General features: G+C 37.8%; 3 protein-coding genes and 1 non-coding gene across 4 annotated transcripts; 2 read left to right on the forward strand and 2 right to left on the reverse strand.

Moving 5' to 3' along the window:
• Positions 1 to 13063: 13063 nt before the first annotated feature.
• On the reverse strand, positions 13064 to 16595 carry LOC147482391 (uncharacterized). Its single transcript, XM_086579302.1, has 4 exons — positions 15561 to 16595; positions 13766 to 15100; positions 13281 to 13541; positions 13064 to 13120 (listed from the first exon to the last, which is right to left on the reverse strand). Exons 1-4 carry the CDS (start codon positions 16593 to 16595, stop codon positions 13064 to 13066), a joined length of 2688 nt encoding a protein of 895 aa, XP_086435428.1.
• Positions 16596 to 28205: 11610 nt separating this feature from the next.
• Positions 28206 to 30403, forward strand: LOC147482392 (putative xyloglucan endotransglucosylase/hydrolase protein 32). Its single transcript, XM_086579928.1, has 4 exons — positions 28206 to 28508; positions 28616 to 28716; positions 28816 to 29033; positions 29726 to 30403. Exons 1-4 carry the CDS (start codon positions 28316 to 28318, stop codon positions 30087 to 30089), a joined length of 876 nt encoding a protein of 291 aa, XP_086436054.1. The 5' UTR covers positions 28206 to 28315; the 3' UTR covers positions 30090 to 30403.
• Positions 30404 to 32558: 2155 nt separating this feature from the next.
• TRNAY-GUA (transfer RNA tyrosine (anticodon GUA)) lies at positions 32559 to 32642 on the forward strand. Its single transcript is given in 2 exon segments — positions 32559 to 32595; positions 32607 to 32642. It is a non-coding gene; the product is annotated as a tRNA-Tyr (tRNA).
• Positions 32643 to 33044: 402 nt separating this feature from the next.
• Positions 33045 to 46106, reverse strand: LOC147482394 (Transducin/WD40 repeat-like superfamily protein). Its single transcript, XM_086577974.1, has 14 exons — positions 45631 to 46106; positions 45480 to 45561; positions 45311 to 45400; positions 45180 to 45224; positions 43102 to 43158; positions 41602 to 41740; positions 40329 to 40390; positions 38418 to 38528; positions 38162 to 38301; positions 38029 to 38068; positions 37003 to 37065; positions 36726 to 36919; positions 35116 to 35609; positions 33045 to 33991 (listed from the first exon to the last, which is right to left on the reverse strand). The coding sequence occupies exons 1-13, from the start codon at positions 45948 to 45950 to the stop codon at positions 35120 to 35122; spliced, it is 1833 nt and encodes a 610-aa protein (XP_086434100.1). The 5' UTR covers positions 45951 to 46106; the 3' UTR covers positions 33045 to 33991; positions 35116 to 35119.
• Between the last annotated feature and the right edge of the window lie 18167 nt (positions 46107 to 64273).

The raw sequence follows: 64273 nt of genomic DNA on the forward strand, positions 1-64273 counted from the left end.
GTTGAATCTTCAAAGATTATTTACGAACGGGTGTTGTTATATTAATTATTCTGAAAAATATTTGCAAATATGCAGAACTATTATATATTAATATTATATTGATTACTCAACCAAATTTCTTATAACGTGAAAACCTCACTCTCCATTAAAAAAAACAACTCACATATGATAAAACTCTTCAATTTCATTTTGTTATTTATTAAAAGAAGTTCGATTGAAGTTTTGTGAGATTGCCTAATAAGGTGAAGTTCATATATATTCAAACTACTTGAATAGCAAGGAAATCTCAATCATACGGAAAGAGATAATATAAACACCATTTTAAATGCAAAACTATACTTATCGAGACATTCCTACAACATATAACCTAACTATATTTTGAGGTTAGTTCAATGCATTTGCATCTAGTTTCTGATTTTCCCTTATTTATATTTGGAGGTTAGTTCAATGCAGTTGCATCCAATTTCCAATTCCCGTTATTTATTTTTTGAGTTCAGTTCGATTAATGCAGTTGCATCCAGTTTCTAATTTCTCGTTAATTATTCTTTTCAGTTAGTTCAATACATTTGCATCCAATTTCTAATTTCCTGTTAATTGTTCTTCGAGGTCAGTTCAATGCATTTGCATCTAGTTTCTAATTTCCCGTTAATTATTCTATGAGATTTGTTTAATGCATTTGCATCCAATTTCTGATTTCTCGTTTATTATTTGATAAAGTTGCATTTGCATCTAGTTTCCGAATTCCCATTAATTATTGTTAGAGGTTAGTTCAATAAATTTGCAACCAGTTTCCGATTTCCCGTTAATTATTTCTTTAGGTTTTGCATCTAGTGTATTTTTTTAGATTAGTTCAGTGCAGTTGTATCCGGTTTCCGATTTCCCGTTAATTATTTTTTAAGATTAGTTCCATGCATTTGCATTATGTTTCCAATTTATAATTAATTTTTATTTGAGGTTAGTTCAATGCAGTTACATTCGGTTTTCGATTTTCCATTAATTTAATCTTTGAGGGTTAGCTCAATGCATTTGCATCAAGTTTCTGATTTTCAGACAATTATTTTTTGATGTTAGTTTGATGTATTTGCATCCAAGTTTTGATTTTTCGTTAATTATTCTTTGAGGTTAGTTTAATGCAGTTGTATCCATATTCCGATTTTCTATTAATTATTTTTTAAGATTAGTTTAATGCTTACATTTGCATCAAGTTTCTGATTTCCCGTTAAATATTATTTGAGGTTAGTTCGATACATTTGCATCCAGTTTTTGGTTCCCCATTAATTGTTTTTTGACATTAGTTTCATTCTGTATTATACATATTTTAAAATATTTGTCATTATTGCTTTGTCGTTATTTTTTTTTATTTTCTATTATATATTATGTGATGTTATTTTTTGTATAATTGTTTTTAACTATGTTTTGAGGTCGTGTTAAGGATATATTCGAAATAAGTCGGTGTTTTATTATAGACACTAAAATTGTATGATTTGTAATAGGGAATTAGTTTTTACAAATCACCTATTTTTTAGCAATTTTTTTTATTTGATCAAATATATAAGAATTGAAGCACTAAAAGTGTTTGATTCGTAATAGAAAATTACTTTATACAAATCACCTATTTTTTAGCAATTTTTTTTTTATTTGATCAAAATATATAAGAATTGGAAATACACTCAAACTCTCCAAATATTAGAATTACAAATTCACTTAAACTCTCCAAAGAGATTCCATGTACGTGGGATTGTAGGCTATTAGAAAATACTATCTTTCATATTAGAGTGTCACATAGGATAGAGAAAATGCTAACTCTCATAATAGAGTGTCACATAGGAGAGAAAATATTCTCCTTTAAAGGTCACTGCTTTAGTATATAGACAAGGTTTTAGACCCGGGCATATGTCCAGAATCATTTCTAAAATTCACAACCTATAAAATTTTGCGAGGAATTCAACGATGGATAATTATCTAACTACTTTAAAGGGAATGATTCCGTAAACAGTGTCTCTTTCCAATTATACCCCTACTTGGTTTTAATTATTACGACCACCGTCAAAAGAGTATTGTGTAATAACATAGGTGAGTGAGGGATAAAACTGTCAAATAAAATTTAGACGCTTCTCCCGAAAATTAATACACTGCCCTCAGTTTTATAAAAATTTGCGATATTGCCACTCCCCAAAATAACTGCCCGCACACGTGGTGTAGACACGTGTCAGGAAACTAATTAACATAATTTTTTAGAATTGATTTTTTAATTGGAGTTGTATAAAATTTCCTTGCGAGATGTTGATTAACTTATTAGAGTTGTGGCTGTATTAGGAAACCTTTTAAGATTAAGAGATCTTGTTGTATTATGAAACTTTTTATGATTTAAGAGTGTCCATGTGGCATACCTCTATCTCAAGAACGCGCCACCTAGGAAATAGATAGTCCACATAAGATGTACTCTACTTTAATATAGAAAGAGGTGATAATAGATGGAGGAGGGGCAAAAAGCTTAAAAGTTTTGTTAAAAGAGTGGCCAAAAATATAAATAGATTTTTAAATAGATTTTTTTTTTTAAATATACTAAAATCCCACAATCCAATAGACTTCAGCATAGTGTTCACTTTGCAAAATAGAACCCTAATTGGATAAAACCCATAATTTGTCACGTGCAATTAGGGCCAATTTATGTTCAATAATATACACAATATAACTCTAATTTGATAAAAAGCCCCTATTTGTGTACATGTAATTGGGGCCAATTTATGTACAATATGCACAATAGAAGCCTAATTTGACAAAAGCCCCAATTTATATAGTATAATTTGGGCCAATTTATGTTCAATTTGACAAATAAATTATAATTGGAAAAAAAAACCCCCAAATTTTGTAAGTAACCTTAAACCCTAATTGTTAGGGTAATTGTTAATTAGTCATTTTAGTACCCTAATTATAAACCAAGAAATGGGCCTGAGCCCCCTCATTCCAATCCGGTTACATGTAAACTCCTCTTATTCGACCCGTCCCATATAACCTCCCTATTATTCATACGCTATCCAAATAACCTCTGTGTTTTTTAGATTGGGAAAGAAATCACGGTCTCTTTCTCATTTTTCTAATTTTTTCCTTTCCTCTTTTACCCTTTGGAGAAAACTCCATTTACATTCCATTTACATTCCATGTTTTCTCTTTCAACTTGCGATTTCCTTGGATTCTCTTTCAATCAAGTTCGATATCGTTAGATTTTGAGAAGTGTTGTCTAAAATTAGCTTCTTTTAAATCTAAAATTAGATTTGTTTTAAGCTAGAGAGGAGTTTTAAATGTTGAAAGATTTGAGCTTGAATCGATGAATCCATCGTTTTAACTTATTTTTTGAAAGAAAATTTAAATTGGAGGAGGAGGAATTTTCTTTTAATTGCTCTTCAATTCAATTTTGTATGGGTTTGTGATATTTATATATAAATTTGTGCAATTTCTTCTTCTTCAACTGGTGGGGTTAGATATGCAATTATGCATAACTCTATTTTTTTTTTGTAATTGACTTTTTGTTCTTTATTTCTTATAAGAATTTGATGCTATTTCGATGGGTTTTTCTTTTTCATCAGTGCTGTAAATGGAAATTAACTATGTAAACTTATTTATGCAAGAATAAAATTCACTATGTAAAAATAAATTTGTATAGTGGAATTTCTATGCAAAAACAAAATTACATAGTGATTGGATTTGTATAGAAACATCACTATGTAAAAATAAATTTGCATACTCAAATATGTATGCAATAACAATTTTACATAGTGACGGGAGCCAATTTGTTCATAATAGATGAAGAAGAAAAATAGGAAAATCAATATGTAAAAATAAATTTTCATATAAAATCACTATGTAAATATAAATTCGCATAGAACAATCACAATGTAAAAACAAATTTGCAAAGTGAAATTTCTATGTAAAAACATATTTACGTAGTGATGGGATTTGCAAAGAAACATCATTATATAAAAATAAATTTACATACTAAAAAATTTCTGTAAAATTATTTTGCTATGCGAAATTGGTTTTTCTTAGATATGTGGAAGTCTGTTTTTTTTATTTTTGCATCTCGAAATCATGATTGAAACAAGTTTTTCAAATGATATCATCTTCAAATTGTTTTCAATCTCGAAATCGTAATAAAAAACCATATCTACCTTCCATGTCACATCTACTACTTTTCTCATTTAATTTTATCATGATATGATGTTAATCTTCCTTCATTTTGTATTATGTTCAAGTGATTTCTATGCAAGTAGAAAAAAATTGGAGTTCTATTGTTGAAAAGGGAGGAAAGAAGAAGATAGTACGGGGGTATTTTTGTCTTTGTGATTTTTTTCTAAAAACAGAAGGGGTTTTATGGGTTTGTTTGTTTGGGGGGGGGGGGATTTTTTAAGAAACTTTTTACCGGGCAGGGAGATTTATCATAAAACCTGAATTATAAACTAACTCCTTCTTGACTTCTCGTGATATGTAAAAACTAACATCCAAGCCGTTGATTTTTTAATTTAGATGGTCATTTAAATCGAAATAAACGAAATGAAATTGTATTAGAATTCAAAATCGAAATAAATCAAAACTGATATTTATAAATTCCATGTGCAAGTCACGTGAAGGGTAAAATTGTCATTCTAAAAATATGATACGGTACAGTTAAAGTCAACTGACATAACTGGAGCCAAAAACGAATTAAACAACTTACAGGAGCCAAACGCTGAATATCCTATTAAAAATAGGGCAAAAAAAATTTGACTTTTCTGTTAAAGAATAAACCCTATTAAAATTAGTATAAGAATTGACTTTTCTGTTTTTAAAGTACCGATATATCAGATGCCGATGAAAATGGTCGGCATCTTTGACTCTTTGAGTACCTTTTAAGTCTTCAACAAAAAGAGTTACACCATGTTGGGTGATCTGTCATTCTGTTCGGCTTTGGCAAGAATCTTTGTGTTATTGGGTCTCCCTAGTTGTTCTAACTTCTAAGAAACAAACACTCAAAAGGCATCTTTCTTGGAATCTCAGAATGAATAAAAAATTATGGATCCCCATTTCCTAGTTAAGTTGGGCATGGCCTCCTTCTGGCCTAAAGCCCGCCATGTGGCCTGCACTCCAAAGAACATAATCAGGGTGGACACTTTGGCACTTTGCTTAATCTAAGATAGTAAGAAAAGAGAAAAGTTGCATTCATCTCCCAGAATAAATTTATGGAACCTACAGGTTTCTTTCATCCAAGTAGGAATATTCTCAGATACAGTTGAAACTCATCATAACAAATTTAGTCATTTTTTTCTGTGAATTTGTCATGTTCGTCATCTAACGAGTGTTATTTGAGATTCCACTGCAACAACATTTTGCATCGTTTTGCTTTGTTTGGGTTAGCTTTATGCCTTTATGTCATCACGTCTAACTTACTATTCCGACGTTATGAGATTTGTTTGGGTTAGCTTTATGTCGTCAGGCCTAACTTACTATTCCAACATTATGAGATTTGTAAGTCTCAAGGAGGATATATACTATTCAGCAGTATCGATCAGTCCTTTAATACGCTTAAAACCCCTAATGGGGACAGAATATGTGTCGGTAGGGTAGAAGGGAAGAGAATTGTATACACATTGGAACAACACCATATATTCATATACATCTTATTCTATGAGCAGTTGAAACTCATACTAGTCTTCAAATGAGTTGCTTTCACATTTCTTTTTCTGTCGATTGTAAGCTTTTGTCAAGATCTACGTACAGAATCTAAAGAGTATCCGAAGTCCAATTAAAGAAACTACAGTAAACCTTGTGTAGTACGTACTTCTTTCTTCCTTTTTTTAATTAATCACAATATATATATACTTTAATCGGTATGCCCTTTGTTTTTGTTTCACAATGATTTTGTTGATCCAGTTCGGTTTTTAATAACAATTGTTATTGTTGATCCACCTTTGTCAGTAATTGGATTAGCTTTTCTAATAGAGAATATAGATGCTTTTTTTTATGTACATACCTAAGTGTTGGCACTAATAATACATTGATCAATGTGCTGCCCATAGTCGCAGCTGCCAAATTAGCATATAAAATTTTGGAGTGATGATACCAGAAGTCTGGAACTTGAATCCCGCCAACATCAAAGAATTACTAATCACATATAAAACAGACTTGCTAATCAGAAATACAAGACTCCCTTACCCCCTATGTCTTAATTATGGAGTTCCTGGTAAAAATGCATGCCTTGTTTCATCTTCCCCAGTTGTTGTTGCTTTGTTTTTTTAATGGTATAATTTCATCTTCCACAGTTACATACTGAGTTAATCAGCAAGATTAGTATTATATATTGGGAGTACAAATTCGACTCATTCACTCACGTGGTGAACCTTATAACTTCGTAGAATCTGATGCAAAAGCAGTTGTGTTGGTAGTTTAAGATTCGGCTGAAGCCAAGCCAACAAAGTAACTATCACAATCTTTTGGTGCGGGACTCACGTTGTCTTCTTCTTCCTCCTGGTTCTTGTCTTCTCTTTCCTAATTTCCTTTCAATTTTTTTTTTTCTTCTTTATCCCCATGTGAATACTTCAGCAGATTTCATCTATTCGTTGAGACCGATTCAAACTAGCATTTCTCTGCCTTATAGATCCGCTTTATTCAATTCAGTTCTCAAATGTAAAGTTCATTGCTTATTTTTTCCCCAAAATAACATAACATCAAATTTATTAAAATGAAAATCTCACAAACCCAATAACGGAATCTTCAAAAAGATAACCAATATCCTTTTTAATCCTATCAATTGTTCGGGGTGGATCTGATCATACTGTGTAATAGAGACTTGATGATAGATTGTTTCTCTTGTTTATATTGGCCGGACAGAAATGGGTAATCAATATGAAGCAAAAACAAATTAGCACTACTTGGTCTGTTTCTTTGTTTATAACAAGCATGTTTTCTCTCAATAATAAATGGACATTTCTGTTATATAGTGTCTTTTTCTTTCTTTTTTTTCCCGATAACCCCATCTTCTATATATAGAGAGATCAAAGAGCCAAAATGTTTACAGACTCCAGCCACAAGGGGCGATGACTGCCCGGCACTTGTTGAGAGCCCAAGAAGCAAGGCCATGAGCCAAGTCAGCCAACCCATTCCTTGCTCGACAGACCCAAACAAAAGAAACATCATGAAGTTTTGCCACTAAGTGTTAGAATAGTTGTATGAACACAAAGAATAAAGTAGAAAGTAAGAAACGATGAGGCATGCCAGAAGAAGATGAAGAAGAGACAAGACGGCAGAATGGCGAGAATAACCAAGGCGCGGATTAGGCTGTCTTTAAGGAAAGATTTCGCCCCTTCCAATGGTGCAGAAAGATAACTGTGGCGTCTTCCTCACGATTCAATCAATGGTTAACAATGACTGACTTTGCACTAGAAACGGACTACCCTCTGAAACGAAGAATATAACTCTCTCAAGGCCGACATGAAGAAAGAAAGAAGAAAAAGAACCTGGTTTGAGTTTATGTTTCTCTGAGTTGAGTTTATGATCAAGTCTTCTCTCTCTATGGACTCACAGTCCTATTTATAGAGGTTAGGAGGAAGAGAGACCAACTCCTAATAGAACACTGAAAGGCAAAACAAGTTTAGGCTATTGGTCAAACCACTACCCACAACAGTAAGCCCAAGCCCAAGCCCAAACCCTACCCGATGTGGTGGATAACCAATGTGGGACTATCTACTATGCACTAAAGTGGAGAGAACACCATTTGTTCATCTCCTCCACTTTGCACACACACACACACTAGTATTTAGAAATACACAAGAGATTCCAACAATCCCCCACTATTTCAAAATACTAATAGTCCCCCACTATTTTGGAATAGGATATTACAAAAAGAAATGGGTTAACGAAATGCCGAGAGAATCGAAAAAAAATAATGCATAAGATAATCGGGTGCTTTTACGGGCTTGAACCACCATAGGGTAACATGTCTTATAATACGTGAAAGTGGTGGATTAAAAAATCTTTGAACCAACATTCCCTTGTAGTAAAATAGAGGACATGCACCCACATTGCTCTTTCATTATATGCTTGTTCTGCGGTGTTGCGCTTTTTGGCCCTTGCGCTGCCTGTGTTCCATGAATGCTCTAGAGTACTTGCCTAAATACTCATAAGAACCGACCCAATTCTACATTCACGTAGGTGGATATCCATCAAGTGTACATTGCAGTTAAAATACACTATCTCATTATAAAAAAATGGACTATGGATTCCAATAAGAGTAAAATAACTCATCCTTTCTCATTGTAATTCAAGTTATACTAAGTATACAAAAAATGTTATCTAGTCATAGGGTGGGACGTCTCAAAGAAAGACAATAGCATACCAGAGCGACGAGGTGACTTGTTTTTCCCTTTGAACCTAATTCATGGGATCTCCAATCACATAGGTGGGGTTGCCGTCAGTGTCGCCCTCTATTTAAGGCAAAAGTCTCATCTCCCTCGACGTATAACCACTTGCCTCCAAAGAAGTGGTGCGGTTAGACATGTGGCCAAACTAAGCCCAACCTAACATAATCTCTAGCAGCTGCTTGATTAAGTTATATCTCAACTTACATGTATTATTTTCCCATTGCACATAAGATAACATGTCTTAGCTATTGCAATAAGGCGGACAACCAAAGCATATACACATCGAGGCTATTTAGAGCCAATGGGAAGATTTGCCAAGAGGTTGCTAACCCACTCAAAGATCATCACATGCCTTTTCTAAAGGCGATGAGCTTGGATGATATCCAAGACACTCAATTTTCACCAAAGGTAAACACATAAACATTACTGGATCCAGGTTTATAACATATTACCCTCTAACAATAATGGAAATCTACTAAATATCACCATAATCAATGGCTCTGCTATAGTACTTGGATAATCGACAATATACATCAAAGTTCCTTATAAGGACACAATGGGTTATCACCAAGATGTCATTAATGTAGGCAATGTCATGTCTCACATACATTATCCATCAAGTACAATTTGCTACCAATGATATTGACATATTTAGTATGAGAAAACACAAGGAGAGTATTTTTCATAAGATGGATATTTGCCACAAAAGGTGTTAACACATGCTTACTATCATAATACCCATACTTTTCAATGAAAAATATTTCTACTAAGTACTATAACAATATAATGAGACCAACATGAGTTTTAATTCCTATATTCACCAGTCATTCAATTCTGTAGTGCCCAAAATTCCCCTATACCATCCGGCCGGTCTGGTTTAAGGTACGCTGTGGGCTTCAACCATATTCAAACGTCAACATCTTGACAACTGAATATAGCAGTTACAGAAATGAGTTTAACAACATAATGAACTATCGTTTTCAATGACGGTCTATTATGTGTTTCAAATAGGAATTTCTCTGTTTCATACACATTCTCAATGCTAGTACTCATGATATTAAATCATCTAAACAAAGAGAGATTAACACATATGTCTTGCTTTACTCTAAAGAAAGTACACATTTTTTATCAACAACAGTACTTTGACATCCATAAGACACCAATATGTTGTTGAATTGCTCATGCCATTTATAGGCGCTTGAATCAACTCATACAAAGATTTAACTAAATTGTATACCTTAAGCTCATCACCTAGTATTATAGTTTCGCACAACTACTCAACTAGAGTCTTTAGAATTATGTAGAAGAAATTCTAGTTACATGAGCAAGGTTTCAAAGTAGTATAAATCTTGTCTCTGATTGAAACCCCTTGGTTATTATTATTAGCCTTGTATTTTGCAATACAACTATCACGTTTTAGTTTTCTCTTGAATATCCAATTCAACTTATAGATCCCCCAACAAAACAAGAGTCCAGTTTAGAGGAGTTGTATCCTTCAAAAAAGGACACTTCTCATAGACAGACAACTTCCTTATAGGTTAATGAATCTTCCTTAAGAAATATATAAATATCATCACCGTGAATGGTGGATATACTCACTGATTGTCTTCCAAATTTCTTATTCAAAAATTATGGGATCCTCTTATGTAGTTCATTATGAACATCCAACCACTCTATGCCAATTTCACAGAAAGCACATCCTCAAATAAAATTAGCATATAAGACATTCAATAATAGTGTGGTATCTACAAGATTGTTATCACTCATGACAACTGAAAACAAACATCACTATTATGAGTTTCACCAATGAACATCTACTAGATAATTCTAGGTCTCAAAAAGACTTCTTTTAGATTCATTCACAATAGCCTTGGCAAGACACCCCCCACATTTAGAAGCATTTTTGGATAGGCCTAAGACCTTTCCATACTTTGTAGTTCAGTGTCTTTCCAATTATCTTGTGAGATGAACTATGGTAAAACAGTGTTATGCATATGGGTCACCACCCCCCACAGTTCAATAGTTACTCAACCTAATCAAACTTACATGCAAAACACATTATACCGCTACAAACACTAAAAGAAACAACAACAATAAAATGCACTCTTATGACAAGAATATACTTTACTCAAGTCTATGATTACGGATCATATTAAACATAGTCATATTATGTTCATGTTATCTATATGAAAGGAAATCCACAAAAGATTCTAATGAATCTTAAAGAATAGAAAGAATTAGATGAAAAGGGTTTTACCCGAGATAATAATATTATTATCATCCTTCTTTTCATCATTCAACATTCCAACCGTCATAGGGGAGACAATCCACGACTTGTACATCCCTTGGCTATTTATCCATAGTCATAGGAGGATAATGCCTAATAAGACAATCTACAAGCGTTACATCTCCTTGTCTAAAATAGTCACTGGAAGATATTGTCTAAGAAAACAAACCATTACCTTACATCTCCTTGACTAAATTAGGTTTAAAAGGATATTGATTGTTTCCCATATTGTTTCCTCTCGTAGACAACGATGTTTATTACTTAATAATATATGACATGGTTAAACTTCATGCCTATGTTAAATAATGCATTCATGCCAAACATGGTTAATATCATATCATAGGTTAAGGAAAAGTAAACTTTAACTGTACCTCTCACAACAAAAAGTATACGATATTTAAGCAAATCTAGCCACTGAATATGCAAAACAACTGAGGACTTCACCTCTTCTTTTTACATGAGCTCAAGCAAGATAGGATACCCTATCAACAAGACCTCAAGTACTACCACAACATCTAATGGCTCAACCCATTAATGTCTTCAACTAGAAAAATTTACCAATAAACTATCATCAAGTTCAAAGTAAATCCACGATGATTAATGTCCAAAACTAGCATGTTATACAACTTTAACATATGCTATATTGGATATAAGCTACAATTTACTTCATCTAACATGTATTTTCACAATAGTATAATTATAATCATCGTTTAACAACACATACACTCAATAGAGGTAAGCAATTATGCATTGAATACATTATAATTATTATCCATAATTTGAGTGTGATTGATATTAAATATCTTAAAGTCTCTCTTATACCATCTACATACATCTACATATGTACAAAGAAAATTAATATCAAACTACTTCTAGTCAAACCAATTAATTCCTCAGTGATAAACACGTATAATTTGTTGACTAGGTTATTAAAGAAGTTTAAGCTTAGGGATTTCCCTCCTAAGAAAACTAGCATGCAACTCAAGGCAAGAATATCACCATATAATTAAACCAAAAGAATTGCAAAGAGTGAAAGAATACGATACCTAACCGATTGAAAAACCGGATTACCATATTTTCTTCCTTCTAGAAAAAACAGTTCAAAAGAACTGTAATTCTGAACCAGCTCATGAAGAATTGGGTATCAAGACTTATACCACTGGAAAGCTCTTTGAATCAGCTATCCAACACAAAAAGCGGATTGCAAAACCGAGCTCTGAACTGAAAGTTATAGCAGTTTCCGTAACGAGTGACGCAGCTGTCAAAAAGACGAACTTTGACGTTTTTCTTGATAGAAATCTCATATTTGACTCCCACAAACGTAGGAGAAAGGTCTACAACCATATAGGGTTTGATAAACCACAAAAGATCAATAAATATTCAATCTTTAATTGGTTTCCTAACAAAAACCGAAATTATTAGAAAATTTCTAAAGTCATAACACAATAACACAAAAATAACTCAAAGTAAAAGACTTATCTTTTGATTGTCGTATTAAAGCACTTTCCTTTGTTTTACTACAGAAATCTTTTCTTAAGATTGTTAGAATAGTTGTATGAACACAGCAACTAAAAGTAGAGAACAGAAGAACGATGACAGCGGCGATGTATGAAGAGACAAGGACAGCGATGGCGAGAATAACCAAGGCGGATTAGGTCAGTCGCTTAAGAAAAGATTCCGCCCCTTCCAATGGTGCGAAAAGGCAACGTGGCGTCTTCCTCACAGGATTCAATGGTTAACAGCAGCTGACTTTGCACTAGAACGGACTACCCTCTAGAACAAAGAATATAACTCTCTCTCAAGGCCGACGAAAGAAGAGAAGAAGAAAAAAAACTGGTTTGAGTTTCGTTTCTCGAGTTGAGTTTCGATCAAGTCTCCTCTCTATGGACTCACAGTCCTATTTATAGAGGTTAGGAGGAAGAGAGACCAACTCCTAATAGAACACCTAAACTTGCTTTCAAGAAAAAGGCAAAACAAGTTTAGGCTATTGGTCAAACCACTACCCACAACAGTAAGCCCAAGCCCAAGCCCGAACCCTACCCGATGTGGTGGATAACCAATGTGGGACTATCTACTATGCACTAAAGTAGAGAGAACATCATTTGTTCATCTCCTTCACTTTGCACACACACACACACTAGTATTTAGAAATACACAAAAGATTCCAACACTAAGGACTTTACAAAACATACAATAGCAAAGATATGCCAGCTTACAGACGAATTACATTCTTTAAAGCTAGCAACAACAGAAAAAGAATCGCCTTCCAAAATGACAGAAGATAGCTTCAGATGTAGGGCCAAAAGAGTTGCCACTTCAGCTCCTATAGCCTCTGCTTGTACCACATCCTTAGCATAAAACCTCCTAAAAGCAGCTCCTATGATCACACCATCTCAGATTCCTCGCAAATAACTCCTGCTGCTGCTTTTACCATTAGTCCCTGTCATAACCAAAGATCAAAATTTATTTTAGTCCAAGGATCAACAGGAGGACACCAAGAACTAATAGAATCCAGAGGCGAACATTGGGTAAAATAGGATCATTCTTTGGAAAGGAAAGCCTCGAGCATCTCAATCTTGATGCTTCAAGATCTTTGTAACATCTTGTTGATCTCTACTAGACTGTTGTTCCATCCTAGCTTTATTCCTACTAGTCCAAATCTCATAAAGGAGCAAGAGACAATAGTATCCTTTACGATTAAGAACCTCATCTTTCACCCCACACCATCCTATGAACTCATTAAGCCAATCCAAAACATTCCAGTCTGGATGTGCCCCAACATCCAACATAGCATCCGAGACATACCAAAACCTCTTAATCCAATCACATGAGAAGAACAAATGATGAGCAGTTTCCACATACTTCAGACAAAAACCACATGAAATGTCCCCCAAACTTATGCTTATGAATGATATCCCCAGTTGGTAACCCATTAGAATAGAGCTTCCAAATAAACAACTGAGAAGCAGCATCTAACTTTAATTTCCAAAGCTTTTTTATGGTAAGGGGATTAAAGGATGAGCTAGATGGGAGTTCAGACTGGTTTGAGAGGAATTTATAAGCACATTAATGTAAATCGACCAACCTTGTCAGAAGGCCAAATGATTTGATCAGGAATAGAATGTGGTCGGATGATGATTTGATTGATAGATAAGACTATCTTATTAGGAAACAACTCTCCTAATCTATTTTGATTCCAAGAAAAATCCTCTTGGGAGATGAGATGATTGACTTTTAGGTTGATGACTTCTGGACCAGGATCTAACAAATCCTTAAGGATAAGAGGTTTGCCCAAGTGAGAAATCCATGGATCCATGAAAACAGAGATATTACTACCATCTCCCACCTTCCACAGGAACCCCTTCTTAATAAGCTTGAGGGTTCTCACAATACCTTTAAAGAAATAAGAGACATCTCTAGGAAGAGTTTTCATATCTATCATCGATTCCCAAGAGGGATAAGCTGCTTTGAAAATCTTAACCCACTTAGAATGTTCATCTTTCATAAGCTTCCATCCATGTTTGCTGATCAGAGCTTGATTCATCTCTCTGGACTTCCTAAACCCCAGACCTCCGTCACCCTTACTCTTACACAGTTTGTCCCAACTGAGAGTATGATAAGATCTAGAATTATCAGACCCATTCCACCAAAAATCTCTGCTAAGCTTATCCAGCTTATTTGTAATGTTGACTGGAAGAATATAGGTGGTCATGGCATATATTAGGACTGCCTGTGCCACAGTTTTTATCAGAGTGGTTCTACCTGAAGTAGAGAGGATTTTGGATTTCCAACCACTGATTTTTTTATGCACCTTTTCTACCAGATATTCAAAGTCATTTGCTTTCTTTCTTCCCAAGAGAATAGGAACTCCTAGATATATCTCCTTCTCATCAAACTTTCTAACTTTCCACCTTTTCATAAGCATCCTCTGATGCTTAGAAGCAACATTACCACTGAAGAAAGCTCTGGATTTATCATAGTTTACAGCTTGCCCAGAAGCTTTGCAATACTCCTCCACTACTCCTCTCATATTTGCAGATTCTAAAAGATTTGCCTTACAAAAGATTAGAGAATCATCAGCATAGAAAAGATGACTAATGCCAGGGGCTTTTCTTCTAATCTTAAACCCAGAGATAGACCCTTCATCCTCTGCTTGGGCAATAAGCCTAGAGAAAGCCTCAGCAACTAAGATGAAAAGATAGGGAGAGAGAGGATCCCCTTGCCTGATACCTCTTTCAAGAAATTTTTTTTCAAGGGGGGATCCATTCAGTAAAACATTATAGGACACAGTACTGAGGCATTGCTGAATAAGTCTTCTCCATTTCTCAGAGAAACCTAACATTCCCATAATCTGATCCACAAAGCTCCATTCTACCCTATCAAAGGCTTTAGCCATGTCTAGTTTAATAGCCATCCATCCCTGTTTCTACTTCTTTAGTTTCCTCATCCTATGCATAATCTCACTAGCCAACCCAATATTGTCCCCAATAGATCTGCCTTTAACTAAAGCCCCTTGCAGAGGAGAGATAAATTTATGCAAATGAACTTTCAGCCTAGACGCCAGAATCCTATAAATGATCTTATAAGAAAATTTACACAAACCTATTGGTCTGAATTTTGTTATATGTTCTGGGTTAGGGATTTTAGGAATGAGAGTGATAAAGGATTCATTTAGGCATGGTGAGAGTTTCCCATAGATAAATAAATCTTTGACAGCTATAGAGATATCAGGTCCAATAATATCCCAATATTTATGGAAGAAGACACCTTGGAAGCCATCAGGTCCAGGAGCCTTTAAGGATCCCATATTCTTTGCATAATTCCAAATATCCAAATCAGAAGGAACTTGGTAAGAAGAATGTTTTCATTGGATGTGATACATGAACTGAACAAATTGAGCACTTTCTCATTGGGGGAATATTATCTGAGATGAATATATTCTTGAAATATTGATTGACATTTTCTCCTATCCCCTTCCTATCACTGTCCCAGCCTCCTTCCTCATTTCTGAGCTTCTCTATATTATTCTTTCTTCTTCTGTAAATCGTAGATAAGTGAAAAAAATTTGTATTCCTTCCACCTTCAGCCACCCAGTTAAACCCAGCCTTCTGTTTCCAACAGCTCTCTTCCTTTTCTAATAAGTCTAACAGCTCTTTCTTCAGAGAATCTATCCTATAATAATTTTCTTCAACCTTCATATCCTCATACATAACCTTTTCCAGAGCTTGCTTGACCTTTTTAATATTCAAGGAAACATTCCCAAATACCTCATTATTCCATTTCTTCAGCTTTTTACTAGTGAACTTCATCTTTCTATGAACAGTTAATCCAGACATTCCAACATAATTTCCAGGGGAGGAATCTTCCCAAGCATTTGCAATGGTATCTTTACAGGAGGGATCATGAGTCCACATCTCAAAGAACCGAAAAGGTTTACTCAGAGGAGCTATAGAACCATCCAGTTTGATAGAAAAAGCTGAGTGATCAGAAGAAGCATTAGGGCAATTATGAATAGCAGCTTGAGGGAACAACTCAAGCCAATTTGGTGTGGCTAGAGCTCTGCCCAGCCTCTCCAGAATATGATTTCCAAATAACCGATTATTAGACCAAGTGAATTTAGGTCCTCTAAATCCCAGATCAACCAATCCAATATCATCAATCATCTTATTAAACTCATTCAAACATTTGAAATTAATCCCATTCCCCCCAGTTTTTTCATCCTTAGAGGAGATAGCATTAAAGTCACCAAATAAAAGCCAAGGACCTGGAATAAGGGAAGAGAGATCACGAAGCTCATCCCAGATCCTTTTCCTAAAAGCAACATTAGGTTCACCATAGACAAAAGAAAAAAACCAATCATTACTAGAAAGATAATTAGAAATCTTGCCTATAATATGATTAGAGGTTGCCCCCATGATGTCAATATGTATTCCTTCTTTCCAAAAAACAGCAAGACCCCCTTTGAGACCAACCGCAGGAACAAAACAACTACCACTGTACTTTATTCTTTTCTTAACTAATTGCAACTTTTTCTCAGAAGCCTTGGTCTCAGCTAGACATATGATATCAGGACTTGAGGCCAAAATTAGGTCCTTTAGTGATCGAATTGTCGTGGAGGAACCAATTCCCCGACAATTCCAGGCTTCAATCGTCGTGGAAACAGAGGCGACTAAGAAGGGTCAGTCACCGCAAACCCACCAGAGCTAGAACTGCTAGAGCTATCAGAAGACCCCTCATATGGATCAAAACCCTTACACAAACTAGAATAACTTGTGGATGAAGACTCCTTCTCACTGGACATTCCACCCTTACCATATGAACAGAAGCTAGAATTACTAGAATCATACTCATGAGCAGAAGCAGAAGCTGGATTAAGGGAGCTTCCAAGAGAGGACACCGAGATTGAGCCTTGAGAAACTTCTTTTAATAAAGAATCTTTATACAGAGAACCCAGAGCATCACTATTCAGACCACCACTATTATCAGGAATGCCAATTCCTATATGACCAACAGAATTAGAAAAACCACCATCAGAACTAGAAAAACCATCATCAGAACCATGAACATCAGCAAGAGAACAAACATGTACAACATCAGAAACTCCCAAAGATGGTCTAAGCAAAACCTTAGACACCACTGGATTAGTAGCAAACATACCGTGTTCCACAACCCTATCACTCTCTTCTAAACATTCTAGAGCCCTTTGCTCACTATATTTCCCTGCACAAACTGCCTTCTTATCCTTCTCCCATCTTCCAAACCATCTTCCTCATGGAACCCATCCATCTTCCTTTTCTCTCTATTTATTTTAGTTGAACTCTTTGAGGCCTCCAGATCCTCTTTTATCCCATCTTCCCAATGCCTATTGTTCCTTCTTTTCCATCTTGCACTAGCAGAAGGAGGAAGCTCCTTCCCTACTGGGTATGGATTAATGTTACTACTCATCTTCTTCCTTTTTGAAACCCTTTCCTCAACCATAAGAAATTCTGAAAACTCCAGCATTCTTTTGGTTGTCAATCTATGAACCACCAACTTCTCTTCTCTAACCAAGGAGAAGTGTGTAATGAGCGCATGCGCCGAATTTCCAGCTTTTCCTTCTTCCAATGTACCCTCGTAAGTCTCATACTCCTGTTTCTCGATAAACTCAGAGATAACCGGCTTGAAAACATGCACCCCGTCAACAAAATTGGTTACAACCTTAGACACATTTATAGGACCAGATGCCAGAGAATGTTTTTTTGTAAAAAGGATGTTTTTGTTTTGGAGAAGTAAAAGCTAGGGTTAGTTAGACTTACCCCAATTGTAAGATCCAACGGCTACGAGATGATTTTTTTTTTTTTCAGATGAAGAAATCTGACCGTTGGATCTTACAAATAGGGGGCATCACTAATATTTTTGAAAATGGGGGGGTAACACTAATTGACAACTAGTAATGGGGGGGTAAGTCTATGTAACCCTAAAAGCTATCTTATGAGATTTTGATATGGGTATTTGAGAAACAGGACAAAACAAGTGGGATTTGTATTTCGAATATGCTTTTGAAGGGCTAGCTTTTTTCCTCCTTGATGGGCTCAATATAGCAGATGGGCTTCTAAAACTATTAAAAGAAAAGCCTGATCCTAGACCCATATTAGAAGAAAACTGGGGATTCAAAGATGCCTTTGGGCCTGGAACCAGACCCACATCCATATATGAAGAATATTGTTGCTTATCAACGGACCAGAACCCGAAACCATAGAACCTGCAGACTCCAATTCACTACCATTATTCTCCATAAAGCTAACCATAGGACAGTCAAGAAGGAACCCTTCAAAAGAGACAGAATCATCCGAGAGAACCACATTGCTAGTTGGCAAGCCAACATTTTCCTCCAAAATGCACACCATATCAGAAGAGCCATCCTTGCCAGATGTCACCCCCTCAGAAGTGGAATCATAAATTTTCACAGAATTGCATTCCATATTAGAATGACCATCTTTGCCAGATGTCAAGCCTTCAGAAAAATAACCAAAATTTTCCACAGAATTACATTCTATATATGAAGAAACAGCATTGCCAGATGGCAATCTATCATTGATAGATGCTCCAGAAAGAATAACCGAATTGTCTGCAACAAAACCTAACAACTCAGAAGGACCACCCTTGCCAGATGTCATGCTAGCATCTGTTGAATCCTCAGAAACGGTTACATCCATGTTGTGAGCAAAATCGTTAACCTTAGACGACACCTCTCCTTCCTCCATTACCATCAACTTCTCTACATGACTTTCTTCAACAAACCCAGAGACAGACTCAGAGGAAATATCAATAGTGGGTTGCTTTTCTTTCCTATTGTAAACATGCATTTTGAACTCCATAGGGATACATTTCCCCAAGTTTTCAGCCTTGGGATCCCATTCCAGAACTTTCCTAGACTGGATTCCAATACCAAACTTGAAAGAAGCTGCTAGAATCCTATTGGAAAAGGGAAGTACAGAAGCAGCTTTAGATTTAAACTTACCCTCTTTACCCAGTAACGGATGATGAATAAAAGCCTTACACTCCTTATAATCATGACTAATTAATCCACAACAGTAGCAAAAGACAGGAAGCTTTTCATATTTGAAGGAGATCTGAACAGATTGTTTCCCATGAAGATTGACCATAGCAGAACTAATCATCCTCCTTCTTATAGGGTACATGACTTGAACACGAGAAAAGGAGTTCCCAGCATCTGATCCTCTTACTGAATCAATCGCCACAACTAACCCAAAAGCAGAGCCTATTTTATGTATATTCTCCCATGTAGACCTTTCTAGAGGGAGACTAAAAATTTGAATCCACAATCTAAACTCTTGGAAACAATAGTTATTAGTAGGATTATCAGGAATCCATTATTTTAAAGACATAATATACCCATGAACAGACCACGGACCATTTTCTAGAACAAACCTCAACTCCTGTTCATCCTCAAAACTAAATTTGAACAAACCCTTAGATAAGAAAGTAATAGTGATTTTAGAATTAGAATTCCATGATTTAACTAATTCATTACGAATGTCCATCTCATCAAATTTTCTTGAAGAGAAAAATTTACCAATCAGAGATTTCTCCCAAAGCTTACGCTCCTTTTCATTGATAGAATCCAAATTAATCTCATCTGGAAATTTGTTGATCTTCCACATAGCTTCCATCTGGAGATGAAGACGGTGGAGCTCATCATCTTCACTCTCATCAGGAATGAATTCTAGATCTGGATAACTCATATTAACAGAGACTTAGAGAAAAAGGAATAAATCTGAAAAAATATGATGAAGAAAGGAAAGGAGGTCGAGAGAAGAGAGGTGATATAAAGAACAGGAATAGAGAAGAGAAAGAAGAGAGTTGCTACGCTTAGTTTTTTCTCTCAGCGTAGAGAGCTTTTTTTTTTATATCATGTAATACAAACTAACTCACGCATACTTGATCCAACAAAATCCAAATGGAAAACTTATTGGTACAAGACTTCCGTTATATAGTGTCTTGAGAAGCTTATATAGCGTCTTGCAAAGCTGATATAGTAATTTTCACATCCAATGAATATCAACCACAATGCTCCTACAAACCGACTCCCAATACTAATAAGATCGCTCATCAGTAACTCGGCCCAAGTATACAACCTCTACAAAGAGGTTGTCCCATCAGTCTAAACCAGTAGTGACCTCTAAAATGCTCGCACCACAACTACTAATAACGTACACCACAACTGTCACCATTATGACCGGAGCTTTAGATGTACATTCTGTTAAACTCCCATTACTCACCATCATGGCTCGTTAAACGACTTCAAGTCCAGAACTTGACTTGACGCGGGAGAGGAGGAAACACGGGTAACTTACCTATATAAAGAGAAGAAAAACTACGTCTGACTTAATTCAAGTTGCACCAAAGAACTTAATACGTATACAGCTCACATCTATCATGAACTCAGTCAATCCACATCAAACCACCGTTATCCCCTATTCTCTCGAACTGTAATGCTTTACACAAATCCAGTCTTTACAAAGCGTAAATAAAAAGGTTGTTCAAGACACTATATAAACTGTTTTACGAACATGTCCATTAACGGAAATGTCCGTTGAGAAAGCTTTTAGACTATTCTCAATCTAACCGAGGGCCTATTCCGTTTAGGTTCGAACTAATGTGGTTCGAGGATCGAAACCTTATCAGTCTAATGGAGGAATGGTGGAACTCTTTTTCCTTTGAGGGTTTGCCAAGTTATATTTGGTGGCGCAAGGTAAAAGAGTTGAAACTAAAGCTGAAGGCATGGAATAAAGACTGTTTTGGCAGGGTGGATCGGATTATCAAGAACAAAACAAAAGAGATTGACGACCTGGATCATAAAGAGGAGCATTCCCCTTTGTCGACTGACGAAGAAGTTTACAGGGCAAGTTTAAAGTGTGAACTAAAGGAGCTTATGAAGAGGGAAGAAATATCTTGGTGCCAAAAATCAAGAACCAAATATTTCAAAGAAGGAGAGAATAACACCAGGTTTTTTCACAAAACAACTAGTGCTAGAAACAAAGTCAATAGCATTAGTACTTTGATGGTAGATGGTGTGGAGGTCCGAGACAAAAATTGCATTAAGGAACACATCGTGAAATATTATGAAGATCTCTACTCAGAGGATCCCCTGGCCCGACCTGAACTGGATGAGTTAGAGTTTAACAGTATCACAACAAACCAGGCCTTATGTTTGGATGGAGACATTTTTGAAGAAGAAGTTGTTACAGCCATTAATGCATTAGGGGGAGACAGAGCTCCAGGACCAGATGGACTTCAAATGTGTGTTTATAAAATATGTTGGCATTTCTTTAAATCTGATTTCATGGACGTAGTGCGAGAGTTTCAAGATCAGTCGACCATGGACAGAAGGAACAATAGTACTTTCATCACACTCATACCCAAGAAACCCGGCGCTACATCTTTAACAGATTTTAGACCGATTAGTCTTGTCGGTGGAATCTACAAGATAATATCTAAAGTCCTCGCCACTAGAATCAAAAGGGTGCTACCATCAATTATTTCGCAGCAACAGTGTGCCTTTGTTGGGGGTCGACAGATCTTAGATGGGCCTATGATAGCTAATGAGTGTATTGATACTCGTCTTAAGAATAAGGATAACGGAGTTGTGTGCAAGGTGGATATATCGAAAGCATATGATCATGTGAACTGGAGTTTTTGAATTATTGGTTAAAGAGGATGGGGTTTGGCAAAAGATATAGGAATTGGATTATGACTTGTATTACTTCTACCTCTTTTTCGGTGCTTGTCGAAGGATCTCCTGCTGGGTATTTTCGCAACCAGATAGGTTTGCGTCAAGGGGACCCTATTTCTCCTTTTCTCTTTAACATTGTAATGGAGGCATTGAATAGACTGGTCATTAAAGCAAGAGATTTGGGCTATATTAGAGGGTTTAAGGCAGCGGCGAATGGTCCTGAAGTTGTTGTTCTTCAATTCGCAAATGATACTCTCTTCTTGCTTGATGCTTCTGTCCCACAGTTGCTTACTATCAAAGCAGTGTTGCTTATTTCCAAGCTGTTTCTGGTTTGAAAACAAACATGGCAAAGACTTCTATTCTCGCGGTGGGGAAGGTAGAACACTTGGCTGAGTTATCCCTAGCAATGGGGTGTGCTGTCGAACAACTCCCTTGTAAGTATCTAGGTATACCTCTTGGGTCAACTCACAAAAACAAGAAGGCATGGGAGCCAGTCATCGATACAGTTCAAAGGAAACTCGGTGGATGGAGGTGTAAACTAATGTTTAAAGGGGCGCGTTTGATCCTAGCTAGTAGTGTTCTCTCAAATTTTCCCATTTATGTCATGTCTTTACTTTGTATTTCGAAAGGTGTGGCTGAAATTATTGAACGATTGATTTGTGACTTTATTTGTGGATCTTCGGATAAACAAAGGAAATACCATCTAGTAGATTGGGAGAAAGTTTGCTCACCAAAAAAGATGGGGGTCTCGGGCTGCGAAAACTTGTAGTCATGAATCAAGCTCTACTTGGGAGATGGCTATGGAGATACATGGTGGAAGAAGACTCTCTTTGGAGTGCTATGATTTGTGCAAAGTATAGCAATGACAACCAATGATGGTGGCCCAAGGAAACAACTCAATCTCACGGTTGTAGCCTTTGGAGAGGCATAATGAAGGTACTGCCGTATTTTAAGAGTGGGGTTAATTTCAATGTGGGAAATGGGTAGAAATGCTTATTTTGGAAGGATGTATGGCTCGGTGAAGTGCCTCTGGCTTACCAATTCCCTCTTATTTTTCAAGCGTCCACTAATAAAAAGGAATATGTTCATGAGTTTGGACACATGCAGAATGGTCATTTCGCATGGAATCTGTTTTTGAGAAGAAGTTTGAATGATTGGGAAGTCCAACAATATGCTAATCTAACCGTATTACTCGAGACAGTCCAAATGAATAATGAAGTGGACAGTTGCTTATGGCGGTGGACCAAGACCAACACCTTTTCTGTTAGCTCTTTCTATGATAAAATCCGTGAATATGGTTGTCCCTCGGAACACATATCCACCCCTTTTCCTTCAAGAGTTGTCTGGAAAATCTCTATTCCTCTAAAAGTGAAGTTCTTCTTGTGGTGTGTCATGCTTGGGCAAACCTTAACAGCGGATGCTCTAATTCGTAGAGGTACGGTGGTTTCTCCCATTTGCACTATGTGTAATATGCTTATGGAGAGCATTAGTCATGTGTTCTTGCATGGCCGCTTTGCTTTAGAGGTATGAACTCACATGCTCCAACCAATGGTTATGGCGTTTCCTTTGCTAGCGCAAGCCGCTTCAGTCGAAGAATTTCTTGCAAATTGGCCGAGAAGGAGAGGGAAGAATTTCGGATCGACTATTTGGAGTCTTTTGCCATATGCTGTTATTTGGGTAATATGGAAGAACATAAATTATCATATTTTCAGGAATAAAGAATGCTCGGTCTCACAAACGGTTGGGGAGATCAAAGGGGTGTTGTGGTGTTGGATGTCTAATTATGAGGAAAGGCGACAATACCAATTCAGAAACTTGGTACTGGATTGGCCTCATGTGATAATGGTCAACTCTGGGGATGTACTATTCTAGGGCTGTTATTTTCTTTTAGTTCCCTGTATGTTTTTCTTTCAGTTGCAGAACTTGTGATGTTCTCAATCACCTACAGTAACAGTGCTTCATTTCTAATAAATTCTACTTATAAAAAAAAAAAAAAACTTGTATATATGAGTTCAGTAGAGCTCCATGAGCTTTTAAATTTGTTGTTGAGATGTCCCAATTCCCATGTAGTGATATCATTTGGACTGTGCCCGACAACCATTTGTCCAAATTTTGGTCTATCTAATTAATAAAACAAACAATCTTGACTAAAACGTATGTTTTTTTCTTCACTAAATGAATAATAAGCATAACATTGATGTTATTATTCGCTTATGGAGTCTGTGGAGCACACATGATTCATAAATTTCTTTGTTTTTGAAAGTCATTGCGGTCACCCAATGTAATTGCCTATTCTCCTACAAATATATTTTGAGATCTTCTGTATGACAACGATATCAATTAGTAACACATACAATCTTGAAGTTTCAACATATAACTACTTCGCTGCGTTATTGTGATGTCATAACAATTATTATTATAATTAAAATTAGTATTACTATCATTATGAATTGAAATAAAATTAAGATCGAAGGTGAGATCATCTTTCTTATCTCAATGATCAACTAACGGAAAAAGAAAATATAAACTTAATTAAACAGGATATATAAATGTTAGACTATCCTCTACTTATCATTTGAACTTTATTTGGAAGGGATAGGAAAGACATTAATCTAGTTTAATTGTTGTACTTTTAAGTGTCTATTGTACATCCCAATCTTTCTTCGTATTCTTATCTTTAAATCCTGTTTTTCAAGTTATTGAATTGCGTTGTTTAATCATATGGTGGTCTGTTTAAAAGAGCATGCTAATATTGAAAAAAAGGTGCTTGCTTGACCTATGAACATGGTCCAGCACTCCAGCATTGATGTTAGTATACGAGTATACGACCATGGTGGCTTTCTGCACCTTCAAAATGCTCATTCTTTTGTAATGCACTATAAGTATTTCTTGTGCCCTACAGATGTCATAACAATTCCAGAAGTGGAACCCCCTTTTGGAGAATTACATGAAACTCAATACTGACGCAAGTTTTAAAAAACAGAGAGCCAAATCAACTTATAGCTATGTCTTAAGAGACTAATAGAATCTATATTGTTGTAGGAAGAAAACAGGGATGGGACTTGTAGGAAGAAAACAGGGATGGGACAAATGCTCTGAAGAGGCAATATGCCGAGCGTTACTCAAAGGAATTAGCTGGTATAGACAGTACTTCAAACAATATAGAGGTGGAGACAAGTCTTCAGGCAGCAAAAAAAAATTTGGACATTACAACTCATTCTCAATAATGCACTAGCATTTTTTGGTTGTTTTGATCACGTCACTACAAACTGTGTAGGACGTACTGGAAACAAACTTGCACATATCCTAGCATCTTATGACAGTCACTATATAAATAACATCCATCTTCTTTGTGAATGGGTCCAGCTACCACCTATATGGCTAATGAACTCCTTGGAAGATGATAATGATAGAATTAATGTAAACTCTGCTTAATATATAATATATGTTGATTACCAAAAAAAAAAAAAAAAAAAAAAGGCAAAATACTCATTCTCTTCTAATGCCCTATTAGTGTTTTCTAAGGTTTGCTTGACCTATAAACAACTATGTACTGCACTATGGTTGCTTCTCGATCTTACAAACTTTAAGTATATTATTAACGTTTTTGGCTAAAGAATATATATATTATTGACTTACCTAGCCAAACAAATTAAATAATAAAAAAAAACGAAGCATTTGCTTGTCAATTATAAACTTTTGTGATTTATTTTACTTCCCTTTTCTGAAAATCGTCATGCCAATTCTGAGCATAGAAACATTCTTAGACCTTAAACAGAGCTAGGCACCAAGCTGGTTAGCATATATATATTCAGTTATTCACCAAAGCAAGCTGCTAGTCTTCGTTGAACTGAAAGATTATTGTGCATTCCAATATTCCAAAGCTCGAAGATTCCATCCACTTGAAGGAACCTAAGTGACCAAAGCTCTAAGATTTAAAGTTCAAAATCTTTTGGGAGAAAACACTTCCGTTTGCTGAAAAGGTTGAAAAACAGACAGAAGTATACTCATTCTTTCAACCAAAAAATATTGATATATATGAGAAGTACACGTTAATAAGAAGTTAAGAACTGCTTCAATAATACATGGTCATTTTCGTGACTTAAAAAAACAAAGACGTTGTGTAATTTTGGCAGTCTTTTTTAAAACAAAGCATATCCCTAAATTTTCTAAACAAACAAAATACTACCATACGCTAATTAAATAAACATGGTACGTCCATTAAATTCTTGCACATTGAGAGTGAAATGGTAAGCATATAATAAAATTAAGTTGACATATCACATATGAGTAAAAGCATTGCTTTGATGATTATATTGAACAGATATGCATGTTACTTTCAATGAGAGTCTACCTCAAACACAATTCCAATTTCTACTACATTATCATACATGCATAATATTGAAGAGGTATCCATCTACCCACTCTACTTCAGTCTATCAGTCCATTTTTCATCCCTGGTGCAACCATATCTAATGCTTGAAAGCCAAAATCTTCATAGTTTTGTCCGAGTTAAAGTGATTTAGTGAGTTACTTGCAAAACCAAAAAAGAATCGTTTAAATTAATGTGTATATTGTACACAATCGTTTGGCCAGTAGTACTCTGCTTTTGCATGATGGGAGAGCACCATTTATCTATAAGTAGGACGATCCCATTTCTGTGTATTTAGATTTGTAAATCCTCTCTAGATGTGTGTTGGATATGCGTTCTATGGTTCTAGGAACTTTTAGCTGCCCTTGAATCACATATCACGTAACTCTCTATTCTTTTTCCTTAATACAATAGAAACTTAACTAGCAAAAAAAATGTACAGTACACAGTCGATGGTCTAATTTAGATAATCAGGGGAGTTATTACCGTAGCAAAATCAGTTTTCAATACACTAGTTAAGCTCACATGGTAGTATGGTACGTCTTTGTGCAGCAAAATGCGAATATAGTCCAATTTTACCCGATTTAATTATCTCATACATTATATAGAACAAGACACTACATTTCATGTAGCTGAATTGAGCAATATTTTTTTAGCATGATCTCCACGAGACCACGACCATAAACGTAATTAGCATATTCCAGTTTAATTTTGTGAGAATTAAATGACTGGGAGAGCTGATTTTATGTGAGGACGATCAATCAAACAGATATGATTCAGTTCGCATTGTACCTAACTGACTCAGTTGATTATTTTGTGTTCCAAACAGTACTTGAAAATCATGTGAGGATAAGGGCATTCACTATAAAAAAAAAGAAAAAGACAATAGCTAGACTCGTGGAGTTGCACAACTATGATATTGTGTGACAAGTTACTTCTATATGAGGCAAGAAGTAGTTGGAGATTAAAAGATTTGTGTACCATACAAGCTAAGGCTGATTCCAATGGTAGTGCACAGTGCACTCTCTATCTCTAAACCTGGAAAAAAGGTGCTTTGAGAATAGAGAGTACATTTTTGTGTCCAATAGTCCAAACCACAAACTATTTAAAATAGAGAAATATAATATCGGGATATATATCGATTATTGGAAACTCGGATTATGTTTTTTAAAATGGTCAAAAAGTCAACCGATTTATATCCGTTTTTCATATCTTCGATTATATTGGGAAAAAAATTAATTCTATATTCGGGTGGATATATGTTAGAAATATCGATTGGGTTTGGGTTTGGATTCGGATATATTTTTTGGTTTTTTTTTTAGAGAGTTTTTTTGTGTTATCCAAACCACACTACTAGGGCAGAGAGTCGGGTCGGATTCTACACTATTCATGATATTTTATATCCGCTTACTTATTCGGATATAATCGGGGTTTGGGTTTGGATATTATAAAACTATTTTTTTTAATTTGGATTTATCCGATATAGCCATATTTGACCCAAAATTTGATATAATCGGGTTTGGGCTATTATAAAACTATTCCATCGGATTCATATAGCCATATTTGACCCAATACTACCCACCCTCAACCGGCTCCAAATGAATTAAGAACTTTTTTTCTGCCCGACATGCCTAATTTGAATATTTACAAATAGAGCCAAATTAAGTAGTGTAGAATCACTCCTTCTATATAGGGGGTAATATGCACATAGAAGTTATTTCCACCCGTCACTCCACTTTTGCAGGAATACAAGCCATTTGGACTCAACGTCTCAACCTAAGTCAAGCAATTTCTAGATTTAGCTGTCCATAACTTTGTTATGAAACTTGTATGATCATTTCGTCTACATGTATAACTTCCCATCAACCTCCTTATCACTTCTATAGTATGATGGGACCCGGTGATTCCTTATATATACTAACTGTACTGCCATACTCATATTCATACATAATACTACTTGCCTTATCTCCCTCTCTCACCTGCAATTAAAACACACAAATTCGACCAACCCCACTTTTTTTTCCATAATGGCTCATTTTCTCATCCTTTGTCTTATCTTTATGGTCCCTGCTTTAAGCAATGCTCAACCTTCACCTGGCTATTGGCCTAGTTCCAAGTTTGGGACTATAGAATTTTCTCGAGGCTATAGAAATCTCTGGGGTCCTCAGCATCAGAAAGTAGAGCAAAATTCCTTAACAATATGGCTTGATAGTAGCTCAGGTTAAGTATCATTTTCAAGCTATTTTTCAGGTGCTCTTAACTCGTTGAATTTTTTCATGATGTGTATATAAGATACTTTTTTACTCTTGGTTGATTAATCACAACAGGAAGTGGTTTCAAATCAAATAGTGCATTTCGGTCGGGGTACTTCAGTGCGGCGATCAAGCTTCACCCCGGTTACACTGCAGGAGTGATAACATCTTTCTATGTGAGGATTAGCAGACTACTGTTTTTGTCCTGTTTTGAACTCGACATAGTTTTTGTCAATCTTCTGATATATTTCTTTGTTGTTCTGTTGGTGATTAAGCTTTCAAACAACGAAGCACATCCAGGAAATCATGATGAAGTCGATATTGAGTTCCTTGGAACAACACCAGGGAAGCCTTACAATTTACAGACTAATGTGTACATAAGAGGAAGTGGTGATGGGAGAATCATTGGGAGAGAGATGAAGTTTCATCTATGGTTTGATCCAACAGCAAATTTTCACAACTATGCCATACTGTGGAGTCCTAATGAAATTATGTGAGTAAAGTCTTCATGACACGCCTAATAGTATCTAGATTGTAGATTTTGACCATTTTAGGTATTAAATAGGATGACTCTTGCACCAACAAATAGTAAGAAACATAAACATATGGTTTTGAACCGACTGCTGGGACTTAATATTGATTATGTACTACATACCATGCAAGCAACATTTATTTAACCTTGCCCCTGAATCCCTGAGGATAGTCTGTGCTAAATGATATAAAAACATACGTGGTAAAACTGTTGAATATAATTTGTTCTCAGAAATGGAGTACACTGATTAGGAGAAATCTCAGGAGGGATGGACGCACGCAGCGCAATGCGCTTTCTGACTTTGCATATACGCTACTTGACAAGACGACAATGAGGCAGTACATATAGTACGTAGACCAATGACCAATCTGTGATACCAAAGCTTTGTTTTTTCACTCGTACGTGGACCATATGACCATTCAATAGATATGGTATTCAGAATTAAGAGACTACTGGCAGGTCTACCAAGGGAATCTAAGGAGCACATACACCTCCATACTAAATGAGACACTCAAGTCAAAGCCTTTATTGAATAGCATGGACGTACTCGGTCTCAGTATGCCATACAAATATTCATGTGAATATTTAGATCGATGATGGTATGCAATATGTGTTTACATGTACTTGAAATTTGGTTATTCTTCCATCTCCAGATTCTTCGTCGATGATATCCCTATAAGGAGGTACAAAAGAAAGATTGATTCAACCTTCCCCTTGAGGCCAATGTGGGCATATGGCTCAATATGGGATGCTTCATCATGGGCGACTGAGGATGGGAAGTACAAGGCTGATTACCACTACCAACCATTTGTTGGTAAGTATACCAATTTCAAACTAAGCGGGTGCTCTGACAATGCACCGGCCTCATGCCGCCCAGTTTCTGCATCCCCTAACCCCTCTGGTGGCCTGAGCAGTGAGCAGTATTCAGCCTTGCAGTGGGCTCAGAACTACTTGGTTTACGACTATTGCAAGGACTCAAACAGGGATCATTCCCAAACACCTGAATGTTATGCTTAATTCAGAGGCGTTCTACTTTGTTTGTACACCTATACACATAGGTCACTCAAAATTTGTACTTAAAAAATGATAACACTTGGGGGGTCTTGAGATGGGTCCATTATTCAAAAGTGGTTGAGCATCCAAACCTCCATAATAAGTTTGAAGTTGTGTTGGTCGGTTTTATATATGTTGGAGTTGGTGAAGTAATACATGTATGATTGGGGAATATTAGAAGAGAGAGAGAATAAGAAAGAAAAGAGAGATGACCGATGGGCTGTTTGAATGTAGCCACTTCGATCTCCTTTCTTAATAAAGTGAATTGAATTGTTTCATGCTGGTACGTACTGTAAGCATTTAGTTAATGCCATATAAATTTGATGCATACTTATCTGTTGTCTGATGTCTGATGGAGACACGCAAAAGGGTGTTTGTATGTATGATTAGAAACAGAGAAATTTTGAATCTAGGATAAGGATCCCGCACATCATAACCTTGCAAGAAGCCAAGAAGTGCTTCTTTTGTACATTGTGTAGAACTGAAAAGAGGACTAGCCAATTCGGTAAAATCTTTGAGTGATGATATCAGAGGTCTAGGTTCGAACTCGCAAGCTTATATTAAGGAGTTTCTGTTCTCATTTAAAACAAGCTAGCAAATTAAAAATACAAAAAGACTGCCAAGTTAATATGGAGGGATAGACTTAACAATAGTAACTAGCTAGTAGTTTTCAGTGACTATAAGTCTAAGATAGTCCATCGATCAAGTGACCTCACTCAGACGCTCACTCATGGTTTGCTGTAAATCAATAACTAGATAACTGCTAAGCAGTGGGAGTGAGGGCATGAGCGGAGGGTGGAGAAGAGAGAGAGATGGGTTTGTGGGTGGGGAGAGAGAGAGTTAGGGCTTGGTTGAGAGGGGGAGGGGAGAGAAAGAAGGAGAGAGAGAGGGATAGGTGAGGACAGACATAAACTAACTAACTTAGTTTTTGTCCGCTTCTACCCAGATTAACCAACAAATTTAGTTTTTGTCCGCATACCCCTCTGCCCAGATTAACCGACAAACTTAGTTTTTGTCCAGGTATGTGTATCTCTATGTAAATCAATGATTACCATATATAGAAGTACTGTTGTCCGGACCTTCAAATATAGCAATTTCATCTTATTAGGTTAACACTATTGCAAAACAATGTGTTCTAACTTTATTTTTTCTTTTTCAAACCTCTTTATTGGAGGTTGTTCCTTAGGGCATCTCCAATGGGGGGTGTAAACCGTATAGAGTGGAAATTTTACACCCCAAATATCAAAAAACTCTCTCCAATGGGAGTGCTAAACCGTAGATAATAGTGTATTAGCTAATAGAGAGGGTGGGGAATTCCCCCTCTCGCTATTAGTTAATAAAAAGCCCGACGTCACTTAAAATAACGCCCCGCTTTAACTTAAAACTTCGGACGCCACTTCAACACACGTTTGAAGTTTTATTTTTTAACTCGGACGTCATTCCAAATGACGTCCCAGTTTAAATTAAAGAGGGACGTCACTTGGAGTGACGTCCGAGTTTAAAATCTATTTTTTTTACACTCTTCCATTGGAGAGTATAGAGTGTGGATATTTATGAGCTATACAATACTATACAATTAGCGGTGTAAAATCCTAATGGCACCTACGTGGAGCCTAGGTGGAGGTGTAATTTTACACCCCCCATTGGAGATGCCCTTAGAACCCAAGCAACAATGTGTTAAAGAACAAACAAAACATGGCTCGTGTCGTTTCATTGTAAATTTGTAACACACATTTTTAATCATCCAAATATGGGATCATCAAAATAATAAATCCCACAATACTGAAACTATCGCTCAGTAATCAGTATGTTAAGCGATTAAGGATAAAAATAAAAAATTGGAATATAGTTTGTGAAGATGTAAAAATGGTGCTATGATTAATGGGGGGTTGCCATGCTTTCGAACTTCATGCATTGAGACAATACATCTTATTCATTTGCACACTCTTTCTCCTTTTGCATTCTATAAGATCGGACTGTGTAAGAGGTTACATGGAATTTGAGCAATGAAATAGATACTTCAACCAACCAAGCTAGCAATTGTAGAGGTTAGGAAATCCCAATCAGCTTCATTTTGTTTCTGAATCCACTAAAATAAAATAAAATTGATTATCAAAATCCTGGGCCTTCAGTGACAGGCCATGTCCTGGTCTAGAATGGAGTGCTTTTCACCATGCATCGTTGTAGGTGGTTCCATGCACGAGGGCCCAATGCTGTTAGAACTTGGAATATGAGGAGGGTACCAGGTTGCTTAATCATTATGGAGAATAATCTTAATAATTTGCTCTTAAATAATCAGAAAAAATAAAATTAAAGGTTTTACTTGGATTAATAGCACTAACTGGATTAACAAAATGATAGTTATATTGAAGTCAGATTCAAATACGACTCTATTATCGTATTTATATTACATTTAGATCTCAGTTTCAGAAACCGATCTTAGCTCAGTTGGTAGAGCGGAGGACTGTAGTTGTAGCAGTGATCCTTAGGTCGCTGGTTCGAATCCGGCAGATCGGATAAAATTTTAATTTAATTTTTTTGCAGTCTTTCAAGATAAAAAAGCAAGTTACACTACTAACATTTTTCAGATAATTTTATTCAACTGTCCTTTACATTTTCGAAAGCGCCGTTTTCAAGAAAACTTAAAAATCCATATTTTCTAATGAATTTGTAGCATGGCTAGCGCACTCTGTTATTCTGATCTGCGCAGTACCAAACGAGAAGTCGAGAACTTAAAATTGGGACCACAAACTTACAATTTTTTCTTTCGCTGAACAGCTACTGCTTTCCATTTTTTTGATGAGAGACTATAAGTCCCCAGCCTGAACATCCATTGCCATCAAAATCATATTGAACCAAAAGCAACTCGGAGACACCTCCGAGAGTGAGACACTATAATGTGCCTATGAAGTAACCAGAAACACAAAATGGAACATTGCCACTATTTATTCAATTTCCTTGCGGTGGGATATATAGAAGAAGGCAGATTTTGACAACTTCAACTGATAATATCCAGATTACATACTAGCTACGGTCAAGTTATACGTAAAAGCCTTCAATCTGTTTATTTCTTTTCTGGAAAGCAATATATTAGACTAGGAACCTTCTTCAGATATACATATATCACGTGAGGCTCCTCCCATGTGCAATGTCTCTGCCTAGTCCAGCAACACGGTAGAAGCTTCAAGGTACCTGCTGTTTTCTGTCTTTTCTTATGTGTTATCGTCTATAGACAATGCCCTAGATACAGCTTGATGATTATCTTCCTCTTTTTTTGATAATTGAATTTTATTGATTGAAGAAAAAAGCTGTTACATTCATTTCGTATATGTACTTACCAGCACAGAAATGAATGTAACATAAACTGACAGGATCACCAGTAGCATAAACTGGACAGGAACAAAGAACTACAACACCTTGGGAGTAATCCAACCTGAAAGGACCACGCACCACCAATTACACTGCAAAGTGAAAATGTAAATGGCAAAGTGAACCACAAACGCTGCTGCATGCTGCTGAAAGCAGCATACTTGAAAGCGGATACTGGATGTGAAACCCGACCTTCATTGTCGTTTAGAATGGCATGTTTCAGAAGAAGTGAGTTGTTTCATCACCTTCATTGTCGTGTGCAGAGAGACAATTGCCATTTCCGAAAACAGAAACACGTCAAAACCACAGTGCGCTGACATATTATGCAAGCTTGCAGTAACCAAATCTTTTACACATCAAATGCAATTAATTGTTGAAAAAGGTTTCCCATATATACACTAAATAGATATTTAAACAGATATGTTAACAGACCACTCTCTTGTGAAGCAATGGCTTAGCATCAATTCTTTAAGAAAACCCATACTGCAGTTGGAGGACTGGAAACAGAAAAAACCAAAGTATTAGTGAAGCGAGAAACTCATCTCATTATCAAAGACAGCAGTATCTGTAACTATGAAGTAATCCATGTAGTATCTCATTATCAAACACAGCAGTATCTGCAACTATGAAGTAATCCATTACATGGTAATATAATCAATTAACAGAAATAAAAGTTAATAATACTTTTGCAGAATTATTCGGTGAAAAAAATGAATAATTCTTACCCCACCCTCAAAATCAATCCATCTACACATAGCTGTACGTATTGCAAATACTCGAGCTGCACCAGTTTCTACAAGTGACAATAAATACAGTCCAACACAATTCGATGAAGACACCAAGTGTACACAATTCACCCACTCAAAACACTAGTCAGTCAGTTGGTAGAGTGCCCAACTCTAGGCTCCGCCTAGGTGTCCTAGGCTCTCTGGACCTAGGGGTCATGCCCACATAGGATCCATTATCCATATCATAAACCCAACTGGGTGTCACCTAGAATTTGTGTATTAAAAGGTCATATGCAGCCTAATATACATTCTTATTGCATTATTACATCCTGTAGAAGACGAACAAATTTAGGATTCACAGAAAGTGGGGAGATGCTAGGCGATCCTGTAGGCTCTAGGCGCCTGTGACTGTGTTGGGGGAGGGGGGATTTCCAAAACTCATAATTTCATTCCTTCCAACACTACAATAATTTTTACAACGTTACAAGATAGCGATAGTATCTACTATCTACGTGACCAGCTCTTGTTTCCTAAGGGCCCAAATAAGTGACCATGACTACAAGGCGATGGGTAACTTCACTGGTTTAAAAAAGTATGAAATACCAAAAGGCACAAGCAAATAAGAACAAAAAGTACTAGGAAAGTAAGCTTAAAGAGTTAAAGGAATGTTTTAAGTCAAAGTAATAAAATAATGAAGCAAGGTTTCCAGTACTTATTACAGATCTTGCTCAATATGGACAGAAATACACTAACAGTATATATCAGAAAATGAAGCACGGGAAAGCCCATGAATACTATTTTGATAGAAATAGTAGCCAAAATGCTGTTTCTTTTTTTTTTGGGATCAATTAGCAATAGTAACCAAATAACACTTGAAAGCTCATAATAGGTACCTTTTCACGAGACCTTTGCAGAAAAAACTTGCAGTCTGTCCTTACTGATGCATCCAAGTATGCCAGAGCCAGGAGTAGGTGCAAATTTGACATCAAGGATTGGATTATGATGAGGTTTGAGATTTTGAAGAATTCCTAGTGACGGTAACGCATATACACTCAATCCCTGGGTAGATTCATCCCCATATGCAAACAATGGATTGCAGTTCTCCACGTTTACAACTGCTGACTTCAACAACCGAACATCATTTACATTGGCAGACGTACATGCCACGTTCTGATAACAGTTGCCAACTAGCCTCTTAATGAGTACATGAGAACCCTGTATTCCTCGACCACCAACTGTGGGGGAAGGAGTAAGTGGTGATTGGGAACTAATAATGTCATTAGATGTCTGAACGGGGCGAAATGAAGCAACTATGTCATCGCTTGACGGGCAACAAGCAACTGATATGCAAACACCCTGATTCTCAAGTTTAGGAATCAGGAAAGGCCTTCAATAAAATCAGTAAAAGATAGTTAGTACAACCAACTAATATATACAAGCAAGAAGAAAACTAGTGTTGCACCCAATACTAAATGACACGATCATCTAGCTGTGTTTTGCTAAACCCTGCCTAACCTCCTAGCCCATCTGATAAAGTAACAGAATCATTAATCTGACCAGTAACCATCTTAATGCGTTTTAAAGCACTACGTTTTAAGGGTTCCATTGCTATAATTAAATAATCAACCTAAGCAAACAAAAAAAAAAAGCGCACTGAGACTGCCACCTTCATAAACTCAACCATTAGCAACTACCATCTACCTTCACGACAAACAGGCCTTGCAAAGAGGAAATATAATTTAAAATCACCAAATTCAACCTAAATGCTAGTATTTCCAACATATCTTAAAGATTCCCAACCTAGCTGATAGGTCAAGTTCTAAGATAGCTTCCAGTCCATGGATGTAGGAAACAAGCCAACACATACCATGAAACTGTGATCGAGATACACTCTGTCACAAAATTCATAAATCATAACCATCTCATTAAGTACTTACTTCCTAAACAACCCCAAGAGAGCCAAGATTGACTCTGGTCCTAAAATAATGAAATAATAGTTCACTAACATAGTAGAATGACATTTACACCTATAAATCTTCAAATAAGTAAACCAAACACATTAGTAGGTATCTGTATTTGACTATTTTGGCAGGGTACTATGAAGTTTCATGCCATGCAGTTTGTTTTTATGTTTAACCAAAAGCAATCAATGAATCTTCAAGGATGTTTTTCTCGAAATTAAACCATATGAACAGCCAAATCTCCAAAATGGGGTGATCTATGGCACAAAATGTGGCCAGAGGTCTCAAGTTCAACAGCTTTCTTTTTCGGGAAAATATTTGTTCTTCTTCTACTCTATTGTAAATATTAAATTGCCTACAATGAGATTGACTCTCACCCTCCAGTTCCTTCCTCTCCTTAAATATACTTAAAAAAACTATAGATTCAACAGAAGTAAAATTTGAGATATATATATATATCAAAGCAACCATGAATATCAAAATTATGTAAACATATGCCTATTTGCATCCATTTAAGTAAGTGTATTTAATCATAGACCAACCTTTCTCCAGCAGCACCTGTATTCCACACACAAGGGCCAATAGCAGAAGCAGTTAGAAGTGTTCTAACATCAGAAGGACTAGGGGATTTATGCAAAATAGAGTTTATGGTATGAACAGGCTTGGGCTTCAGCCCTGTCAATGATTCCAAGGGGTTTGCTGCATGGCGCATGTCAAACACCAGAAGCATTCCGTTCTGCAAAGGACAAAATAGCCGATTATCATTCCAGGTATCTAACGTATAACTCAAAATACAAGATTCATAGAACAACATTAAACCTGCAACCCAGCATACAAATAATGTGGACTATTAAGATCCCAAGAGCATGACCAAGCAGATCCCTACAAAATAAATGAAACCATTAAGGAAACAAGCCAACACATACCACGAAATTGTGATCAAGATACGCTCTGTCACAAAACTAGTAAAAATGCACGTTCAGTAAATGTGCTCCATCCTATCATGTGTTATATGAAATCGGAAATAATACGTTCAACTGATGATGAAATAACTTGTGCTGATGGCTGATGTGCAGATATGTAGTAAACTAGTAATAAAGAAAAGGTATCAACACTATCAAATAAGGTAAAAATAGACTTCCAAATGCACTTCTATTTATGCACATCCTCAAGGGCATATCTTATGTTTTGGGAAAGCAAAAGAAGGCAACCATAGAACAAACAACCAATCTTCTATTATCTATTTATTTCACAAAAAACAAATAAGTAATTAAATTGCTTAGTTTTCAACCATAAATCACAAACCATAACAATCTGTAAGAGTAAAACAACAGGAGACTTACTGGCGTGGTCATTATGAGGATCAATTGAACACCAAACAGACCATATTTAGAGTTATAAACCTCTATGTTTTTGAAAAGTGGCTACCCATTCTCAAGTCTCGGTTTAAAACTAGCAACCCAATTCTCAATGTGTAAGGACAAACCTTTGAAACATATGAAAAAAAAAAGACAAATAAAGAGATCATATAAAAAAAGAACATATCTGGTTTGCGCACCTCGAACACATTAATACCTAATCTACTTTCAGTAAACTTTCTTCATAGCGTTCATAAACAAATATTAGGTGATCATGTTCTACTGCTGTATTTGTTTTCCTAGACAAATAGAGGGATCATGTACAAAAAAAATAAGAATGACTAACGAGTTTTAGGAATAAGGATTACAAGAAAGTCATACGAAACTAATCTTATATAGACATGCTGGGAAATGGGATTATGACATGAACACAACAGTTTTAGTTGAAAAGTAACTAGCAATCCAAAGAGAACAAATAGAACTTTACCGGCAGATCATATGTCACAACAATATTGTTGCTTTCCATGCTGTAACAAGACGAAAAAAAAAACAACTCAAATTAAAAGGTTACTGATAAGAACATTAAAAATATAGAGATTCTGTCGGAGGGTTCGCTAAACCTGAGAACTGACAGTTTCTTCCCCAATGAAGCAAACAGTGCAAGTTTACTACCATAAGGAGAAACATGCAGGTCCTTAACATTTTTGGTGGTGACAGGAAGCTGTATATTTTCACTGTCATACGGATACATCAAGCTTATCTGTGTAGGGGGGTCAACACAAATTCAGAAAAGTTGCACAAAGTCTTAATATAGATCAGATACGTATAACATAAAGGTAAATCCACTGTTCCCACTTGATTGGGAAAAAAACTTACTTTGGTAAGCACATGATTACCACCCATTCCTGGAAGACATCGAGCCAAAATCAGAATTTGATTAGAGGCGTCTATGTCCATAATCTTAGCACCCTCCAACACTAACTCATCCTGTACAAGTCAAAACTGTTGGATGTTACGGCTTGGAAAAAAAGGTCAATATCAAAAAATATGCAACAGTAAAATAGCTCAAACTGTGAGCACTATGGGTCATTTTTGGCTGTGCACATAGGTAGACAATTAGACATTGTCCACTTCCATCTTCATCTTGTCTATGGAGTATTTATCACGCCTTTTTGATCACCCTCAAGTCATCTCATGAGATATGGGCATCAAGATCTTGAGAAATGCACCTTTTATTTGCTGACGATTGTAAAATCTTCTCTTTTTATTTATTTATTATTATTATTTTTTTTTATCGAAAAAAACAATTCATTAATAATAACATAAAGATATAGTGTTAAAAATAATAGGCTAAGTAGCAAGGAACTACTCAATGCCCAAGAGGATCCCCTATGCCCGGTTACAAACCCTTTTATAGTACAAGGGTATCCCAATTACAAATAAAGGCTTGGCAGGTCACCCCTTTGAAACATGGGTTAGCACATGCCCAATCGTGTAACTCCTCTTTGATCTCTTCCACTACCTTGTGGATGTCTTTTTTCTAGTTGTTCAAATATTCTTGTGTTCCTCTCCTTCCACAAATTCCAAACAATAGCTCTAGGGAGGTGATCCGCAATCCATGATGCTTTGTTAGAAAGTGGTTGTAGTATGAGTTTACTACTTAGTGCTTCTTTAATGTTAGAAGGTGCCCTCCAAGGTTTACGGAATGATGAGGAAAAAGAGTCCCAAATATTCTTTGAAAAGGCACAAGTAAGAAGGAGACGATCCACACTCTCCTCACTCACTTTGCAAAGTGGGCAAACATTGTGGAGTTCCATACCTCTTCTATTCAAGACATCAATGGTTTTAATTCTCCCCAAGAAAGCAAGTTAACAAAAAAAAAACCATTTTAAATGGAATCGAATCCGCCCATATTTTTTTGTAAGGAAAGTCACAAATTATCTCTTCATTTTCTAGGTTGTGCAAAGCATACTCTTTAGCCAACACATGATAGAACAACCGCACCGATTGTAAAATCTTCTCAACGGCTAACATTACTGCCGCTAGAGACATTCACAGAATTAGTAACCATCTATCAATGATGTCTGGGTGCCAAATTAGTTATGATAAATCTAGGTTCCTCATTAGCCCCAAGACTCGCCAAATGCACAAAACAATCTTATCCCAGTTCTCTCCATTACAATAAATTAATTGTCATTTGTCAATATAAGTATCTGAGCATTCCAATCTTTTCGGAGACCTCCAAAGCCACCTTTGAAAACACGTATTAACAAAAATAGAAATAGGAAATTGACAGTAAAAGAGCTGTCAAAGCCTGGTCGAGTGACTCTCATCAAGAGTATACTCAACTTTATAGCTTCTTACACCATGAGAAGTTCTAGGCTTTCTCAAAGCAAACTTGATATCAATGACAAACTGGTTTGTGATTTCTATGGGGTTCAACATTGGAGAAAAAGAAAGCACATGTTACCCCAGATCTGTACCAAACTCTTTCTCTATCATTACTATTACCGAGAAAAGGAGACCTGCTATTTACCTTCAAAACTAGGAGGCCTAGGCATTAGATACACTAGGACGCTAAAAGAGGATAATTTGGTCCGTTTGGCATGGAGATTTCCCCATGAACTGAAAGTTTCTGGTCCAAAAATTTTGGATCTGAATATCTTAGTAACAATAAAGATTTTCTCCAGCCAAACCCACCTAACTAAATTGCATGCACAAATATTGCTTCGTATTAACTATAACTATATGAAAATATTCATATGAAAAGGAAAAGACATAAAATACCTCTAATGCAAATCTGCAACAATTAGATCCTTGTGCACCATATCTTGAGCCTAATGTATGTCCTACAAAAAGAAAAACAGATGTTAAAGGATCAAAAGAAAAAAACAGCAGAGATATGCATGACCAGCAACGAGAAAAAGATTTGCAATTTTTCTATATGCCGATGAGCAAATTGGTCAGCCAAAACCTGTGTTTCTGGATGAAATATCCCAACAAGTAGGATGATCTAATTGAATGAGTACCAAACTCGGGGATTAGACATAAAGATTCAAGTTAGAGTTTCACGGGAACTTTTTAGGATGCATTTAATATGTAAACCCTATTTTTTCTTGTAGAAAAATAAGTGAGAGGATCTAATAAATTATACTAATGTGTGAAACAAATTAGGGACGTATATTCTTCTCTCTTCTTTTCTCTAGATTTCCCTTGGGGATGCAATAATACATCTAAGTTATTCCGTCAAACGTCCCCCCCAATCCCACCCTAATATGCTTAAAGTGAGATCTAAAAGTAAAGACAAGGAACAATAATTAAGGGCATCTTTGATTGCTTCTGGAAAACTATGATCTGAAAATTTCATAATTCCCTTAAGTTATATTTTTCACGAAATAGGTTTTTGTTGAGTTCTTTTTATTAGTTGCACACAGACTTCTAATGTGGCTGATCGATGGGAAGTCTTGTTACCAACCATTGTTCTTACAAAATATAATTGACGGAGCAGGATGGGCACAACCGCACAAGCAGAGGAGGGTGAGATGAAGAAGCTGGTCCTGTTTAACTTTGTGCAAGGGTGAAGAAGGCCTGGTGGTGAAGACTGACCAACAGATCTGGTTTTTCATCCCCACCCGGCCCTAAAACTTGCTATGCTCGTCGAAAAAAAAGGGGGCATAATTTTCTAAAAAGCAGTAAAAATTACATGAAGAAAAAGTCACTAATACGTCTAGTGCATTTGGATAAAATACAAATAATAGCACTAGCAACAAATACCTCAGTGAAACAACAAAACTATAGAACAGTAAGAGGAAGGCAAAAATGCCATGTACTATAAAACAACAGTAAAAGGCCCATGGTACAACAACTGTGATGAAACAGAGTTCACTTTAGCTACGCAACTACTTCCAAATCTTCGGAAAAAAAAATTGCCTTACTGAAATATACAGCATCAAAAGAAAAGGGAAACCGGATTATATGAATACACTAAGACCTAAAAGACAAATTTTGGGCAGATTATTCAACAACCCTTTACATGAAATTACTCCAACAAAAAAGTTACCAGATAGCCTTTGTCTTTGAGGATCCCCAACACAATTGAAAATCTCGGATGTGCCCAACCGCATCTGTCCAGAAGTAACATTCATCTCGGATGTGCCCAACCGCATCTCTCCAGAAGTAACATTCTCCAACAAACTTGCCTTCGACAAAAAACAAAAAGGCAGACTCAAAATTTTAAGGGGTAAAGAATCAGATGTAGTCGATTAAGTTTTCGACATTGATTGTTAAAAAAAAGGAGCTACAAAAAGAAATTATCTCATGCGTTTATAGAATTATAGCTCAATTACAAATATTTTGTTCTACCATTTCTTCTGTCCAAAGTCATCTCATACTATACATAAGGCTGTCAGTGTGTAGAGGTTCGAGCTGCCAGTAGAGGTTCGGATCGGTCAACTGGTCCAGCAAGTAACTATATCCTACTCAGTGTTTATAATAACACATTGAGGCTTCCCCCTTGAAGCTCTCCTCACACCCAATAGACTCATTTGTGGTGAAAGAGGCTTAAGGATTTTTAAGTGTATTTTAATTTTTTTATTCATAGCACATCTTGTACCTCATTTTAAGTTCAAAGTAAGTTTTAATTCATTAATTCATTCATATGACACGTTGCATCTCATAACTTTTTATGTATCTTTAGATTCTGGATTTCTCAATGCTCGATTTTAGACATCAAGGCTTACTCCTCAATCACCTTTAAGGCTCGCCTTAAGCCTCTATGAGGCTAGGCGCTTCAAGGCTCTTTATGCGCTTTCTTAGACATTGATCCTACACAATCCTTACTGATTCATAGGGTTGAATCCCGACCTAATTACAACCTAAATGCAATTTTTAAGATTATAAATGGGAAAGCAGTGAACCCATGATAATGTAATGTAGTTATGTGCCATCGAAAAGTACACCACTACATCACTTGCTCTTGATGCTTATGAATCATTCAGAATCAAAATGAAAAATTTAAAGTTATTTCCACAATGTGCTAAATATGTCCATCACATTTCAACCTTTCAGGATCTTATCGCATGTATGTCAACTTGACACTAAATCACATGCTCAATTAGCTAAATTATCGGACGAAATCCAGTCAGGCTATAGCCCTGGTCCAGCCCATTGACAGCCCAAACTGTACTGGACAAGATGCAACTTTCAAACTATATGTAACATCTTCTTCTTCTTCTTTTCTTTTTTTTTCCCCCTTTTTTCTTGGAATTTGAGCTTTAGTATTAATCATCATAGCCATATAAACGCAATTCATGTGTTACAAATGACGTAGCAATTCCCTACTTTATTAGTATAACAATACAAAAAGGAATCTGGTACAAAAAATATATTCTTAAGGACTTAAAATGGAAGTGCAAAAGCCACTGTTTCTGTTAAACTGCATAGAGCACAAAAGGTATAATCATCTGTTTCTAAAGGACGGCACTTCCGAACAACTTAAAGGGATGCATATGGATGGCATTCAAGCACAATAACAATAACAATTAACAATTAAATAACATACCGCCTCACACATCTTTTCTTCCTCATCTTGGCATATTTTCTCATGCAGAGCAGCAATCTACAATGTCCAACCAAAAGGCATTATTCATTGCTCTAGTATCAATCCTAAACTAAAAAAAAATCTAAAACCAAATTGTCCACACCAGTATTACGAATAACATTGCCTAGGGGATTTGCACCACTAGTCATGCATTAAACGATAACAAAAAGAGAGAGAAGATGTACATATCAAATCTACCTACAGGAATCCTTCTATTGTTATGTGGGGTTAGGAAGGGGTGGAGGCCAGAGAGAGAAATTCCCTCTAGTATCTTGTTTCTACTTAGCATTACAATCATAATATGCAGCTCATCATTTTTATCTGCTCTCATCTCAAAGATCTCACGCGTGTTAGTTTAATTGAGAGTGCTTACAAGCTCATACTAAGGTTCTTTCTTTAAGGCTGAAAAAAGTCGTGCTTAACGTTATGTCACAAGAGTAAGAGGCCTTTATTCATGAGTCATGACAGACAAATTCTTGATGGCATTCTAATTTCTGATGAGTCTATTGATAAAAAGATGAATAGTTTTCCTTGCATTGTCTAAAGAGTTGATTTAGAGAAGGCTTTCCTATCGCATTACTTTAATCTTCGGAATAAATTTTAAGTAGGAAGAGTTTTGGAGTTATATAGAAAAGATAAGTATGGAAACGTATCTCTTCAATTTCCTTCTCTGGTCAGTTAATGGATCTCTTCTAAAATGGTGAGTCCTTAAGGAGCAGAGAATGCCACCTTAATATTTATATTCATTTCCCAAGGCACTAAAAACTCGGCACAAATGATATTAGAAAGTTAGTAGTGGTGAATAAGAAACTTTCTACACCATAAAAGTTAAACTTTCCCTCCGAAAGCCTAAACCCAAACAACAATCGTTAACTCAGGGGTCATATAACTATGGCCCCATTTGGCATTGCTTAAGTATTAAAATACTCTTTCCTTTGAATTTACACCTTCAAGACAATCTCCATACTTCTTCAGCTGTGTAAATTAATACAAAAATGTGATTGTAAGAAAACAGTGGTTGTCAGCTTCTTATTATCAATGTTTAGACGACAGTTTATACCATTCTTCCAGTTCAGGAATCCGGGATGATAAAATGGGTTAGGCTAAATGATGATAAACTAAAGTACCTTTGAAATTAGGAATTCCAAATGGGACCAAATATACGACTGAAACATATCACCCTCCTTCCTCAATAATGTATCGAAGTCAATAATCGATGGCAAGTAGAAGTATTCCTCAAATTAGGCCTCCTAAAATTGCAAACCATCCCCCAACCAACCCTAAACTTAATCAATAAACTGAACGCTTCTTCAAAGGATGCCTTTCCAGAAACCACAACCATACATGTCTTTGCACCAGTGCTGACCCATCACTAAAAACTTGGCCAATATGGAGGTCAACGTTCTCGTAAATACACTACATTGTTCGGCACCAAAAGTCCAAAACATCAAAACAGCCACCAGATGAGTACGAATGTTTTACTGCATAAAGGTTCCGGAAATCTAACCCACATATTTTAAGCATGGAGACTTTCTTCTAACCAGAAAAGTGATTAATTTCATTGTTGTTCAATGAACATCCCTCCAAATCTTTTGTGCCTATTTATCTACCCGCACAAATCTTAATTAAGGCATCTAGTAGCCTAGTAGATAAATAGACTGGATAAAGTCACTTGACATGCAAATATATAGCTTCGAGATGAAATCACCATCATCTACCTAGAAACGGAACTATACGGTATCCAAGCAGCTCTAAACCAATGAAACATGGACACACCATATTTCAACGTGTCGGATAAGTATCCACACGTGTCGGACACATATTGTATGTGATATGTTGTGTGCCGTGTGTCCTAAACATTGACGGAGAACAATTAATACGATTTAGAAATGGCATCATTAGTATACCAAATGTAACTTGAGACATTGAGGTGCTACGAGTCATTCAAAGAGAAATTGAGCATCCATCAAGTATATAAGCTTAGGGGGGGAGAAGGTAACACTTTTCACTTGATATCCTCTGTTTAGAGATAGTTGTACCTTCATCTTAAGAAATTCATTTTCAGCCTGAAGTGATAGAACTTTCTGCATTACCAGCAAAAAAAACCCAATCAATAAAACTTGTATTCGCAAATTTCATTCAAATACAGTTTACTAACACATGCTTTTACCTTCTGTTCCTCTCCATCAACGACAGCAATTTGCGAAATGTACAATTTTATAATATCTTTCACTCCACACTTCTTACTACACTGAGGACACTATAAATTACCCACACGAGTCAGTAGTGTTGGTAATTAAACATAAATTGATTAACCATTGACAAAAAAATGAAAATACCTTTGCAGCAGATTTCTTATCGCATTGCCGGATCCATTTTTCGATGCATGAAAAACCATAGACATGTCCACAGGGAAGACAACTACAATACTCAAAACGAATAAAAATGGGAAATATATTTGTTTTAAATTAAAAGAAGTGAGACACTTACCAGACTTGATGTTTGCCTTGAGAAGACCAATAATCCATGCAAATAGCACAACAAGCAGTATCCACTTCACTCGATTGACTTCCAATGGTCTTCTCCAGAGAAGAAGAAGAAGAAGAAGATGTTGTTATACCAACATCATCTTGTCCAGCAACAGTAAAACTAGTTTGATGTTGCAGTTCATCACTCCTGTTGGGCGAAGTTGTTGTTGCATTGCTGTTGGTTCTAATAATGGGAGCGTAATCTTCGTCGTCTTCTAAGTCAGTCAACTCTTCATCTTCTTCTAATTCTAATAATTCTTCGGGAGGAGAGAGAAGCGGCATTATTTTTCAAGGGAGGAGGCGTTGGATAGTTTCGCTCCTTTTTTTTTTATTTTATTATCATTACCGAAAACTTTGTTTTTTAACCCTCCACTTTAATTGTGGCAACTCCTTGTTTCGAAAGCAAAATTCTTTTTGAGACCAATGTGCTTCATCATTAAGCAACTCAACCATTCAAAAGTAGTTAAAGTAAGACTTGCTATTAAGTTATGACGAGGAAAGGGGAAGGTTTTGGTTGTTGTTAGTGGATGCTCTTTAATCTTTATGAGGATGAAGATGCCTACGTACTGTTTAGTGCCTGCTCTTTTTGAGGATGTATCAGTCTGTGTATTACAACCCCCTCCTCCGGTGAGAGTGGCAGGTGATGATGTCACGAGATACTACTGAGGGATAGGTGCCCCAGTATAGTGACAAGCGCCCAAGTGATGCATGTCTGAGTATAGTGACGAGTGCCTGTATATTTGGAGTCGAGTCGGGTTGGTGGAGTCGATATGATTGACTCAGAGTAGGAGGTAGCCCTCTCTCGTTAAGTCTCTAAAAACGTAGTTCTGAAGGCTGCAGAAGCCTATGTATATATAGCAATCTCTTGCCTTGGCGGCCAAGAAAGTGATTATTGGAGATTGCCTTCTTTGATGAATCCTAGAATGATCCTATCTAAAATAGGATCATTTAGATAGGATCATTCCTCAAGATTTCATTCTATCCTTGTGTAAGATCTTATCGAATTGCACTGGGATTTCTCGCCTCCGCGGATCAGGTTACTGGATCAGAATCATCTAAACGGATTGGATCCATGAACTTGGGCCACCCAGATGGGACCTGGACCTGTTGTGAACTTTGATGGATTAGAAAACCGGATGATCCAAAAGTGTCTATTTGGACAGCCACTGGACTAGTCCGCCACTGGTCCCACTCGGTCCATGGTCCGAGTACACTTTGGACTAAAAATATGATGTAAAATGACTTCATCAACGCATGATTTCCAAATCTAAGTAGGTCCACGACCTAACTCTTGGTACATATGTTGAGCGCCCTCACAACGACCTCATACAATATTCAACCAAAAACGATATTTGATGATTGAGGTGTAGATTTTTATCAACCCCTCATGAAAAAATGGTGAATACGGACACGTCATTGACATCCAAGTTAACACATCTACATTTTTTTGTTTTACCAACTACACTCTAAATCCTTACTAACTGCTAGTAACGTTTTGGGTTATTTAGGTTTTGGTCCTACTATTAATAGCGGAATTAGACTTTGGTCCTACTTTTCAAATTTATTAGGTTTTGGTCCAACTTCTGTTTATTAACTGCGAGTCAAAATAGTTGACCTTGGTCAATCTGCTTCAATTTATTTGTATTTTCAAAATGGCAACATTACTCTTCAGTGTACTTGTCACAACATGCATATAACAAGGTAGGGTTCGGTGGGGATTTGGTACCCGAACCCGACCCCAAAACCTGATCTAGAGACTTCAAGAAAGCTATTGGTATCATGCTACATGGAGCATCGGATCATTATTTGGAAGGTTGTATTAATGTGAATCTTTGCTGGAGGTGGAGTGTTACTGTGTTCAGACTTCAGAGAAATTGAAGGGGAGAAGTGTTTCAAATGCACCTGTAGGGGAGTAATATCCTCATTAAGGATTATCACGCACGCGTGAAGCATAAGCGAACTCGTGATGACCCTCCAAGACCGACGTGTGGAGCAAACTTCCTTGTGAAGACATACACGACGCGAAAGATAGGTGAACCCAAAACATCGACCTCCAAGACCCGATCTATGAAAGCAAAATCCTTTCATGTAGGTGGTATGAACTAAGATGTCTCAAGAAACACATAGCCGAGACGTAACGCCTCAATAAGGTCACCACCGGGGTAATCATTGCCAAAATCTTACTTGTATTTCCCACCACCGGGGAATAGTGACTACCACCGTCAACTCCCAATCGGCCTACGACTTATACTAAAACCAAAATTTCCCCAACACTCATTCACAATCTCCATCTTACACGTGTGCAGGAAGCACACGTGCCTCTAGGATTGAAACTTCGCAAGCCTATAAATACTACCTATTTGAACTACGTGAGACCTGATTCCTCTCTCCCCTAGAAAATCAAGAGAGGATATGTAGGCAGCTCGCTCATCAGCGAACTCGGTCTCTCCAAAAAGTCTCAACCCATTCCCTTCTTTTCACGATCTGTAAAGCAAAACCAAAACACCCATTTACATTGGCGCCGTCTGTGGTTTCGATTACTTGAGAAATCACGTTAACCCAATTCAAAAATCTACAATTCTCAAGCCCACGAAGCATGGTCAGCCTCGAAGCTCAAGTTCAAAACCTTGCAGAACAACTGGGTTTAACCAATGAGAGCATTTCCTTGCTCAGGCAAGAAAATGCTGTTTTACGGGCCCAAGTAGACGCTTACCAGCAGCAACCAGGCGGTAACGTTGCTAAAAACGGCATCAACAAGGTTAATCAACATATTAACGAATTATCACACAGGATAGGCCAGAGCGCAGTCAGAAAAGATGCGACCCAAATTGTTCAGAAGATGCTCAAGACATACCGCGTTCCCCGCTCTTGAAGTTCTCGATAAACCCTCTCCTCAAGATTTTATCCACCACGCTTCCCCATGTATGATGGCAAAGACATGCCCCGGTCGATGTGGCTTCGATACATTCAAAGTCCGCCCTCTACGGTTATCCCGAAGTTTGATCATTTTCACTGTCCGACTATTTCTAGCCGGTCTCAAGATGATGGCGACTTGATTGGTTCTTCTCTCTTGAACCCGATTCGTTAAAACTTTTGAAATTTTATCGATCCGCTTGCTAGCCAATACGCGCAATAATGCAGACGAAAGAAGGCGATCTTGATTCAACGTTCCAATTATCATTCAGGGAAGATGAAACCATTCGCCAATTCTTAGGACGGTTCAAGGCTGAACTGTTGTGTATGGAAAGCGGACTAAAAGAGTCTTTTGCCACACTGGCATTTTCTAACGCCTGTCGAATGTGTAATACCGACCTCTCCAGATCGCTGATGAAAGAACGCCCAGAAACGCTATCCGAACTGTACGCCCGGGTCGACAAGTATATCAAGTTGCAAGAAAGTTTGCAGTCCAGTGGTTTAGCCGAGGTCTAGGAGGTGGCAGCGGTTTCTGATCATACCCCGCGTGCCAAAAAGCGATCCAGTCAGCCGGTATCGGCGCGTACTTTCGGCAGATAACAACAGAGAGTTCGCTGTCTTGACACGCTCCCCTAGTTACATACTGGACAAGATCCAACGAGCCTCATACTTCCGCCCAGATGTGAGGCAGCCAATAGATCGACCCGACAAACCATACTGTGCATTCCACAAGGCAAAATGCCACGAAACCAATGCGTGTTGGGGGCTTAAGCACTATCTCCAAGACCTTGTCGAAGCTGGTCATATTAAACAGTACACTAATATTTCTGACGGTGATTTGCGTCATAAGCTCATGGCTCGCCGAGTGCGCAGTCGATCTCCACCTCGCCGTCACCATAAAGACTTTTAAGCTCGCCCCCACAGTAGAGGACGTCCCAGAGATCGTTCTCGTCACGAGCGAAGACAACACTCCTCAGATCGTGACAATGCTCGAACAATTCACATGATTACTTTCCCCGATGATTCTGTCACCTCATCCAGAGAGAAAAGACGTCGTGTCGGCGCCCTTCAGGAAGTGTATCATTTTACTTCCCAGGCAGCACACGCTCTGCGCAGTTCAGGTCGCCATTCAGGAGATATCATTTTCATAGAGGCCGACCTCAACAAGGTCTGCCTTCCTCACAACGACGCATTGGTCGTCCACGTCAAGATCGAATCGATCGGGCGGAAAGCGCCCCGATCGACGGGGGAGTTCATGCGACATTTTATTCTATCACACCATCAAAGAAATGAGTTTGCCCAAGTCAATTCTTATAGATCCGATTGCCCCCCTTTATGGGTTCAATGGCTCCAGGGTCGACCCCGTCGGTGATATCATCCTCCTAGTATCAGTCGGATCTAAAGAGGACAAAGTCAGCTGCAATACACGCTTCAGCGTCCTGGACATCCAGTCGTCCTATAATGCCATACTAGGACGACGATGGATCCACCAAATGCAAGCTGTCCCGTCAACATTGCATCAAGTTCTCCGTTTTCCAGGCCCTAGAGGAATGATGGAGCTGAGAAGCAATCAACTGGAAGCATATCATTGTAATCAAATCTTGACAGCAGGTAGGATTGACAGTGGACCAATCCACACAAACAACGAGCCTACCAGTTATACCATGGCTAAAGATCTGATTGCCGAGGTCAGAACCAACAAATCAAAGCAGCACACTGGGGGCTCCAATAAGAAGATGCAGTCGTCTATGTACACTCTAGAAGTCAATCCAGCCATTGTCGCTCTATCAAAACGGATCCCAGAAGTCGCATCAGTTGGTGTCAATACCGTAGTCACGCCCCCAACGGACCCCTCTACTATTGTTACCTCACCAGTTAGCATCCCAATGGCTTCACAGCCATGTGTCGCACAACAAGTCTCCATGCCAACAATCACTCCAGCCCCTGTTAGCATGACCACAGAAGCCATTCCAGTCCCTGTTCTCGTTACCACAGATGCCGATCCAGTTCGGGCGAATAAGTGCACTCTCCCTCAGGTCGCTGAAGTGTCACCACACGAAGAAGCGTCGCCACCCAAGCCAGCACCTCAATAGGTCGACAGAGAGCGGGTGAACTTAGGAACTGATAATGATCCCAAGTTTGTATATGTAGGGGCTAACCTTGACCCTACACTCAAGGCCCAACTTGTAAACTTTTTGGCTATGAATAAAGATGTTTTCGCCTGGTCGTATATCGCCAGGTCGCTACACTCCGTAGCATGACGCTCAGTGTCGCCTACCCGCTGCGGCGACCTAAACACAATACCGTCAGCTGGACGTCCAACCCTCCTAGGTCGTTTATGACCGCCCGCCTTACCTCTGGCCCAGCTTTCCTCTTACCGCGATCACCATGCACGTGAGGTTCAAACTCCATCCTCTCCATTATCAGAGGGGACATTTCCCTCATGCTTTCTTCTCCCCTCGCGTATGGACGACATCTAGCCATGATCAAACCTAGGAACAAAGATACTGTCGTGTGAGCTAGAATTTTAATACAAGCCCTTTTCAACGGAATAACATTCACAGATGAGAATGAACGTGCACGAAGAGCAAAGAACGGGCGGTAGTGCAATGAAAGGGGCGAGCGAAAGACAGAGACAAGCTTTGGCAAGCAGATGAGCAAATACCTTTTTGGTATTTGATGAGCAGTTTTATTTGATAGGAAACGTCTTTTCCCTAAGCGCCTCATAATTACCTTGAGACGCCAAACGCCATCTGCCCACCATCATTATGTTCCTTGAACCGCTCGTTTCCCTACACGTCACGACGCTGGGAACACCGCCGTTCGCGACGCAACAACACAATACAATTCGGCCTGCTTCACGAACCAGAGTCCAGCGATCTGGTGGCATCGTTACACGCAACGCCTAACAGCTTAACACAATTTAACAACAAGACGCTCGTGAAAGCTTACCAGTCATCTGTAGGAAAGTTGTCACCACAACGCAGCCGCCATGCTTTGTTGTATGCAGTATAATCACGCACAAATATGCTCAAGCAAGCGACTCACACATAATAGGGAAACCAACAACAAGCGTAGCATCCAAACAGACAACGACCTGTTTTAACAAGCTTGAAACATAGTTCGTTAGCCGAGTTGCTGAGAATACTCAGGAAATCCAACCCGGCTAAACAATATTCGTCAACACATGATTACCCCAAACCAGAACGGGATACCAGATCGTTCATAGTAATGGCACATACAGATAAAAGATTTAACCGCCGGTTACCCCAGAAACCAAATTATTGTATCACGGCTTATAAGCTGGCAACATAACACAACAAATTTACAGCTCGTCCTCTCTAGGCACGACGGTTAATTCTCCAGGTACAAGCGATTCATCAATTTCAGCGTCCCTGCCATCCACCACAACTGACACTCCATCAAAGTTCAAACTCATTAGCACATCCGACGCAGCAGCTTCAACTTGCGGTACCACGACTTCTGGAATGATCATTGAGGAAGCAAGCACACTGCTGGCATCTCCTTGCACCTGTTCTACCACGGTCCGAGATGTACAGCGTGCGTGGTCTTCCTTCAAAGCGTTATAGTCCGCTTCCAACAAAGTCCGCATCCAGAACGTCATAGGCCTTGGTAGCGTCTTGAGCAACCTTCTTACAGTGTAAGGTATAGTCGTTCAGCCTACCAATTTCCACAGTCGCTGCCAGCACATTCTCTTCCGCTCCCTGTAGCTTTTGCCTCAGTTCTTCTGCTTCGGTATCTTTCAGCATCTTGGCCAGACTCAGAGCTTGATGTGCTTTCTTCAGATCTGCCAGTTCCTCGTGTTCCATATACGCGGCCTCCTGAACATTTTTCAGCTCGTCAGACAGCTTCACCACAGCTTCTCTATCTGCCTCTGCGAACTGAGCAATCTCCTTCAATTTCTGAAATCCACTTACCAGCTGCAATTACACACATATGGTTAAGAACCACAACGTAACAGCATGTATAGGTGAGCAGTTATATCAAAAGAAGACAAGCTCGCATACCAAACATTGCGCAATTTCCATTTGCTTCAGGTTATCAGCTAGCCCTTTCTCATCCAGCTCCTTCCGGTTGCCGTCCAGAGCTATCTGTTCCAACAAACGGCCGATACCTTACTCGATCTGAAGCTACAGTCACTTCGCTTCACAGTCCGTTGAGCCCCATGCTCATCCAGGTACACAAACTGTCCCTCTAGGTCATCAGCGACCACAATAGCTTTTCCACTCGCTTTGTGCGGCGCCTTCGCTTTCGCAAGCGAACTCGGTTAACGCCCCAGAGACGGACTAGGCCCTGCCCCAAACGTGGCCAAGTCCATCACCTGCTCGGGTCGCGCCCGACTCCGGCGAAAAGCCGTAGCCCCAGCCGGGCCACCATCAGAGCCGCCCCCTGTGCTGGAGCTTTCCCCAAGAGCGTGTCGTGCTGCTTTCGCAACTCGGACAGCCTCTTGATCAAAGGCGTCACACTGTCTCTTCTCCGACCTGCTCCTTTCACGTGGGTTGAAAACAACTGTTTCCAACTCTACCGGAGCATCGATCGAACCCCCTTCAGGTCGGGAGCTCGACCCCCCAGCTCCTGAAGCACCACCCCTTACAAGTCGCCTCACGCATACGCCATGCGCCGATTCCTATCTTCCCGTGTTACCAACTCACTCGTTCGCGTCTCCATCACCTCTCGCCTTGTCTGACCTCGAGCTCGGTCTTTTTGAGCTTTTCTTTTTTCCCGGATCGCAGGCCCACCCTTTTCCACAAAGAAATGAGCAACCTCAGGCAACTTCGCTTTCTTTTCTTCTCGAGTCAGCCGTGCGAACCTCTCTATCTCCCCACGATCAGTCCGCGTCTTCACAGAGAAATCTACAGACAAAGCAAAACATGGACCTGTTAGAATAACTATCACTCGTTAAGTACAGCAACAAAAGCAAAATATTCCTACCTACCGGATATGTTACAAATCCTAGTTTGCAACCTACATCCGTTCGCACAGTAGTTGCCAACTAGCAGCAACGGCCTCTTTGTCCAGGCCTCGTTGCTTACACCGTCGATCACAGCAAAACGCGTCGTCATCGTTTGCAAGCTAAAGTTCAAATTACCAGATCGCCTCACAACATAATGCTCAACTATGTCGGACATCCCTATGTCATATTCCCCACTCGCATTCAGCAGGTCAAACACCTTAAACAATCGCCAGGTGTTACCAACGAACTGACAAGGTGACTTCCAACAATGGGCTAAGAAGTCACATACCAGTTTCGAGAACGGTATTTGCATATGTGCTCTCAGCTGGCCCTCACAGATGATTATTCCACCATTCGGCGGGTTGTAGTCCTTACTACGTACGTTTTCACTCAACCGTGACTCGTATATCTCCAGGTCGGGGATATTGATCCCATACGCTGCCCTCAGTTCGGGGAACGAGTTTGCAGCACGATGGTTTACCGTTCTAAGGGGCAACTCGCTTGATGACGACATCTCCCCTCGACCGACGATCGGGCCACGCCACCTTCTGACCTAGATCGGGTATTACCCTCATCTACCCTAGCTCCCTCCTCCAACTCAGCCTCAATGCCAACACTTACCGATTCTTCATCCTCATACTCTCCACAACTTAATGATATCTCTCGAACCTCTTCCGATCGAGTATCATCAGAATCCGACATTATAACGTTTCCTTTTTATCACTTACTCAAGCTTAAACCCTATAACCTTACACTGACCTACCTACTTAACAAATCGCACTTGAAAGAGGGGAAAGCAAATTGAAAATGGAAAGCTAACAGCAGCAGAAGCACTTACCTGAGGAACCCTAGCTTGCGCTTTTGCGGAAGAAGAAAACAGGAAATACCTTTTTCGGTTGTCCCAAATTTGATTTTCTACAAACCGCCCGTTCAGTTACCAAGAAGTTATGATTACAGCCTATGCTCTAGCCCGCACACGTGTCCCAAGGACCTGTCTTTTTAGCAGTTTCGAATAATGTGGCGACACGTTTCTTGTCAACTGCTACGATTCTGTCACGTGCCAATTACAGAACCACTCCCCTTTCCCGCCAAATCATCATGCCACAGGATTTAAAATTTGCGCCATCTCAGTCGGATCGTCCACCGCAGCTCGCTCATGCTCCACACGTTCTTCCATTTTTCTCTCAGCAGATCGTTTCCCGCGACATAAACAATCTACTGAGAGGGGTCAGTAGGGGGAGTAATATCCTCATTAAGGATTATCACGCACGCCAAGCGTGAAGCATAAGCGAACTTCGGGACAACGACCTCCAAGACCGACACGTGAGCGGCTTCCTCCTTGAAGAAGACATACGCTAAAAGATAGGTGAACCCAAAACATCGACCTCCAAGACCGATCTGTGAGCAGCTCCTTTCATGTATGTGGTATGAACTAAGATGTGATCTCAGTACGAACACATGGCCAGAGACAGAACGCCTCAAATAAGGTCACCACCAGGGGTAATAATTGCCAAAATCTTACTTGTATTTCCCACCACCAAGGAATAGTGACTACCGCGTCAACTCCCAATCAGCACACGACTTATACTAAAACTAGCCCAACACTCATTCACAATCTCCACCTTAAACGTGTGCAGGAAGCACACGTGCCTCTAGGATTGAAACTTCGCAAGCCTATAAATACCACCTATTTGAACTACGTGAGGCCTGATTCCTCTCTCCCCTAGAAAATCAAGAGAGGATACGTGAGGGCACTTCATTTCATCAATAACTTCGGTCTCCAAAAAGTCTCAACCCATTCCCTTCTTTTCACGATCTGTAAAGCAAAACCAAAACACCCCTTTACAGCACCCATTTTTATTCATGTAGCATGATATATGGTAGTATTTCAAACACACCCATTCCATGAGCAAACAAAAGAATTCTCAAACATACAAATTTGCTTCTACCCATTTATTTATTTTTTTGCTAAAGCTTCTACCCATTTCTCAATTATTTTAAAAATCACTAATGCTACAATGACAGTGTGCTCAATTAAAGCTTTTAAGCTAAGGGAAAACATAGCACTGAATATAAATGGAAATCATGGAATTGAAGATGGTGTCCAAGAAGTTCAAGAGAACAAACAATCAGGCGAGAGTGGCTTCTCCATGTAAATATCTTCACTTCTTCTTGCAACCCAACTCGCTTTTTTTCTTTGCAATCATTTGCGGTTTGTGGTGTGCTAACTTTATTGTTTGAGCCGCCACCTTCTTCTTCTCATATATGTTTTTGTTTTAAAGAACCAGGTTTCAATCGGGTCATCCGAAATCGAAACCGACGAAGTACCCGACCTAGGTGGAGTGAGAGAGAAAAATGGTGGGAATTTTCCCTCCTTATTCACCAACTCCTCGAGATGCGCACAACAACCAATTGACGGTCCAATTTTTTAGTTCTCTTTAACCAAATCCTATATCGACACGTGGCGAACCAGATACGTCAACATAAAAACATGTGAAATGCACAAAGAGGGTATTCTAGCCATTTTGAAAAAACAAGCAACTTGACCAAGGTCAACTATATTGACTCACAGTCAAGTAAAAAAATAGAACCAAAACTTAATAAATTTGAAAAGTATGACCAAAACCTAATTTCGCTATTAAAAATAGGACCAAAGCCTAAATAATCCTAACTTTTTTTATGGCATAGCTTGACATAGTGCAAGTCAATTTAACAACTTTTGGTCACTGAGGGCTAACAGCCGCACCTACGGTCTATGATCACCGAGAGCTACATTCTCTATTTGCTCAGACGTTCAGCCCAACAACTGAGGCCTTGGCTACTTCATCAAATCACAGACAACTGTCTCCTCCAATGACGTCTCGTCCACCACTCATCCAGACTTTTCCAGATTTTTTGTCAGCCCGTCTTCTACAAAAACGACATAACGAGAGAGGGCTATGTAAGGAACATCTTACTACAAGTCGATCATAACCAACCTGACTCAGGTAGTCGTCGCTATACTCGGGCAGTCGTCACTATACTCAGGCAGTCATCACTCGGCTCTACCTCGTGACATCATCACCTGCCACTATCATTATTACTACCATTATCTTTAAGCATCATTCCCGCCGTAATACATGAACTATTACAGTCATTCACCATCATTACGGAGTACTCACCATCATATCATTACACCCTATGCTAGCTCAGACAAGCCTAAACACCTATAGCTACTACCCACGTGCTTCTTGTGGAAGCATGTCATTCATCTCAATGACACATCTGTACTCATCAATACACGTGTCGCATCCGATGCACATTTCCAATATCTATAAAAGCCAACCCCAAGAACTACGTGTGGCTTGATTCTAGTTTGGTTATTAATCCTAACCTGAATGACTAACTCAAACTTCACTACCACTTCCAATACATAGATTGGATACGTAGGCATCTTCATCCTCATAAAGAGCAGCCACTAACAACAACCAAAACCTTCCCCTTTCTTTATCCTAACTTAAGAGCTAAATCTTAACTTGGTATAATGTCATAATAATCTTTTAGGATAAATTTAGACATTTACACTATGGATGTATCGGTCCCACGAATAAACCGGTGCAGCATAGGATACATGATGGGCAACTAATCTCCTGCCACGGTTTTGATGTGCATTTCTAACATTGAATCTCTTTGTTGTTCAATAAGAACTCAGAAGTCACGCTTGTGAGTTGTGAGTATTAGTGGTAGTCGTGTTTACCGGTGGTCTATAAACTGCACGAGCAAAGGGGCTAGTAGAAACTGTCATTGGCATTTTGTCTCTTACCCAATAAGCCAATACACAACTTCATATGTGTAAAAGAAATATCGTATGCCAGAGGTGGAAATCAAATTGCTCCACATTTCATTAGTAAGTTCCACTTCTTAGGAGTGGACGTCATCCACATTTCTGAATAGACATTATAAGTTGAGTTGTAATTTAAAAATAAATGGACGTCTTGAATTAATTGCGAGTTTGTAAGTTTACTTTGGAAGTACACGGAATAAATTTTGCCGAGTTCTCGAATTATAGAATTTTGTTATTCTAGAAAAAGAAATTAACTAATCTAAACTTATGAGGGTCGAGTCTTACAATGTAGGAGTTAAATCACTCCAAATTGATTCATTGGTGTTTTCTGTTGAAAGGGAAAATGTTATTCTAAACCTTCCAAACATATAGAAGGTATTTCAGAAGTGGATGATACCATCTTTGTTATCAATTCGGAATATGGGAATTATTCGGTAAAGGAATAATTCGAGTTTTATTAGTTTACATATTAGAAAATTTCGGTCGAAAATTCATAATACATTAATAATATATATTATATTTTATACAAGTATTAAACGTTTTGAAATAAAAATTTGGATTTCAAAAATTTGGTACACTTAAAGAGAAATTATAATATATATTTGTCAATATAAATAAAATGTTCCACTAATTTTACTCTACTTATTATAATTTTACTCTAACTATATATTATAATATTCTACTTATAATTTTACTTCTAACTATATTGTATAGACCCCCACTTTGTAGTTTATTAAGCCCACGGATCCAGCCCAAATCAATTAAGCCCAAGGACTTAATCCTAGCTACTACACCCAATAACTTGTCTATTTAAGAATATGTTCAGGTTCATTATTGTAAAAATATAAGGATAAAAGTTAAAAGAGATAACAATTCTTTTGACAAACAAACATAGTCCTCTTAGAACTCAATCTCTACCAATTTAAAAAAAAAACATTTTCTCTCACAACAAGGAACTGCGTTGAAACTTGATCCCTAGAGAGTAGATCTTGGGTACGTAGGCAGCCATTATCTTGGTTCAATTTCATCTCCCCCAACATCAATTTCCTCTGTTTATTAGTGCATTCTTTATCATTTGCTCTCGTTGTGTTGAAGCAGGTTACTGCCGAAACATAATTGGCGTCATCTGTGGGGTTTTTTAGAATCCATTATCACATAAAACAATCAAGATGGTAAGCACAAGAAGCAGACCGAACTATCAACATATTCCTCCTGCCAATAGGCCAGGAATTGCAATTGTAGGAACCGTTATGGTTGCACCGAATGATTACAAACCGCGAAAACCCACGCGCAGCGGAATAAGGGGTGTCCACGGTTTTGGATAGAAATTATTCCTTTAGATCGGCTTCTTATCTCTGAGAATCCAAGCTCTACGATTCCGAATCAACCTCTTGATCTTCTATTGTATTTTTATCAATGGAATGGACGTTGTGTGGGCAACGATCTACCACCCTCTTCTTTCTCTCTTGGCCTCTCTTACTCACAAAATTGGAACCGATTTTGGATCTATTTTTCTTGAGCAAAACCTTGAGTAAAAAAATGGCCAGAGAAAAAGGTTTCTATTTATAGGCTACAACAGGGACCATGAGGAGAAATTAGGGTTGGGCCTCCTGATGGGCTTGGGCTTCCCATGTTCGCCCAGAACACACGGCCCAAGTCCGTCAACAAATGGCTTATTCCATTAAAGGTCATTACTGCACTACCGCCCTAATCCCAAATTACGTGTTACGTTTATGGGCTCCATATTATATGCTTGTTGATCTCCCCGTGTTTAAGATATCGAATGCCCGTTGATTAAGTCAAGTTACTGACAACTACATTAATCAACTTCTTATGTCCTTGAGTAGTACCACTCAACCTCATTGTCATGTCGGATTAAATCCACCTGCAGGGTTTACATGACAATCCTTATGAGCTCCTCAAGAGGACATTATCAACCCGACTTTCTGCGGGTCACGAATTCCTTATATAATCAACATCACACCTTACATACAATGTCATTACTCAATCCATCGAGTTTATTGATTCACAAATGAATCTCACTCATTGATGATTTAAAGTAATGTACAATGCACGTAAATGCCCGTTATTATATCCGGATTAAGATGACAAACATCCATAATAACATAGGTGTTTGTTCTCTTATATAGTCAATATAAAGAGAAACAACCTCACTTGGTCATGTTCAATACACACAAAGTGTACTAGTGTAATCATGTAGTCAAGATAGACTAATACCAGCTGATTATACTACAACCGTACCAATGGTTTTTCCAAATCCATTTAGGTTGTGAACGTTTACTTATACTTTATAAGGTACTGATGATATGATCTTCTGTGTGTCACCACACACCATATCATCTACAACATAAAGTATTAGACACATGCATATACCTAATAACATATATAATATGCATAACATTTGCCCATATGATTCTCATTCAAAATATAAAAATTTATAGTTAATACAAAAGTAATGCTTTTAGTATATAACCTTATCAATCGCAACCTTCGAAATTCAACTCGGCCAATGCAAAAACCGTTGAACAATCGAGTTTCTCCTAGTGGTAGGATTAATTTTCAACATCCAACTGCAACACCGCCGCCACCGCCACCGCCTCCGCCAAGGGTGACTACTGGCCTAGACAGGCTGGTTACAGGAATAAAGAAAGACAATCACCGGTCGGAGCTAATTGTGCATACCGCCAAAGATCTCTAACTCCAATAAGAGACAATGGAAGGTATCCTTCTCCACATGGGCACAACTGAGGGCGTCTAGCTGTTCAAGCAAATACTTTAACTCTAATAGAACAACAATTGAAATAGTTGATTGCAAAAGAACTTAACGATAGAGAGTCAAGAGATGTCAGAATTTAAAATTTGATGGTCAAGGAAGGGTACTTGATAAGTTATGAAAAAACGTCATCCCAGACAGGTTTGACCTGACATGGAAGACCGACATCCCAGACAGGTCCGACCTGATAGGGAAGGCCAACCTCGCTGATTTGAGGAAAATCGCCATCCCAGACAGGTCCGACCTAACAAAAAAAATAGCATCACAGAAAAAACTATAAAGAAACTCATCATCCTAGACCAGACGAATCTGACAGGGAAGGCCGACCTCGCAGATTTGAGGAAAATCGCCATCCTAGACAGGTCCGACCAGATAGAGAAATAAGGTGTCACGAAAGAAAGTATAAAGAAGACCGTCATCCCAGACCGGACTGACCAAACAGGGAAGGCTGACCTTGCAGATTTGAGAAAAATTGTCATCCCAAACAGGAAAAAAGGCGTCATAGAAGAAAATATAAGGAAGACAAATATCCCAAACGAGACCGACTTGATAGGGAAGGTCGACCTCGTTAACCTGAGGAAAATCACCATCCTAGACAGGTTTGATCCGATAAGGAAGGAAGGTGTCACAGAAGCAACTGGAGATTGTCTTTTTCTTTGCGTGTAACCAGCCTATCTAACGTGTGTACCGCCTAAAATCTCCAACTCTTGTAAGAGATAATGGCAGGTGTCATCCTCCACATAGGCTTGACCGGGGGTGTCGGTTTGTTTAAATCTTCTGGATGAAATGGATTTCACCCCGCTTAATACAAAGTCCTTTTGATGTAACATCCACAAATAATGGTCACGGGCATGAAAAGCTTTGTCGTTTCTCAAGGGGAATTGGGTAAAGGAGTTACCTGTAATTTTGCAGGCTTATAGTATAACACCGAAGTATTCAACTGCGTTATGACCTTTCAACCTTGAATATGGTGCTAAATCAGTTTCATCCACATAGCTGATTTCCAGTACATCTCGATGGTTACTGTTGAAATAGACTCAAATGACATTTTTTACCGTATCGTTACGAAGTTCTTTTATATTTTTACATGTTATCTATCAATAAAGACATTCAATTTTCATTCTCATATGTTTGGTTGTCCTTTATTACATTACTCTATTCTTTTGTACTCCTCCTTTCAGCAATATTGTCATTCATTAGCATTAATTTCAAAGAGGTCATCCATATTATGCCTTCTTCGGTTCAAATATGTCGCGTTCATGCCTGCTTGAAGAAAATCTAAGTCAATAAGATGGTTATTCTTGCTCAGTACGGTTATTGGAATACTCTCAAATTTTAATATCCGTGTGAATTCCACTACTAAGGCAACGACATTGTGTTTTAGTTTGGTCCAAGTGCAAGAATGACAACCTTGCACCTGTGGAAAATTCCAGACCTTGCCTCACGTTTGGTGCATGTGTTGTTACACCTGAATAGCTAAAGTCATTAAGGACCACCGTGGTCCCTTTGCCTTAGTTTTTTCAATGACAACAATGGGGGCGAGACTTACACATTATTACATTGATTTTATATTGGGGGCGCCTGCATTCCTCTATTATATCCCCATCATATTTTTCTATTAATATTACCTATCAACATGCAGCGAACAACACAAGATAAAAAACAAGAAGTGATATTGCATTTCCATTAAAGGTCGGTATTATTTTTCCTACTTTTATTACATAATCAACGTTCTATTACTTCTCTTCTGGAAAAGGCACACCTTCCGGAGCAACTTTTAACAGTATCCATATACAAATTTTTGCCAATTATTTCCGCCAATGATTTTTGCCAATTATTTATGCAAATAATTTTCGCTAATAACTTCCGCCAAAAATTTCCGCTAATAACTTCCGTCAATAGCTTCCGCCAAAAAAAATTGCCAATTATTTCCGCCCATAATTTCCGCCAATAACTTTCGTCAAAAAGTTTTGCCAATTGTTTCCGCCAATAACTTCCACAAAAAAAAATCGCCAATTATTTCCGTCATAAACTTCCCCCAATTATTTCCGCCAAAAAATTCCGCCAATTATTTCCGCCCATAATTTCCGACAATTATTTATGCCAATAATTTTTACCAATAACTTCCGCCAAAAAATTTTGCCAATTGTTTTCACCAATAACTTTCGCCAATAACTTCCGCCAAAAAGTTTTGCCAATTGTTTCCGCCAATAACTTCCACCAAAAAAATTCGCCAATTATTTCCGCCATAAACTTCCCCCAATTATTTCTGCAAATAATTTCCATCATAAACTTTCCCCAATTATTTCCGTTAATAACTTCTACCAAAAAATTTTGCCAATTATTTCCGCCCATAATTTTTGCCAATTATTTATGCTAATAATTTTCACCAATAACTTCTGCCAAAATTTTTTGCCAATTGTTTTCACCAACTTTCGCCAAAAAAAATCGCCAATTATTTCCGCCCATAATTTTCGCCAATTATTTTAGCCAAAAAATTTCGCAAATTATTTCTGCCAATAATTTTCACCAATAACTTCCGCCAATAACTTCCGCCAATAACTTTCGCCAATTATTTTTGCCAAAAAAATTTCGCTAATTATTTCCGCCTATAATTTTCGTTAATTATTTCCACCTCCTTTCGAAAATAGCTTCCGCCAATAATTTTTGCTAATTATTTTCGTCTTTTGTCGCCAATAATTTTTGTCTCCTGTCGTCGCCTACTGTCACCTTTGACAATGAGATTACGCACGCCAATACTTGGTAATATTTATTCTATTATATATTTATTCTTTTAAATCGATGTTCTTCTATTCTTTTTTCTATATTAACTTTTTTGCCACATGGGCAAATCCACCAAAGAGAGGGCGATGTATAGACCCCCACTTTGTGGTTTATTAAGCCCACTGATCCAACCCAAATCAATTAAACCCAAGGGCTTAATCCTAGCTACTACACCCAATAACTTGTCTATTTAAGAATATGTTCAGGTTCATTATTGTAGAAATATAAGGATAAAAGTTAAAATCGATAACAATTCTTTTGACAAACAAACATAGTCCTTTTAGGACTCAATCTCTACCAATTCAAAAAAAAAACATTCTCTCTCACAACAAGAAATTACGTTGAAACTTGATCCTTAGAGAGTAGATCTTGGGTACGTAAGCAGTCATTATCTTGGTTCAGTTTCATCTCCCCCAACATCAATTTCCTATGTTTATTAGTACATTCTTTATCATTTGCTCTCGTTGTGTTGAAGCAGGCTACTGCCGAAATATATATATTATAATTAGAGTAAAATGTTATACTTATAATAATGTTCCACTAATTTTACTCTAGTATAATTATAATATATATTTGTCAATATTTTTCTCTCTTCTATATTTACATCTCTTTTAGAATGTAGATTTGTAAATTACATATGAAAATAAGAATTGAAAACAACACATTCATGTCTCTATGTTAGTTTACTCGATCATTTGATTTGCAAATGGGGAAAAGAATATCCTTCATATGTATACAAAACTTTTTAAGTCGTGGTCAATCCCATATCTCTTTTCCTATCTATTTTTTTGTTTCTTCATAATACTCATTCTTACAAGAATTTGGTTTTCAATTTTTTTTTCTTCATTTTTTTATATGAAGTATTTTTGAAATAAATTTTAATTTTGAAGATTCAGTGACATTTTCGGTTTTCAATTTATCAAAAGTTTGCATATCTCAGTTTCTTGTGTAGTTGTGTATGATTGGATGGCCTGCGATGGTTAGGCATAGCTGGGAGAGGTCACATATATGATGTATCCCCCAAAACATATTTCATAATGTTTAAAAATGTAAGCCTCGTGTTAGTTTATGAAGGGTGAACTTGGACAAACCCATAAAAATACTCCCGTACCCCATAACTAACTAAGTTTTTGCCATACCCCCAATAACTGCTTCAATCTAATAATATCTCCCAAATTAATTTGAGATATGTTCAATAGGGGTAAATAAAGAGAAAAAAACAAAAAAAATAAGAGACCCATTCCAAAAGGAAAGAACAAATAAAAAAAAATTGAAAGTAATACTCTTGACCTTGAAGAATCTCTGTGTTACTGCAA

This window comes from Coptis chinensis, chromosome 8 (genome assembly GCF_015680905.1).
Source record: "Coptis chinensis isolate HL-2020 chromosome 8, ASM1568090v1, whole genome shotgun sequence".
NCBI lineage: Eukaryota > Viridiplantae > Streptophyta > Magnoliopsida > Ranunculales > Ranunculaceae > Coptis > Coptis chinensis.

Bases quoted from the DNA above. Each gene is read 5' to 3' on its own strand.
- LOC147482391 (XM_086579302.1), bottom strand. From the start codon at position 16,595: ATGGGGGCAACCTCTAATCATATTATAGGCAAGATTTCTAATTATCTT. The intron at 15,101-15,560 runs GTATCACATCCA...AAGTAGAAACAG, and splicing joins GCTCAATTTGTTCAGTTCAT to GGATGGATGGCTATTAAACT. The intron at 13,121-13,280 runs GTTACAAAGATC...TGGTTATGACAG, and splicing joins CTAGTAGAGATCAACAAGAT to GGACTAATGGTAAAAGCAGC.
- LOC147482392 (XM_086579928.1), top strand. From the start codon at position 28,316: ATGGCTCATTTTCTCATCCTTTGTCTTATCTTTATGGTCCCTGCTTTA. The intron at 28,509-28,615 runs GTTAAGTATCAT...TAATCACAACAG, and splicing joins ATGGCTTGATAGTAGCTCAG to GAAGTGGTTTCAAATCAAAT. The intron at 29,034-29,725 runs GTGAGTAAAGTC...TTCCATCTCCAG, and splicing joins TGGAGTCCTAATGAAATTAT to ATTCTTCGTCGATGATATCC.
- LOC147482394 (XM_086577974.1), bottom strand. From the start codon at position 45,950: ATGCCGCTTCTCTCTCCTCCCGAAGAATTATTAGAATTAGAAGAAGAT. The intron at 41,741-43,101 runs GTATGTTATTTA...TTTTTGTCGAAG, and splicing joins AAGAAAAGATGTGTGAGGCG to GCAAGTTTGTTGGAGAATGT. The intron at 36,920-37,002 runs GTTTAATGTTGT...TGTCCTTTGCAG, and splicing joins ATTTGTATGCTGGGTTGCAG to AACGGAATGCTTCTGGTGTT.